The following is a 70948-nucleotide window of genomic DNA, read 5'->3' on the forward strand; positions in this document are numbered from 1 at the left end:
AGACCGAGAGACCCAGAGAGGGGGGAGTTGTTCATTTTCTTTGAGCCTGTCAGTGTCGAAGCATTATCTGCTTTTTAGAGGGTGTTGTTGTTCAGAAGCAGCCGGCTGGAGAGCCCTGCCTGCTGTACCTAATCGGAACCGAGAGCGTGACGCCCTGATTAAAAACCCAATGAAAGCACACAAACACACACCCACACATCCACTATCCATGTCTGCTTTGAAAACACCAGCTTGATCTCAAATTCATTTTGGAGCCTCCTTGGCACACTTACAAAAAAGCACATTATATATGAGGTGCCCAAAGATACATCTATATTGCAAGTAAAAAAATAAAGTGTAATCAAAGTGAAAATTTATGGGTGCATTCAGCTCAAGGGCAGCTGAGCCAGATAAGTAGAAGAAAACTGCCGTTACACAAGTCCTAAATTCATTTTCCATAGGCCTCTACGTTACAAATATATTTACAGGCTGGTACAAAAAACAGTTTGTCTGCATTGCTAATTTTACCATTCATGACAACTGTACACTGTGCATAATTAAAGGAATGACAGCTTTGAGCGAGAGGTGGCTGCCATCCCAGATTGCTTGCAGCAACTCCACCTCTTTGCCTTTTTATTTTAGCAGTTTTAGAGTAAGGCACTGCAAAGATGGCGATGGCACCAGCCACCACATTGAACTTCAAAAACAGCTGTTCAGGAAACCGGTAGGTGACGTCCACACGAGGGTTCATCCACCTTTTTATACAGTCGATGCTCGGCCGGGGGTGAAAGGAATACATTTCTTGTGCCAGGGGCCGGCTGCAGCAGCTGGACATATGTTGAGTATAAAATGCCCTACATAGAGTTCATACGTCTGAGACTGGACGTGCATCTTCTATGCTGGGTGTAGCTGCGCCAAGTTGTAGTTTTAGATTGGTTCAAATGTGTTTTAAATATTTATCACAAGGCTGGACGTAGCTGAGCCGGACGCAGAGCTTACACCAAATTTATTAATCTCCAGCTGGTACAGCCCAGGATTCTTGTCTGGGGAAATTCTCCTTTTCTCCTAAGATTGATGCACACACACATTTCTGTGTATAGCTGTAGCTGCAGCACACACACTCACACACCCTTGTGGCTGTGACTACACTACTGACTGTTGGCAAAGGACTGGGTGGTTACTAATCTTTCACCTTCATCACTCTGCTACCTTTCCAGCCCTCTTTCTGTTTCAGTATATCACTCTCTTCCCACTCTAACCTTTCATTTTCTGCCCTCCTCCCAGTTTTGTGGCTTCCCACCCTGTGGTCATGAGCAGCGAGTGGTTATGTATGCATAAAAAGAGAAAAGGAGGAGAAGGAGAATTTTAATTAATTTCAGTGTCTATATCTCCCTCCATCCACCTGCTCTATAGTCCTCGCAGGCAGAATGTAACCTGGAGTCAAGCCCAAGCCTCCATGACGGGAGAATTGCAATTATTTCTTCAACTCCCTTATCACAGCTCATGACCGCATCCATCCACCCAGGTTCTCTCTTTTAAAGCCTTCATCCTGAAATGGAGGGCTGAGCACACATTCTCCTTTTTGTCAACTTCTCTGCTTCGACTTCCACAAGCAAACATGTTCAGACCTCAGCAATAACCATTGTGACAAAATCCTCCACTGCCTACCACCTTGCTCTGGTAGCTTGCTATTGAACATTAAACCATACATGTTTTTTTCCCCATTGAGTCAACTACAAATATTAATTTACAGCTGCACACCAAAATTGTTTGGCATGTTCAGTATATGAAATCATGGATTTAGTGTGTTTATATTAAACCCAAAACCACAGATCATGCGGAATTACATCAGAGAATTATTCCAGAGACTGCTCCTTGTACTTTATATTCAACGTTAACAGTCATTGTCAGGGCAGAAAGATGAGTGTCCTGTGGAGCTCAAGCTGGAGAAAGGTTGTGAAGGATGTCTGCTGCTCATATAGAATGGTCTGATATTGACAGTTACCTCTGTGAGAGCACAGATAATGCTGGAAAAATCACTTTTTATGTCAAGAGCGTTTAACTAACACTAAGCCTTATGGCTTTGAGAACAATGCCTTGGTTGCTGCTTCTCTCGCGCTGTTCAGGTCCCCTCTGACCCTCGCCTCTTTTCAAAAGCCACACAACGTTGGGTTCAGTTAATTCAAGTTAACACAGATGCAGACAGAAACAAAACGTAATACTTTGGTAATTTACTGCTTTACAAATGTACCAATGAGCAGTGGCAGCAAAGCAGATTCAAAACGCCCAAAATGTCAGACATAACGTAAATAAATGGATTTGCCAAGCCACTGCAGAAATTAAGATTAAAGGCTGCGAGTACTCAACCAATCAAAAATGTGTAAAGCTGCAAGTCCGACTGCAGAGATCCTGTACTCCATAAAATCATTTTCTAGAAAGTTAAGTTTCACCCCACAAAATGGATGAGTCAAGCCGTGCAGCTGTTGATCATGATTTACTGCTTTGCTAATTCAGCACCTGAAAAGAGACAAGCAGCTGTAGCAAAGCAGACCTAAGTGATAGACTTTAAGAAAGCAAATGCATTTTCCAAGCTATTTAGAATAAACTGCTCAACCAATCACATTTGTTCAATGCCATTAGTCCCATAGCTGGGACTCCTGCACTTTGGCAAAATACTACCCCTAGAGCGAGGGCATTTTGAGGAGTAAAATTATTTCCCTTGTGCTTAACTTAGAGTTTGGTCCCAGTGGTGGTCATGCAGAAGGTCCCTGTCCCCGGGGAATGTTCCTGTGATAACGGAGAAAGGTCAAGACTCCAAAAAAAACTTGTAGTGCATGGAGCATCTTTATTAGACTGACGTGTTTTGATTGGTGGCCTTCAGTAGGGTCACCAAGAAACATACTGCAATGGACATTTTAAATAATGTGTCATTTTAAATGGAACCAACCAATCATGTAAATGCACATGTACATACGTATAAGCCAATGGGGAGCCTACAAAGTGGGGCACCAGGCCAACCAATCACATAACCAATTACAAACATCCACGTATATACATATACATCAGCCAGGAAACACCTAAAAGTGTGGATTGGGTATATTTTCACAAGGTTTCTGGCCTATCATTGGACCAGACTGGCAAAAGAGAGGAATGCCCAGCAAAGGTCAAGAGTAAAAACATTAAGAACACTACAAACAGGTCACATCAAAGATACAAAAGTAAAAATTGTATAAAAAAAAAAGTTCCTGTGGTGGATTCACTGCTCTTAAGGTCTGAGAAACATTATATGCCATGGCTAATAAAAATGTGACACCCATTCACTACCCACTGTGACTTGCACATTATTAGGCCTGAATATGAACATAATGTTATGGAAAGTTGTTTTGAAAGGATAGGAAATGCAGCTTTGAAAATTAATTCAGGGCCAATTAGATTCCTCCCTGGTTGCATTGTACGATGGATAATAATCTAAGCATTTTAAGTGCCTAAAATATTTGCACCGCACTATCAGCACCTCTAAATAAGTAGAATCTGCTTTTTTCATTAAATTACTTCCTCTGTGCTGCTGTCCCTCTTTCTGTCCTTGTGCTACCTTTCTTTGCCCAGGATGTCCGAAATACACGAGGGGAGAAACGACAGCACATTAATCACGACTGATGTTACTCACAAATCCCTCTGACTGTTTGTGAAACACCCGCACATGAAATTTTAGATGCAAAACCGCACACACCCTCGAGCACCCTGAAAAGCAGTGCGGCTCCGCGCTGTTGAAGCACTGTGGGCAACTAGAGAATGAAAGCTTAGAGGCAGGTTGGAAGAGGTCGGGGAGAAGGGCAAGGAGGGATGAACGAAAGAATGAGGAAAATACCCTGGAAAGGATGAAAGTGAAAAGTTTGGATTGGAGCAGCAGAGGGAGAGATTAGCCGGACTGAAAGAGGGAGGTCTAAATGAGAATATATAAAGCGTGAAGTAGAGGAGGATTGACAAGTGAGTGGGTAGAAGTGAAGGGAAAATGGAGGCTGTGGCAGAAATACAGTATGAAATTGGTTGCAGAATTAGAGTGCATTTGGAGACGCGATGGAGGAGAGGCCAAAAAATGAAAGGATTGTGCAAAGAGGATAAGGAAGAAGGAAGGTGGGGGACCGTTAAAGCTTTTGGTGGTTACCTCCGTTCACCTCAGACTGAAAAATATATCCCTGGCTATACGCAAACCAATATACCTACAAACATCCTCTCTCTCTCTCTCTCTTTGACAAACATAGACACAAGTGTGGATGCTTGATCAATGGACCCCTTGAGTCCAGCATGGAGCCTGTGCCACCACACTGTCTCTCTGTCTTTGACTATCTCTGTCCTCTCTCTGCAGCTGAAGTGAAATCAGGCCTGAAACGTAGAGATTATTCCAGCACACTGAAGTTTATTACACCAGAGCCACGCTCTGCTGCAGATGCATCCTATGTAGAGCTCAATCTCAGTGTTTAGTAATGATTTTATATGAAGATGTAGAAGGCCCTCAGCCAAGTGAGGAGTCAGTAAGCCTATGGGCAACATACCTTTCCATAAACAGACAGGTAGTAACAGCTGGCACTTTGTACATCTGACTGCACTACGAACCCACTGATGTGATATAATGTGGCATTATAGTTGCTCTGCTCTTTAAATAGACCGCAGCAGTCGGCCGTGCAGGATACAGTTGTGGCATGTATGGCTTCCATAAGAACACACATGGAGAGATTTGTAGTCATTATTAGCACACAGACTAAAGAGGTGCTTCAGCAATTTAGTACTGTATTTCAACGTCTGTGGAGGCCGATGCATAGAAATGTTTTTATGCACTTGTTACAAGTGTGCGGACATTAAAAAACGTACTTTTTAGTCACATGAGACATCACTTGGTTATTCACAGGCTGAGAATTACTAATATGACCTGTAAACTGTCTTTAGCATGTACTTTTGGTGCTTTAAGATGATTTACTGTGATTCTAACCCGTGTTGTTTCATTGCTCTGTGTCTGGGAGATGCTCATGTCCTCTCTAGTATGTGTGCATTAGCTTGCATCCCCATTCAAATATGCACCACCAGGCTATTATAACTGAAAGAGACAAAAAAAAAAAAAAGGTGCTTTCCATTTAGGCTCCCTGATGAGTATGTTTGTGTAGTCAGCATGTGTGTGTGTCTGTGTGTTCACAAGCGTGTGTAAGCGGCAGTATGTGCAATGATGCGTGGCTCATTTTTCCTCTGTGCAGGACATCTTATAATAAGCCAATCACTGGGGCTGATGGAGAGGGGTGAGTGATGAGAGCTCTATCTCTCAGTGGAGGACGAGACTGAGAGGGATAGATGATGTGTGTTGATGCAGACCGGGCTGCTTTTTGCCTGGCACGACCACCTAAACAGCTGAGACCGGGGCCAAGGCAAGAGCGGCCAGACACAGCCGATACGGGCCTCATTGTTATAGAGAGCACATACGCGGTGAGTTATTGCCTCTGCTCTTGCCAAAGTAATGGCAGAAAAAGCACAGTTTGTTTTTTGTTTTACAATGCATCACATCTGCCGTAAGATGGATGGCTCTGGCACAGGTTGTGTTAATTCAGGGCTCAGTTTTAGAGCCGGGCGCCAATTATACATAATATATTTACCAATTAACAAGTGCTTGGTCAAAGAGTCGTGGCATTTCATGCGTACGGAAAGGAATACGTTGATAAATGAGGCTCAGGTTTGCATTAATTACTGCACTCTAACTGCAGTGAGAAAATAAATGGTAATCTTATTTTCTTTTGGCACCTGGTGTGCGACGCCTACCCACAGCTGAAAGGGGAGCAGTCACTATTATTACAAGGCATACATTGATCAAGCTCTTATCACCAGCTGCAGGTTCATGGAAACAGAAACACACAATCAACCAGACATCCCATTATACAGACAGTACACAAGCAGCCTGTCCACCATGTATTGATCTCTTAATGACTGGTATTTTTCACTGCTGCTGCATGTTAAACCGAGCTGCGGATCTGCTTCTCTAGATTACTGTAAATGTCAAATACACATATACGACCCTAGAGCACCAAAAAAAGGAACTTCACAAGGAATCATCAAAATTTCTAGTTGATCTACGATTGGGAACTACAGGGGCACAACGGTGCAGACAGAGCAGGTGAGGTGACTCAAAGGAGCCAGCAGCAAATCCTTCTCTCATCTGTTCAACCTTTCACACGTCCAAATGAATACAGTCAGCTAAACAGGGAATGAAATGAAAGCCTCCTCTCTCGCTGTGTGTTCAAAAATCCCTGCTGGGTCCTCGTGTTTTGTATGATTGCTGTGTATATGCACAGGCATGTACAGTGTGTGCATGCACCCAACAAACGGCCAATAAAAAAATCCGTCGTCAGGTGCCAGCGAACACTCAGTGGGCATAACGATCACATATGTGAGCCTGCATGTGAAATCAGAGGGGTTTGTCTGAGTGCCTGCGGTGTGGAGATAAACAAAAAAGCAAGGCTTGCCCATTTGTCTGTGCGTACGTGCGCATCTGAATCTGTAGCTTCCAGGACAATGCGAGACTGAATGAGACCGGTTGTGCATTTCAGTTCAGTAATCATTTACTTAGATTTTAAAATGTTTTCCCCCTGTTGGAGTTCTTCTATTTTCTGCTTTTCCTTTGACTGCCTCATTTCGCAGCCCTTAAATGCAAAATACAAACGGAGACCAGAGATAGGGGAGCGAGGAGGAAAAAAACATCCAATCAGGGTGCAACAAAAACCTCTGTTATAGTGAGGGCTGTTGCTTAACAACTAGATATCTGACAGACTGGTGGTGCATACATTTTATCGATTTTTATGTGTCAGTGAAAGAGAAATCCTATAATACCCGTGTGTGTTCATATGTTTCAAGCCTGTCTAAAAGCAGTCATGTGAAAAAATAAACTGTTGCTCTAATTATTTGCTGTCTTCATACAGGCTGGAAAAGATTTGATTTTTTGTTCCTTATCACCTACACTGCACCCATGTTATGAAATGATCTCTTCACAGCCAGTACTGACAGGATGAGTGACACCAGCAGACATGAAAATAGTGACACGGAGAATAATGTAGCTGTTGAAGAGCCAAATGTTTCCCTCAGGAGCTGGTGGAGACCGAAGACTGAACTAGTCAATATGGACTACACCAGGCGGACAGAAACACATGAAAGAAAGTGCTGTTTTGTTCTGTAACCGTTGCAAGTATAATTAATTTCACAGTATCTAGCTTAAAAGGGGATGATATGATAGACAGTTGGTTTCGGCTGCCGTAAAACTGCCAGAATATCTTTTCATTGTGAATACACATGTTCATTTCCTTTCCCTAGGAAACTGGCTGCCACACCACAGTACAAAATATTCCTGTTGCTTGTTTTGGCCTCTTGTGTTCTGTTTTGTCCAGACAGTTGGGAGGAATTAAATCCCTTCTGAAGTCAGTATGAAGCTACAGGCTGAAAAACGTGTGCCTTAAACTCTTAAATTTAAACGTGCTGTTGGAAGTTGCTCTAAAGTGTCGACCAAATGCACGGCGTTTAGCTGTAATAAGAGAGTACATGCATGTATTGTGATTGTCTGTTGTTGCAGTGCGTACAGTTAGGTACATATATGCATATGGAGACTGACACATCTTTTATTTTATGCTGTCAAAACATGTTGAAGTTAAAGTTATATAACGAATACAGACTCTCAGTTTTAATTTGGGGATATTCACATCCAAATTGGAGAAAACGAGTGGCTCAAAGGCTGTTTCATTTGCCGTGTGTGATATTTCTTCATTATTTCTTCATCAGTTAAGCAGGTAAAAGCTCATGATAAGTTGATTCCAAATGCTGAATATATATTTTGAAACTGATAGACTTTTTACTGTCATTTAGGTTATACACCAGCACATTAGGAGTGGTATAGAGACATATCATAACCCAAGTCTACCTTGAAGAAAAGACTTCACAAGAGCAAATATAGATGGTTCATCTCAAGGTACAAACCATTCATAAAGCTCAAGATTAGAAAGCCCAGACTTTGTACCAGGCCATACCAGTTTGGGTATAGCATTCTTTGGACAGAGGAGACTTAAATTAATCTGCATCTGAATGACGGAGAAGGAAAAAAAGTATGGAGGCGGCGTGGAATGGCTCATGATTTGAAGCACCCAACACCATCTGTAATATGTGTTGGAGGCGGTGTGATGCATGGCTTCTAATGGCACTGGGTTACTAGTGTTTATTGATGATGTGACAAAAGACAGAAGAAGCTGGACACATTCTGAAGTATAAACAGATCAGCCACAACATTAAAACCACTGACAGGAGAAGTAAATAACATTGATCATCTTGTGACAATACAATGTTCTGCTGGGAAACTTTTGGACCTGGCATTCATGTGGATGTTACTTAGACATGTACCACCCACCTAGACCAGACCAGGCACCCCCACCCCATAGCAATGATACTCCTTGATGGCAGCAGCCATCCCCAGCAGGATGCAGCCTGACACAGACACACACACAAAAACAGTTTAGGAACAACTAAAAAAACATGAAGAACAGCACAAGGTGTTGACCTGGCCTCCAAATTCACTAGATCCCAAACTGATCAAGTATCTGTGGAATGGTCCACAGAGGCCCCTCCCCTCAACCCATAGGACCCAAAGGCCCCCACTAACAGCATTCTGTTGCCAGACACCACAGGACACCCTCAGAAGGTCCATGTCCATTCTCTGATGAGTCACAACTGTTTTGGAGGCACAAGGTTTGAACTACACAGTATTAGGTGGTCATAATTTAATGCCTGATCGATGTAGTATGTTGATTTGACCCTGATTTACAGTGCATATAATGGATAATGACACAAAACCTACTGTGTTAGCAACCCAGGAGTTTCTGGAGGTAAAGAGGTGGAATACTCACTTTTTGAAGACAGCACTGAAAGTAACATGAACTAACAACTGAAGACAGAAACCCATTATTTGGCTGTGGCCATGGGTTCCAGACTTCAGGCTGTCAATGCCTGCAAAAGGATTCTCGACAAAGTATTAAAAATTAACATCTAATTTAAGAAAGAACTATTCTGAGGCCTATAATGAGGAGCTACTGACAAGACGTCCACATCGCTGTTGAGTTATTGCAGCTCAAATGAAAGTTCTGTAAAACTTTGCGATTAAAGATATTTATAGTCATGATACCAGTGTAATCCAACAATGTTTTGAAGAGTTTCTGAACAGTTTTTTTCAGACTTATATAATTACAGAAGTTTCCCATACAGACATTTTCCCTAACTCTGCTTTGCTGCCAAACACTGGCATACCTGCATCTCCTTCCATCATGGTAATAATGTCTGGACTTTCTTAGAGCTCACACAATAATTTCAAATTTTGGTCCCTGTTTGAAAGCACTGTCAAAAGACAATGAGTGTATGTGGGAGAGAGTTATGGAAAGAAGGTAGAAAGTGCATGTGTCTGTGATATCTTTTTTCTGCTTTGATCTCTCCTGCTATTATCTGCTTTCGCCTCCGGTCAAGTGTGCAGCTGTCGCAGCTCCCCCGTGAAACAAGGAGGCAGACTAGAAGGGGTGTTCCTGTTGAGCTAGGGCTGTGATGAGCTCTCAAGTATCCGCTGTCATCGGACACAATGCGGCTTATGTAAGTAGGAGATGAAGGAGGGAGGGAGGATGCAGAAGACAACGGGCAGAGACCGAAAAGAACGGGACGGGAAATATGTGTCAGGCAGGCAGTGAGAGAAAGAGGGGGAGAAAGAGAAAGACGGGGAGAGCTGTCATCATAAAGAGTCTGACTCATTCCCAATGTGCTGGATATAGCACTGAGCTGAGAGGCATGTAGCTAATGTACGACAGCTCGAGAACAATTACATTCCTTCAAAGCAGGATTAGGTTCATAATATGAGGGAGAACGGGCCAACTTGTACCAAACTAGACTGAGAGAGAACTCAATTTCTACTGAGACTGCCAACAAATTATGCCTAGTTTAAAGTTACTTTACTGCCCAATATTAAATCAAGATATTCACTTAAGGGTGTGGATAATTCAGGGTATATTTCAAAGCACTTTGTCTCATTGCTGGTTCAAAAATCTTGGAAAAGGGGGAACGCTTTCACAGTTTGCTGATGCACTTAATATTTTGCAAGATAATAATATTTCAGTTTCAGTGTAAACCTTTGCTGCTTGAATATCGAGGTTTCCACCATAGGGCAGCTTTATATGTGAATACCTCATAGCACCAGCATCAGTGAGATATATGATTCATATTCACTCTGCCATTGTGTGTGTAGTTATACCCAGGGGTAGTTAAGGGCCTCTGCTTGGCATGTTCTCCCTCTTTAAGTGCCTCCAGAAAGGACTGGCTGTGAAAGCTGCAGTCAAATAGCTGTAATTATCTGCAATCAGTTGACAACCAGGGGCCGGCTGAAAGGCTGCTCACACACAAACATGGTGGAGGGAGAGAGGCATCAAGGGGAACGGAGGGTAAAATATCTCAGGGAAAGAAAAGAAAAATGGTGGCCATGTTAGCTTCAAAAATCAGGGAGCGAGGTTGTGGGAAAATATGTTTTAATTGAGATCCCAAACGAAGCTGCGGCAGATGTGTATGCAAATCAGACGAAGCCTCCTGTCTCCTGCATAACCTCGTGTTTCTCTCCAAAACTAATTTTTTTTCCCTTGAAATTGCTGTTTTAAAGGGATAAAGAGTGTAATTCTACAGTGGCATACATCCTTTGTGTCGTTCAGTGTGTTAGCTTTTAGAGAACTAAGTAAACATCAATTATATGGAATATTTCTTGGTCAGGTGTCACAAATACAAAGAAAATATATAACAGAGGTTGTTTTGGTTGTTTTTATAGATGTGGATTCCCACTGAAATTCATTTGATATTTTGAAAATCTTTGTGATGTTATGAATATAAAATCTGTAATCTTCTATGTTGCTTTATTAATGCTGCATTGTATCTGCAGGAATCCTGCTCAGTAGTGCGACTCTAGTGTTAATATGACATTAATATGGCAATTTTGTAACGTGTCTGGCTTGAAGGCTTGCGGTAAAAGGTCAAGTGTAAACAGTTCTCCAAACCTGACAGGAGAGAACATAAATAGCATGTCTGAGCTTTCAGTCACATCGCATGGTCGTCATCTGCAGGTGGAGTTTGTCCCATTTTCATGGAATGGTTGACACTGTTCAGAGAGAACTGGGCAAAAATATGCGATTTCACCGAGATTTTCTAAATGCACTTTCTAAATGCTGCTATTTCCAAGATCAGGAATAGACTCTTCTGTGTTTAGTAAAGACTTTGATTCAACACTGTCTATTGGATTTGGTCAAGAATTAGGTCCTATTTTCACATGAACCCGAGAAGGCTTTAGAATCTACATTGTGTAACAGCTACTTCTGCAGGATGTTCTGTGACACCTGCCACCCATGCGACTTACAAAACCGTACCTAAAAAGCCTTGGAAGATTATATATTCCAAATAGCACTGGCTGAACGTTGCCACTAATGGCTGAGACGGGCAGAAGGAAACTAAGTGCATGCGTTGGCTCCTTGATTTAGACCGAGAAGAAGGCTGATGGATGAGTAAGGAGAGGCTTTAGGATGTTGTCAGGCAGCGCTCATTTCAGCTGTAACACAAGATTAAGATAGCAGCGAAGGATTTAAGGTGACATCCTTGGAGAAGCGGATCCATGAGGAACCTTGAGCTCGTCTTTCAAACACACACATTTCAAAGCTCTCATGTTCGTATGGCAGGCAGAGGGGTGGTGGTAATTGTGGGAAACAGAGTGAAAATGAGTTTTTCTTCAGCATTAACATCAAATAGTCTAACTGATAACAGTGTTAGCACCCTCCTCATCTCTTCTCTTCATGTGTATGTGAAGTTTTTAATTGTTTTCAGTTTCTCTCCCGCTCTCACTGTGTGCAAATAAAAGCTTTCTCTGGAACTGATTAGCAATTTCACAAATTCCTGATGAGTTTGAGACAGTGGGATGAGTTATTGATTACAGGCCGGAACGTGCACAGCAAACACACATGATGCTGCGGGATGAGGACACAATATCTGCTTAATATGTTATTAAAGATCCAACATTTCCCAGGCAAAGGGCTCGTGTTTATGTTAAATATCTCCCCGATATCAACGTTGTGGTCATCGCAGAGCAGTAGTAATAAATCACACGCGTCCTCTGTGCATGAAGTTTCGCATTACTTGTCTCCCACAGGCACGCGCGCCTCTGCATGAGCATTAGGGCCGTGACAGAAGCTGTGAAGCACTGGTCTGGAACCGCTGCTCTGGAGCTCACTGAGAGGCTGAATGACTTCAGATGAATAGATGGTAATTAATACACATAGCACCCGGGAGGCTGCAGTACAATCTCAAGGCAAATTACTCCATCAATAAAACGACCTTACAGACACAGCGAGAAGCAGAGAGAGGAGGGAGCTGCTGCAGATAATAGGGCCAAGGAACTTTAAGGTGTTTGGCTGAAAAAGTGGTCCATCGCTCAGCCATGCCTCCCCCGAGGAAAAAACTGAGTGTTAAACCACTTCTAAACGGTGTAAATTGGGAGGAAATGTTCTGAAAGAAGAAAACAAGAAAAACAGGCTAAATCAAAAGGAATCAGTGTAATAAGACCTCTGCTTCAAAGTGATATCGAAATAGATGACGAGTTTTTTGGCAGGGAGAGGATGAAGCTGGCCTTAATATTCACGATCAAAAAAATGGATTTCCTTCGCCTTTTAAGAAACCCATTATCTCTAACTAGTATCTTTTCTTCTCTGCGTCTCCCTTTTCTCATTTTCTCTTATCCTCTCTCAATCTCCTCTGTGCTCATCCCTTAATGATAGAACAAGCCTTTAAGGTATTTGTGTGAGGAAAAAAAAAATCAATGGGAGGAAACACATACCCTGCGCATGATGAAAATCTTTCAGCTTGTCATTTTCTCAAATCACCCTCTTCCCTGTGCCAGGTGGCTCATCCATTAGTGCATCCCAGCTTTCCTCTGGGTCATTCCCGCTCCTTCCTTAGATGTATCTCTCCAGATGCTACACCTCCCTATTCCTAGATGGGAAAGTGATGGGCAGATCATCACATTGTTTGGACATTTGAACACGTATCTGCCTTAAGGCATGGTCTGGGTTACAGAAGAGAGTATTCCCCACCTCCCCCACAACTCAGCAGGACTCCTGATCCGGGCAGTTACATGTTATGGTCTCCGAAAGATCAAAAGCTGAACGAGCTGCCTGAAGAGATACAGAGCGGCTGAGGAACACACGGGTCCCACGGTGGCTCCGGGAGAACATGAAGGCTTTGGTTTGAGATTCAGAGTGAGAGGTGAGGTGCGCTGAGACATATGACTGAATCCTTGTGGGTCCAGTGTCATTCCTCTTCAAGTGCAAGTTTTACACTGTCAGCGCACGAGAGAAGGAGGGCTGCTAACACACAAGCAGGTATTTGCGCTGGAAGGCGGACAGGTTGTCCTATGAGCCTGTCTGTTAAATGAGGGTTGCTGGTTCATTCCTGCTGACTTGCTCTCAGGGCGACAGCTGCAGGAATTAATCTTTTTTAAAAAGGATTGAACATGAATGTAGAAACAGAATAAACAGAAGTCATTAGAACACCTTATTCTGCATTATAAGGGGGAGCTGCATTGCTGTATCAGCAACATAACAAGCGCACAAGCTTATCAGCGCATGGAAGCAGAATGTGATTCAACCCCGTAAAACTCAACATTATCATTTATGCTACACACGTTTTTATTAAGCAGTATATCTTATGCATGCATACTGTATATGTTTTCATCATTCAACATACAACCTCTGTATGTGAGTAATTTAAATAAGAAGTGCTGACACTGTTCCTCAGAGGGCTGGCTCCGAGAGGCATAGCTGGATTACAGGAAAATGTCGGAAGATCCGCAGAGGATAAATCATTCTCATCTTCTGTTTGGCATCCTGGCAGCCTCATCTCCAGCTCTACCACTACCCGTTAATCCACTAACCACACCTAGTTCTGTCCCTGATGTGCACATAGCCAGCAGGTAAGATCATGTTTCATGCTTCTCTCACTTTGTTCCTCTCCATACAGCATCAAGAGCTTTTCAAGACCTCAGATTTTATGGCACCACAAGTCCAGTATTTCAAAATGAGCATCAAATCGGACATTTCTCTCAGGACTAGTCAAGCCTCTTTTGGATATTCCAGGTACTAGTCTTTCAGGTTTCAGTGCCTGCTATAACAATGTTCTTTTAAAGCTGTGTCAACACTTGGGAAAAAATATATAATTAAGTTACTATCTTTTTCTACAGCACAATTCATATAGATTAGATGACAATGACTACTTAGATCACCAGTCAGCACAATCATCTACATGACAAAAAGCTCCATACTGCTCTGGAAAAGGCTTTGTTAAATGGTCAAGGTCAGGGTTAATGCTGTTTCTACAGAGCAGAGAGCAGACTGTTTTTTAAGGTGCAGGCTATATATGTCCACACTCTCATTCTTGCTGGAATAACATATTTTCTTTAACTGCTAGACACAAGGTGTCTCCTGTTTCACTGAAATGTTAATTTATCAATTTAATCTCATACATAGACTACACAACATAAATTCAGATAGGCTGAGCCCATGTGCGCAAACATCCACACAGGTGCCTCAAACCTTTGCATATTACAGAACATCTCCCTCCACAATGAATCTCAATGATCCAGTGCACAGATATGGGAGACATTTTGAGTATTTGACAGTATTTGCCAGGCCAAAATATGACCGTGTTTGGGTTTTTAAGTCTTAATTCAAGTCTCATTCACTGCAGAACCAAACAAAAACCATTCAAATCAATGAAATAAAAACAATTACAATTATTAAATATTATTTTACATCCCCTGTAAGCCTGTGGAATCTAGACAGACTGCAGTTGGTGGTGCTTCACGCTTCCCATACTATTTAGTATGGAAGGGCATAGAGCAGCTCCCACTAGGAGCTGGACATTTAGTCTGTCCTCTGAGCACAGTCCCCATTATGTAAGGACAAAAGGGGACAGAAAGCTTCACCCGGCTCGGATCTCTCTAGTGTCTGAATGTGGAACGTAGATGTCCGCAAGCCATGTTTGCTCACTTTATTGGGCACGATGTGTCCACAGGGGATTTGTGTTGCCCTTGAAACGTTCTTTTAAGACTTTGGTACAAACTCGTTTGACTTTTTTACCTTGACGTGCGCTGAGAATAAAGTACCTGGAGGTGCTTGGATTACTTTAAAGAGGAAATCTCTCAATCTGCAGAAAAATTAATTTATCCAAACCAAGGGTGCTTTTCAATCAGTGGTAATTAAAAAAACTGTTCACACAGATGATGCTCTCTAACTAGCGGCAAAGCTGTATCCTTGGGACTAATAAGCAGTGACAAATCAGTGGGGTGAGAGTGTGCATTTGGTCAATTAAGTCTGCAGATGAACTCATTATAAGCGAGAATAACACAAAATGACACACAATACCACTGTACTGTTCAGTATGTGTTCTATGTAGGGGAGTAAGAGTTCCTGTTGACATTTTAATGCATCATATACTCAAGACTGCATCATAAGAGAACGCAATAAGCTGCTTAAAGTCTGCAGTGGATTATGTTTGCTTCCAAAACCTGGCATTTTTTAGAATATCGTGCTTGAGTTGATGGGCTAGAAGTGTATCATGTGTGATGTTTCATACTGAAAACAGAGATGGTTGTAATGTATGATTTGTACTTAATGACAGTTTATTTCTTTTTAAATTAATATTTGTATAAGACGAAGAATGAGGTCATTGTTTGCAGAGGCCATTCTGGAGTCTATTGAGGCCTGAGGCAAACGTTGGCTCTCCTCTCCTCCCCTGCTCTGCTCGCTAAGTTAACTGATGTTAACCATTACACAAAGAACAAACTAAATATTGTGATTTGTTATATTATGCAAATGTTTCTCCCCCGTCGTTAAGACTAGCATCATTCAGTCAGCTATTTAGTGTTACTACAAATTGTTATCTGCTTTACTTACCACTACCTTGCTTTCTTTTCTCATTTTCTCTTTCTTTTTTCACTCCCAGATGGACAGCTTTGTTTCACATTGAACTGGGTGCTGTTGTCATACTTAACTACTTTAAAGAGTCATGCATGCAACATGTAAATGGGCTGAGTTGTGTCTGGTGTGGGTGCCTTGTGGAGGCCTCCTAGTGTCATTGAAAATTCAGCACATTGCCTCTGTTGTCGTTTAGTGTTTGTCAGCCCTCAGGGGCCCCCTCCTGACCTGGGGCCCCAAGTAGTTGCCTGCATTGCCTGTTGACAACAGCGCTAATCTATCTATTTATCTATCTATCTATCTAGCTATCCTTCAGCAGATATATAGTTTACCAGGTTACCCGTTTTAGTTCAAATGTGTGTAAACTGTATCAAGGATGCACAGGATGCAAAGTCAACATCACCACTGCAGACATAGATTTGCCGTGTCCGTTACAGGTGTGGGGCTACGTCCTCGCCCCCTCCTGGTCAGTCCACCCGAGTCAAAGGTTAAAAAGCTAATGTCCAATTCTGTTGACTGATGTGTGATTCAGCTGGAACTGGGCAGAGTACCAGCGGAGGTATGAGTCACCGACATCGCCACAAGTCTGTTTATCAACACTTCCTCTCTCCTCCCACATAAAGGTGGCCTGCAACCACCTAACCCTGATATAACCCAGTCATTTTTACATCTGTTTTCGTAGCTTCTTGTTAGCGACCTCCGTGTTATGTGAGGAGGTGAGTGTGCCTCAGGGTTGCACAATGCCCGTGCATGATAACAGCCACCATAGTTTCACTCAGTGAACAATAGAAAAAGAGGAAAGATGACAGTGAATCATCTACAGATATATTGTCGTGTAAAGCAAAATGATCACGTGTTTTTAAAGTGCTTGATGTAGCAGCTGTTGGTCAGCTCATGAAAACAAATGCGTCAGCCTCTCTGTTAAATGCGCCTGACGGCTAGTCTGTCTGACAGACTACAGACTTCATCTGCTGAGAAAGGCTCTGTTGCCGAAAGACGGCGGCGCTCTCTGCTGGTGAATTATCCACATGATGGTTGGATCATTTTTCACGCTAAAAGAAAGCATCTAAAGAAAATTAAAACTAAATGTTCTCTTCTCATTTGTGATCATTGTTTTATTTGCTTTAAGAAATATGAGAATAAAGTAATTGTTTTTAGAGGTATTGAAATATTTGCTGAGTGTCTATGTGGGGTAAAGGTTTTTTAACTCCTTTAATACTTCAATTATCATTTCTACAATATGGCTCTCAGTTTACTATGTTAAATATGTAGTCTTCTTTTTCCCTCTCAGCGCTGTGGGATCTGACAGCTGTATCACACGTGGTTAATGTCAACCCTGCCTTGGTCAACGCCTCTCACTGACACTGAATGGCTTTTTGTTTTTTCATTCTGTAGCACCTGTGCTTGGCCGTCAGACAGTTCAGAGCGTGACTCTGCTGCTTTCTCTGCGGAGGAACAACGGCTCTGTGACAAAGGTCCCGAGAATCTGCCCAAGGGACCGCCAATGTCGAGGCAGGTAGGTCCTCGTTTCAGTCAGGGCCAGAGGTTAGGCTTCATCACAGAAGAGGGTTAGTCAGAGACATAACAGTAACATCGGGCCTTTTCTTTTTGTGTAGAGAGAGACAGTGTGTATCCATCTGTCTCTACTGTGGCATTGCTTTATCTATTTTTAGGGCTGCAAGGACATTAGCTCAATGTCCGTTTAGAAATGTCATGTAAGACATAAGAGCCTTGCAGCATTCCTCTGTAAATGTGAAGGTCAGGAAACTGCTTCAGTTTCATTCAGAAAATGGAGAAGTTGACCTTTTACTTGAATCATTTTGTCTGGCAAAAACCGAATTCTGATGAGACATTGGAAAAACTTTTTAACTATGGCACAAAGGGAAGAATACTGATAAGAACAACTTTAGTGGCATTAAGATCCAGCATTCTTTCAAATGTTAACAGCTGGCAAGTAAAACAAACATATTTTAAAGAATAGAAACAATCCATCGACTTAGGTGAAACACACAGGTCTAAATCTGCAGATTCATTTAAAAACAAACTAAGTTTCCATCCTTCTCTCTCTCTCAGGGAACGAATGGAAGAAAGCTATGAGACATTTGAGGAGGAGTTGGGGCCATCAAGAGCAGATCCTCCTCCACAGAAGCCTGTCCGACCGATCCACAGACCAGGTGGCATAAATAAACACACACACGCTAAATCTGCCTACACAGAGGTGCCTTCATTCAGTGTGTTGTGTATGTATTGTAAGACATGTAACTAGCAGCTCAGGGAGCCACTGAAATATGACCCCTGGTCATAGGCAACAGTGATAATGAACCTCCGCCATGCTGGATGGATCATTTCACGACGCATTGGGCTGTCACATGATTATCACACAAAATCCCATAGACAGAAAAGAATATACTTTGCATTTGCCACCACTTTAGTTCAGACTGAAAATATAGATTTGTCTTGGTTCTCGGGGGATAAATCACATGACATTTATGACTTCCATGTCAGTGTTTCTCTAGATACTGTTATTATGTTATTAGAGGGTAAACTGATTTCAGATTGAGTACACGGGTTTACATCGCCCTCAGGATCAACTACAATAACTTTCATTGTCCACTGACGTTTCATCAAACACCATCATATGGTTGACATTTTAATTTGGACAATATTTTGGTTTGTTATCAAATTCTTGCCTCAGCTGTACTTGGTGACAGAGCAGCAAATGTAAGCATGCTAACATGCTAAACTAAGATCTATATATTACTGTCTGTCTGCATGTTTGTCACTGGCTAGCATGCTCATGTTAGCATTTAGCTCAAAGCTGCACCAAGGTGCAGTTGCTGGTGAAGCTGTTGTCTTGTAAATCAATATACAGTACGTTATTATACACTACAGTGCAGTCAACTCATATTGAAATAAAAAAATAAAACATGTTCAGTCAGCATGAATTTATGTATAATAATGAATTCCAGACTGAGGACATGTTTGTTTGGGGTGTTGTTTTTCGTTTATTCTTATGGGATCACCCTTCACTAAATCTGGATCTGTCTGTTCCAGAAATGTACGCCACCAGGAAAATCAGAGAGGTAAGATGGAAAATGACCAACATGAAGAAAATGTTACTGCACTTGTAAATCTTTTTCTGTTAAGAAACAAGTTGTTCTTCAGCAGGAAATGTCTCCAGTTCCGCAGCAACCAAGGGCAGAACCCAAGACGGTACCCAGAGAACCCAGCATCCCCAAAACAAGTGAGTCATTTCAATTCTTGTCAGCTTTGAACATTTAAGTATGTTACCAGGTGTGGCCGAGCATCTCCTTCACTTGTCTTTCCTTCAGCATCCTTGCGCAAAACCTTGTCCATCCAGAACCTGACTGAAATCCAAGCACCATGGGAGAATGTCACTTTGAACCGCTGTCTCTTTGTGGCCATTACCATCCTGGTGCTCACCTCAGGCTTTCAGAGACTCCACGGCAAGTAAACTAGCAAATGATTGTTGGTCTCAGATACAAAACTTAAGACACCTGTCGTGACTGAATGGTATTGATTAAATTAAAAACAAAACAGAAACCTTACGGGGTCAGAGGACAGCAGAGGAAGAAGCTGGACTGACGATGAGACGGTCAGGGACACTACGGCACAGAGGTCAACCACCAGAGGTAAATGTGTTTTGGTTTTGTCTGAACACGTTTAGGATTTATTATTTTCCAATCAACTCTTTGCAATCATCCAACTGTAGCCTGAGACATCTCTGTGGGAGGTCATGTTTTGGTGGCTGCCAGATCTCGACGATGACGAGGAAGAAGAGGATGATGATGACGACGATGGGGTCAGAAGAGGAAAATCAAAGAGGGGAGTAAAAGCACGAGGGTCAAGAGGTCTCAGAAACAAGCCACTGCCAGACAAAAAACTCATCAAGCAACGAGACAGTAAATTAAAGGAGAGGAGAGCCAAGAAAGCCAGGGATGAAGAAATCAAAGTCAAGAAAGAGAGCGCTAAAGAGGAGGAACCTGAAATAGAGGATGAAGATGATGATGAAGGTGAAGAGGAGACAGTCCCCAAGAAAAATAAGAAATCACAGCAAAAGAAGGAAAAGAAAAATACTCAAAAAGGATGACTTGAAAATGTCTACTGTGGCAGACTTTATTTTCTAAACCGTTTTAGCTGAATTTATTAGGTGACATTTGCAAGAGCGGTAATTTGTCTTTCAGAAAAGAAAATGTGCCTACACTTAAATGACAGAACACAATCAGCAGCATTGTGTTACACCTTTGTCTTGGACAGATGTGATTTTTTTTTGTGCGTGTGTGATTACCTGCGAGGACAACTGCAGTTTTAGGGAATTTGTTGTCTGCTTTATTTGAAATGTCCATGTGATCAGTTCCACGATTGTCCTGGTCTTGAAAGAGAGACGTCCAATAAATTGTGCCCAAACAAGCTTGGTTAAATGTCAGCAGTATGAAGCTGGGAGAGATTTACCAAAGTCAATTTAAAATCAAGACTAACAATCGTCACTAATTTGTCCAATCTGGGCTGTCTAGCTCATTTAAATGAGCGGCTGCTCAGTCAAGTTTTTAATCCTGATTGGCAACCTTCAGCTTGAATAGTTCAGGAACTGTCAATACATCTTACCGTGTGATGTCTCTGTAGAAGCACAGACTCAAATGTTTTATTTCTCCACATCTTTTTATTACAAAAACACCTTAAAAGTTGAGCTAGTATAAAAGAGTGTGGTCATATTTATACTGCTGCAGTCACAGACAGATAAAGAAAACAACTGCGTAAAAATCAAATGAATGTGGATCTCAAACATTTGTAGAAACAATAAAGCTGAATGTACCTGCATTATCTAAAGAGAAACACTCTAGACGGGCAGGACAGCGTGACTGTACACCGTGAAAGGAAGCAATCATAAACCTCTGGCAGGGGATCAATTATTAGACATTGTAAGAACATCTGGAGGGGGCGGCCTCATTGGCATGGGGGGCATGGGCATCTGGTGGGGCATCTGGTGGGTACCTGGGGCACCAGGTGGGAGAGGTGGAACAGGCATGCCTCCTGGTGGAGGAGGGGGCAGAGAGTCATTTGGTGGACGAGGTCCGACTCCACTCATAAGCGGAGGGGGGCGTTTCACATTGGCAGGAGGTGGTGGACCAGTGGACTGGGAAATGGCTTTCTCCATTTTGAAGTGGAACTGCAGGAAGAACTGGGAGGAAAACCATAAAAGAAAGATTAAAACATACAGGTGTATTATACGTTGTTGTCTTTGTGATAAATAATACGTCTCCATACCTGTTTAGTTTCTCTGTTCCAGTGGGTCCAGAAGCGGTTTTCTGCTTTATCAATTTCTCTACTGGGGACCTTAAAGAGCAAACGTATCAGTGTTACATTACACCAAGACAAAACCATTTTAAGGACACAATAGGTGCAGGTCCAGCTTACCTTGAAGGCAATAGTCTCGTACGGCTCAGCAGCCAACAACAGATACTGCCAGCGACGATCCGGGGGCTCGATGCGCTGCTCATAAGCAGACATGAAACGATGCCTGGGTCCAATTCCTTCAGCAACCTCTGGATAGTCAATCTGATGGAGGGAAAAACGAGAACAGGTAGTTTACAGTGAGTGCTTTTTTACAGTCAGATGCAAGTCACTAGAAATAACTTTTAGTCATTGTAGAAAAAGAACAAAAAAAATGGAGCAGAGGTGATGCTTTGTATCTTGTGAGCCAGTGTCCATATACAGCTGCTTTCTTTATTTGATAAACACCACTAAATCTGTCGCCTTAATTCAGGGAAAAAGTCACATGAAAGTGACCAACAATAAATGTGGCATGTAGTTTTGGTTTGATACGGGCTCTGTAGCACGTAAATCACAACCAAGCTCCTCCATAAAAAAAAAAAACAATGTCCTTTATCAAACACAGAGTACTGGATTTTACATGAAGAGGTGTTTGAGACGCCGTAAGATTAAAATTGGCAGCACTAGCTTAGTGGGATTGGAGAAGCTAGAGCAACTAAATAGCTGTTTCAACTTTCAAAGATGAGACACTATTCTTTTATTACAGAGTTTAACCGATTTCACAAAAGGTTTGTCACTGAACACACTAACCTGGAAAAGTAAAGACTGCTGTCCTGTCTCTGGGTCCCTCTGTTTGGTTACTAAAAAGAGAAAAACACATGTTAAAATGAAACACATCTGCAGTGAAACTACTATCAATATAAACTAAATAAACACACAGCTGACCCACCTTTGTATCCTGGTCGACCAATTTTTACAAACTTCTTGACCTCAACTTTAACTTTCGCCGGTGCCGGTTGAGCAGGAGCTTCTTTAGCTTCTTTAGCTGCTCTCCGTGCTCTGAGAAGTCAAAACAATTATTAATATTTTAATTGTTAATAATCTCATGGTGTTGATAACTGCATACTGAAGCAGAGAAAACAAAGTTTGCTTTGTTTGAACTAATATTCTGTAGCTCAGCTGAACAACTTCTTATCTAAAATGTTTTCTTTGCATTACAAACATGCGGACAAACACAGTCCTGCACTGAGAGTAGGTGAGACCAACTCAAATCCAAAAACTTTTGTTCTATAAAATGGATTCCTGCAAATGTTATGGTAAAACACCAGAGTAACTGAACCAGATAGCAACAGACAAAGCAACAGCCCTGCACTGCCACATGCTGGAGTAGAAACACCATGTGGACTTACAAGTTCGTCTGATGCTTCTTTCCTTGCGTGTGAGCCAAGTAGCTTCCCTGTAACACAGAAGAGGGCAGTTTGTTATGTTTCTTTTCAAACCAGACAAACAACGAAAACCAATACCACTTCTGTGCCTCCTCACCTCATTGTTGTGAAGAGTCAGACAAAGTTTACACTCATATGATCCTAAATGATTCTTCATAAAGTAGGGGTCTTTGTTGATGTCAATGGTCTCCAGGGCCAGCTGACGTAACCGCTCTCGTCTGTCACGGTTACTCTCAGAGGCAGACGCCACCCCACCGCTCCCCGTCTTCCCTCCAGCTCGATGCTGGAAATCCATCTTGGCAAATTGATGGACACTATCACACCTACACCCGAGTATCCAGTGAAAACTGGATGATTACCCCAAACAGATCCCTCCTGATGATCTGTGACAGAATAAAACAAATAATTATGTCAGGGACAGAATAAAAATAACAATTAGTGTTAATATTGTACTATGGACCCGTAGATTGTGGCACAACACTGTAGTAGTCAGAGAGTTACACTAGGCCGTCTATGTAATCAACACTACGAACTTCACTCGTTATTTTTAGAGTAACTTTATTGGTGAAATGACATATTTAATCAGTGTATTATGTGTTGTGCAACGTTAAATGAAAAAGCTGCCTAAATAAAATTAAAAATTAAAAAACAAACACTGGGTTGCATTACGTTCATTTTGACCAAACATTATGAATGGCGACTTCCTAACCCTTGCAAGGCATTAGTGTAAATACTGAGAAATAAAGCAAAAACGTAAAAACACGGTTATTCAGTCGCACATGTCTTAAGTTACGGCAGCACAAAGTGAAAATATATCCCTTTACATCGCAAATGAAAAATATTATCCCTACAACGTCGAGTTAGCTACAGTACGCTAGCATACAGTTACGCTAGCTACTGAATGAATTGTGGCAATGCTAATGCTAAGCTAATTGTGTCACTAGCTAGTAATGGTTAGCCTTTAACAAACGAACAAAGAGTAAAATAGAGGTAGTTCGTAGTATGTAATATCTGTTTATCTGGTCACACGATAACACAACTATGCATACAGAAATATTACAATCGGTTTACTTTGTGTGAAACACTCACCAACTCCAAAACGACAGGATCACGCCAGCAGAAATTTGTAGTGCGCATGCGCTCCGTCTCCCCTGAATAGCAGCTGCACTGTGCTACCGCCACCTCCTGGACTGGAGCGGAAGACATTTTTGTAAATTTTAGACTGTCTTGGTCTAAATGTGTGTATTTTATTCATTTTTATTATATATTTTTTTTTCCCCAGTGATTACATTTTATAACATGTTGCAGACGGTCGACTTTCGACTCCATTAACGGTGCCGCTCGCCTGGTTTGACCCTCACCGGCTACCGTGTTAGCAGTGAGTAGTGTCACTAGCCAACCGACAGGGGTGTGTGAGTGTCCGGTGTGTGGCATGAGGGAGAAGTCCGACACAGCTGTATTTACTTGACCGCAGAAATGACCAAACACTGTCCGACACATTTCGAGGACGTCAGATAACGAATCAGCGACGTGAACTCGAGGATATAAACGAAACAACTACAAGGCTGCACTGCGTTTACCCAACTCTATTATTATGTTTTTGGCCGGAGAAATGTGTCGGCATTAGCCACCTTGTCCCTGCGTCTGTCCGTGTGGCTCGAAACCGTGTGTACCTGCGTCAGTCACCGTGATGCGTTTTAACGAGAAGGAGCTGGTCGCCCTGAGCCGCCAGCCCTCCGAGATGGCAGCTGAACTCGGGATGCGAGGTCCCAAGAAAGGAGACGGTAACACAGCACTTATCACTTCCGTTTCATTTCTTGTAAACGGCAGCTAATGTGAAGAGAGATGGATCCTGTTCATGTCACCTATCATAAACTGCACAATGTGACTGCATTGTAAAGATGAGTTTACTGTCTTCTTCTTTTCTTTTTATTACACAGTTGTAAAAAAGAGGCTGGTGAAACTCGTCGTCAATTTCCTCTTTTATTTCCGCACTGATGAGGAGGAGGTCAGTTGAATCAATATTTATTCACCTGCTCATGCTGCATGTTTTGATTGTCTTGTTATATTGTTTTTTTAACATCAAATTTTCTTCCACGTATCTCATGATAAAGCAACGTGTTGTAAAAGACTACACAAGTGTGCTGAATCAAAATTAAGTCAGTATTTATTTCTTTGCCAGCCGATTGGAGCTTTGCTGCTGGAGCAGTGTCGGGTGGAGATAGAGGACAGACAGACCTTCTCTATTGGTGAGCCACAGCATCCTCACAGTTCCTCATTTCACAGACTGTAACACACACTTTCTGTCTGCTTTCAAGTTCTCTTTGTCAGCGAGTGAGTTTGTATGTCTGTGCTGATGCTCTTGAATCTGTTAATACGTCACCAATCAGGAAGCTAAACCTATTGCTCTTAACTTGACTTTAATTTCTGTGTGTAGCCTTCCTGGATGAAGCAGAGAGGAAGTACCTGTTTGAGTGTGGCTCTGAGGAGCAGTGTAGAGAGTGGGTCGACTCGATTATCAAAGCGAGGTAAGAAGGACATTTTTTTCTTACTCATTACAACATTAACTGATTAATAATAGAGAACAAATAAAAACTGAAAAAGGCAATCCATCAAAAGTCAATCATTAAGTTAGTAATAATACACTCATTTGCCATTTCTTCAGACACACTAGTGACGAAAAATGCATTCTAATCATAGACTGTATCTAAAAGATTAATCTAATTTAGCAGTCCTGCACTAAATCTCCCTTCATTACCGTTAAAATGTTCGGTAACTGTCTGATCATTTTGGAGGATGTAGCTTGAGGTGCTGTTGCTGAATTAAATCCAAAGTGTTTCTGTTATTTAGCCTGGCTCACTGGCTAAAATGAGGTTGTCAGAATAATAGAAACGCGTCTTGGTACAACACAATATAATTCAGTAGAACTACAAACCACAGCCTCCAAAATGAATGCACACTTTTATCAAGAGCTCTCTCGGTTATTTTAAACAAATGCTAAATACCGTAACCTTAATGGAGCTAAGACTTAGGGCAGGACTGTTATTAGAATTACTTTTCACTACTGTAATTAATTAGTTAGAAAGTGAGTGAATATTGGAGTTTGAAGACACTACACTAGATATAGTCAACTTGGGATGTACATTTATATTTGTCTTACATTTTATATTCTAAAGTATGTATTTCATTTTGAAAAAAGTTTACGAGTAAAGATTGAGCCAGGTGTTATGAGTGCTACAAATGGTCAAAGAAAGAGGCATTGTGTTATTATTCTTCCAGCTTAATTGGAAAGCTATGCTCCTATCGAGAACTGTATTCTCTACAACTAAATATGTCACGTACGTGAAGCTAAATGATATGAACATTGCTTTTGTCTGAATCTGCTTTGCGATGCTGTTTGAACTCTGTTTGTGTGACAACCTCATGTTGTGTTTTAGCTACAAGTAACAGACTCACATGGGTGAAACTGTCACAGATGATTTTGCAGTTTCCAGACACACAATGTCAGCAGTGTTATTTGTTGTGTTGAACGGCTTTCTGCCGATCCATCACCACTCAGCCTTGTCTCACTGAGGAACGATAATGCTCCGAAACACGAGGCAAAAATGGTCGGATCTTAAAGTTTTACATTTGTTTTTTCTACTTATATCTACAGCTTATGTTAATAATATTAGCCAGATAATAATAACTAGATAGTAGTTATATACATGATAAATATATAAGCCATACAACAAAAATAAGTCTCAAGGAAGTATTTTAAAGAGAATGCAGAGTTTGCATGCCTACGATCTCCAGGCAGGAATTTTCACAGTTTAAGGGCCCTAACAGCAAAAGCCCGGTCTCCTCTGTTGACATGTCAAAATTTTAAAACCATTAATAGGGCCCTGCTGGAGGATCTCAGGAAATAATCTGAGGGAGTTAGCAAATAGCAGATGTAGGCAGGACGCTGTTCCCTCAAGGCTTTAAAAAGAAGCAGTAAAATCTTCAAATCAAGTCTAAAACTCAAAGGTTGCCAGTTAAGGGCAGCAAAGGTTTAGGTAATAGTACAGTCTAAAAGCCTGGCAGTAGCCTGTTGTGTTAACTGCAGTCTTTGGATGTTTCTCCTGCAGACACCAGAATAAAGAGCATTGCCATAGTCAAGTGTGGGAGAGATAAAAGCACGGATGACTTTGTATTAGTCTGCAGAGCTATATGAGCTGGTCCAGCTAACAGTTCACCTAACAATTAACATACAGCCAAAGCTTCCTGGTTGCTGTCTGGGGTGGAACTGGCACTTAAGTATTTCAGAAATGCCAATATATTCTGTATTAAGGCAATAACAGAATAATAAAACTGTAGTGAATTGGTTTGCACGATGTGTACTGAACCAAAGAATTATTAATCATGTACACTTTTACTGTTACAAGCTTTCTTGCAGACTTGATTCATTATTCCAAAGCCAGATCTCAAATTAATATGTTGTCTCATCTCTTGCAGTTATGAGTTCATGAGGAAGAATTTGATATTCTATCGAACTGAAATCCACAGGCTCACTGGGAAGGTAAGACCCCTCACAGCGGCATGTCGGTGCACTAAATGCCACACGGATGGTGTTATTATCAGCCCGTGTCATGCCATGGGAATGAATTACACTGGCATTGTTTGTGCCTCACCTGCTGAAGTACAGAAGAGAGATGTGTAGATAGTTGAATGCATATCAGTCAGATGATAGTCTGGGTTTTGTTTGGCAATGTTGAAATCTCCAGTGCTGAGATTCATTTTCTCAGATGACATTTATTTTTTACTCTTAAACACATGAAGCAAACAAAAAAGGTTCAATTAGCATGGTGTTTTTCTAGAAACTATGTCCTGGTTGCTCAGGATGACCCAGATGTTTCGACAGAAACAGTCGTCTTTTACAAAAGCCACTTTTCTACCCAAAAAAATACTTTCTAAGGAATCTGGGACCTGCAGTGAAAAGCTCTCCAAAGTGCTTCCAAAGGTTCCTAGTCCAAGGGGACAGTTCCTTCTCTGGAGTTGGAGTGGACCCAAAAGTCTTGAAATTGGAGATCCCACACAAGTAAAACCCAGACTGTATGCATAAGTAGACAACACTGGGGTTAAGAAGGAAAATATTTTTTGTTGTGTGTTTGTTCTTAGCTATGTGAGCGATTCTGGTGAACTAACCATTTAATATAAAGTTTGATTCTGCTTCAATAGCTAGTCTTTAATCTTTGCATTCTTTCTCCACAGGACCCTTTAGAGCAATACGGCATATCAGATGAAACTCGCTTTCAGGTCACCAATGGTCTGCAACGTACGCCTAGAGATACCGCCTCCCTGTAGATGGTGTCCAGATATCATTTTGTCGTTTTAGTTGACTCTGCCATTCCAGCATTTACTCCACATTGGTTTCAAACCATGGCATTTCATGTACACCCTGTTAATTTAGTACCCAAGGCCATGTGAAGTTACTGCTTACATTATTCCTTATTGTCATTTTCAGCTAACGGTGTTTTCTGTTTGGTTTAGGGAATTTTATATTTTCTTTGTAATTTTTAGACTTCATATGTCTGTATAGATATGTTTTATAGTATATTTTCTACTGACCATGCTGTATCTTCTGTCAATGTGATCTTTAAGAACCACTGATTGTACTTAGGCTGGGGGCTGTGACTTTCATTCTGGACTATTGGTAATATGAGCATCTCTGCGTTTAACAAGTGTTAATCCAGGACATATCAACATTTGGTATGAACCAGTGTTAATCTAGTAAATCTAGTTTGAAGAAGTTTATGATTAACACTCTAATTTAAAAACCTTTGGCAGTATTACTGTCTTAATATAAACATCATGATCTGCTGAGTTGAGCCACATGTTAAGCTCAATTTTTGTAAAACAAACACATAAACTTATTTTTGCTGTCCTGACATGTATTTTTCTTGTAGCCCATTTAGATTGCTTAGTTTTAAAAACTCCACTTTTGCACATATTACAGGGTGTTCAGGGTTTTTAAAATCAGATGTACTTGAACCTACTGTACCTTTTCTGTGGCACTTTGTATCAGATTCCTTTAAGTAAGCTGTTGGACCATGTTGGGAAACCAGTCAGTTTCATTTATAGTTTCAGGACATTGTAATATGCTCTCTATTTCTCTATAAGGCTTTGTTGTGTCCTGCAAGTTGGTAGAATATTTATTCAATAGTCCAGAGTCTACCCACAAAGATCATATATCATTGAATGTGTCTTCATTTTAATGCTTTTGCACATGTGTCTAGTCTGTTTTTACTTTATGTTCCACATGATTCACTGGCATCTCTTTTTATACTAATAAAGCCATTTGAAAGATACTGTAAAATCACGCAGTGTCTCATCTGTTCATCGAAATGAAAATATTTTACAGTGCTACTTGGAACTTTTAAAAGTGTGTGTATTCAATCACGGCCAGTCCAATTCAAATCTCAAAGAGGACCGGTTAACGTGCAGTAGCGGAGGTCCATTTTTAAAAAACACAATAAAAGGTAAGTAAATAATAAAGTGCCGATGTGAAGCAGTGGAAAAACAAAAGAGAAATGTATCAATGCGGATGCTCATGAAATACCTAAAACAATGAAACCATCCACTTTTCATTTGTTAATTATTATAAGCTATAATAGGGACCAAAACTGCTGCCACTAATTTCTGGCTTAGTTGGCCTGTAAATGATCTGTAAATTAAATGTTTTATCTTTTGGCAGAGGCATTTAGCGTGGATCACATCCCTCTACAACACATCCATGATGTTAACAGCGGGGAGCAGAGCAGGCGCTATGTGTGAGACACGTTTCCGTAGCAACCTAAAAATGTGTGATTCAAAAACAGTGACGTCACATCCTTCCCGTGATGCTTAGCGAGCCCAAATTGAACGCTCGGCAAAAGAAAACATTTGTGTTTTGTATGTTTTGTTTTTAACCTTGAAAGGGACATAAAACGACTCATTTCAACTGGAATTGCCTCCGCCGAGGAAAAACCTAAACAGCGCGTAAAGGGGAGGCGTTTCTGGGGAGCCGGTAGGTGTTAATACAAGTGTAGATTGTGAACAAACAATGTTACAATGCATTAGCCGGAGAGCTAGCGTATCCTACGTTAGGTCAGCCAGCTGAGCTAGCGTTAGCAGTAGCATAGCTCTCTATGCTGGCTGATTGGATTACTTGGTTTCTGGTGCATTTCATTGCAAGGGTAACAGATCGACGATAGTAAGCTCAAGTGGTTTTTTTGTTTTCTTGTACGTACTACCAAATCCCTGCTGTTCTGGTACCTTTAAAGTTACACCGTGCTAGTTTTCACCAAGACAATTTAAGTGCTGTTGTTAGCATATTACACTGAGCCCACCCGCAGCTGATCATCTGCACTGTAACTAATGTCATTGTCATTTCCTAACGGATTTACCCTCAGTTAGCTTGTCGTATTGGGAGTTTAACAAAGGCTGTAGAGTTTAACTATTTATTATATTTACCAGTCTTCTCCATCGTTTCTTATGATTTTCTATGTTGTAAACTGTGTTACTGTGTTGGCTTATGGGTCGCCATTGAGCGATTTCTCCCAGAGCCATCTGTTTTCTGTAGTTTACTGCTGACATGCATCTGTTTCAACTGAATGATGGGTTTATACAATCTAATAAATAATATACGATACACTCGTGCTTCTCAGTTAGCTATCGAAACTGAATCACCAAGGATCACTTATACACGGCTGTAGCGCGGAAACTGCCTGTTAATGAACAATCATTAATGACAATGTATTGGTGATCAGTGTATTGTTTGAGTAAGTAACTGATTTTATTGTTGTGTTGTCCCCTACCTTGTTTCCAGGCATCATGGATCAGGACTATGAGTGCAGGCTGCTCAGACAGATCAATATCCAAAATGAGAACGCCAGCCCCATAGTAAGTAACTAATAAACACATTTATTTAGCCCTTTTTATCGCCTATACCCCTGTCCTTGTACATAAAGCAGCTTTATTTATTTTTGAAACAATAAATGAAAGATGAACTTAAGTTATCTTATCTAATCTACACTGTAAAGAACAACGATTCTGATTAGGGCACTATATTGATGTTATAAGGATTGTAGCCCCTCCCAGAAAGGATTGTTAACCAGCACAGTTGACATGGACAGGGCAGGTGATATAAAGGACTTGAGGTGGGTGTAGAGGGTGTTACTCTCTGTTTTTTGGAAGGGGAAGTAATTTATCGGGCCAGTCATTTGACGGTGTCACTAGTGTTGAGCGAAAACAAGACCTTACCGGCCAAATGACAGGCTTCTGTGAACGTTGCCTCCTGTTGTTAACACCTCAAACAAATGCACCATCTGCCGCCTAAATTCTCGTCCTGTTTTGTTATTTGGTTTTCAAATCACTGTCCAAGGCCTATCTGTGTTTGGCCTCCAGTCAGAAACGCTCTCTCCTCTCTTCCCTTGTGTAGAAAGCTGTAGAAGCGATGCGATCTCTGACACCTACCAGCTCCCCCCTGTCCTCCCCTAGCAAGCATGGCGATCGCTTCATTCCCTCCCGGGCCGGAGCCAACTGGAGTGTCAACTTCCACCGCATTAATGTGAGTCTGCTGTAATACACCCAGGGCTTCACTTTCTGTCCTACCAAAAGAACAGTGCTCTCAAGATCAGAGAGAGTGCAATATCTCTTACTGTTTGTCCTTCAGTTTCTTGTCTGCATTTTTTTTTTACACAACAAGTTTCCTGATTTGGTGGAGAATGATCATTTGATTTAATTTTCTGGCACAGGAAATTGAAAAGTCGCACAATCAAAACAGGAAAACCAAAGATGGTACCACCGACAGCAACAAAGGTAATCAATTACTTTTGTACTAATCAGGTTTTCCCACTAGCCGTGTCGTGACACACTAAACCGTGATGATGTGACTTTCCACTCCAGCCTGTGTTTCAGTGCGGTTGCCGTACCAAGTAGCAGAACCGTCCTCAGCATCTGAGCTCTGCTGTTTGTAAAATTTCTCTCTCTTCAGCTCTTTGTAATTTTGTAGTTTATACCATAATGTCTGTTTTGTTTCACTCCCGAGCCTCTGTTCCGATATTCGCCCTGTTTTGCGGTTTACTGTGTCAGAGTGGTTTTAAGTAATGGCTCTTGATACGCTGCAGTAAAAACTTTCCACTGGCAAACTGGCTGGATGCTTTTATTGTGGAAAAGTTAGAGGAAAGGATATTTGCACAGTGCTGTCGGAAAATGGCACCGACAGATAGACTGTCACGGCTGTTAATGGCACGGCTTAGTGCGACTAACTGGCCCACACTTTTATTACCTGTTGCTTTACTTAAATTGACTCAGACTGAATGATTAAATTTAATGATGCAGTATGGTTGTTTCACCATTTTGAATATATGTTTCTCTTTATTTTCATTCATGCTGTATTCTATTGAAGTTAAAAAATACAAATGCCTTTCAGTATATTGTGTATTGCAGATTCATCTGTGGTATGACACCCTAGTTATCTGATCTTATTATGACTGTAATAGGTTGTAAGTTACGCTGCGATTCCCAGCCCCAAAGACAGATATTCCTCTGTGTTGTGGCTGCACTTTTAGTGTGAGTTTTGTCCGTTCCTCAGTTCATTTCCACAGGTATCTCCGTCAGCTCCAGTCAAACTAGATAATTTGACCTTTTCGTGTTTGCAAAGCCTGGGCAGGCTCATGGAAACAGGAGATAAGGACCAAACAAAGCTTAGTGAAAAATTCTCCCTGATCTTTAGAGATCTGAGAGAGAGAGCTAAGAAATTGCAGGGGGAGCGCAACGTTTGAACTTAATCATTTTGACAGTCTGGTTTGATTTCCCCTCTGTCTTCAGCGGACGGTCTGGCTTACTCAGCTCTGCTGAAGAATGAGCTGCTCGGAGCGGGCATTGAGAAAGTCCAGGATCCCCAGTCAGAGGACCGTCGTTTGCAGCCATCTACTCCTGCCAAGAGGAGCCTTTTTAGTGTAAAAACAGATAACATACGTGTAACAATTATTATTTTATGGTGGTGTTTCTGTGTTTATAATCATGTGTTTATGTTTCATAGTATTCTGTTAGTGCTAAGAGGGCTCTGTCAGAAGAGGACGGAAATACAGTCTCGCCATATTCTCTGTCACCTGTCAGTAGTAATAGGTAATACCTGTTTCATGCCATGTTGTTTAACTAAGGAGAGGTAATATTACATTCGTTATTAAACTGTATTTTGCATTACAGCCAGAAACTGCTACGGTCGCCAAGAAAACCTACACGCAAGATTTCCAAAATTCCTTTCAAAGTTCTGGATGCTCCAGAGCTTCAAGATGACTTCTACCTCAACCTAGTGGACTGGTCCTCACTTAACGTGCTCAGTGTTGGACTGGGTACTTGTGTATACCTGTGGAGTGCCTGTACCAGCCAGGTGTGTGTGATGGGTTAACTTAAACACAGGAAATCTGTGTTTCTCAGTCAACTGTTGTACTGATTGTGTGTCCTACATATTTTTAATTAAATCAATCCCAGGATATAACCAGACAGTCTCCTGGATGTTAATCTGTCTTTTTTTCTTTTTTTTTTAGGTGACACGTCTTTGTGACCTTTCTGTGGAAGGAGACTCTGTGACATCAGTGGGCTGGTCAGAAAGAGTGAGTTCTGTCGTCTGTTATCATCTTTGAAATAAGGCTGTTGTAAAGCCTACTCACCAAAGCCTTTTTTTTTTCTGAGTGATATTCAAAATGTGCTGTCTATTTTTAGGGTAACCTGGTAGCGGTAGGCACTCATAAAGGCTACGTTCAGATCTGGGATGCAGCAGCAGGGAAGAAGCTCTCAGTCCTGGAAGGACACACAGCCAGAGTGGGTGAGTTGAGAGCCTAAGGAGATGGAGGTGGAGACAGCAGCAAGTGTTAAATAGTACATCCTTCATTTATGTCCATGCAGTTGTTTAGCAACATCTCTCATTCATGCTCAATGAGTAACCAACCCCTTCGATCTGCCTTTCATTCTCCGCTGCCAGGTGCTTTGGCATGGAATGCGGACCAGCTGTCGTCTGGCAGCCGTGATCGGGTGATCCTGCAGCGGGACATCAGAGCCCCGCCTCTCCAGTCAGAGCGCCGTCTCCAAGGACACAGACAGGAAGTCTGCGGGCTCAAGTGGAGCACAGACCACCAGCTACTAGCCTCAGGTGGAAATGATAACAAGGTATGCCGACTCAGAATCTCACCTGCACATCTGTCAGCTACACATCTGTATCAGTTTTGAGTCCTGACTATTTCTGTTCCTCCTCTCACTGTTTCAACCTGCCGCCTCCAGTTACTCGTGTGGAACCACTCAAGCGTCCTCCCAGTCCAGCAGTACACGGAGCACTTGGCTGCAGTGAAGGCCATTGCCTGGTCTCCTCACCAGCACGGCCTGCTGGCCTCTGGGGGCGGCACCGCCGACCGCTGCATCCGCTTCTGGAACACTCTGACCGGCCAGCCCCTGCAGTGCACCGACACGGGCTCTCAGGTCTGCAATCTGGCCTGGTCCAAGCACACCAACGAACTGGTGAGTCTTTGATTGGACAATGAAAATAGAATACACGTTTCTGTTTTTAAATGCAGACCAAGACAGAGGTCAGTGTTAGATGTCTTGGTGACTCTCTTATCACTTCTGTCTGAAATAAGCATATTATTTCACTAGAAAACAGTTTTCTTTCCTTTCTTCTGATCTTTCAACTTGGTTACATCTGTCTAAACTATGAAAATGTGCAATCACATGAAATTGATATTGATTTCATTAGACGCCAAACTAACTCCTAGACTAACAGCGCCCATGTTTTCCTCTGCAGGTCAGCACACACGGTTATTCCCAGAACCAAATCCTGGTGTGGAAGTATCCCTCTCTAACTCAGGTGGCCAAACTTACAGGACATTCCTACAGAGTCCTCTACCTGGTCAGTATATGTGGTTTGTGTTTTTATGTCAGAGACTGTCAACTACAGCTTCAATGTTACAAGAGTAAAACCGAAGCAAATTATTGGAAGCACCAGTGGAAATTAGAACACAATTTAGTGCAAAAACTACTAGTGACCCAAAATACTTCAAAGTGCTCACCAAAAAAAAAATGTTTGATTCTTCGTTTTTATTTATTCATGCACTTGTAGGAAACAGAGGGAGCTGTTTGACAGCTATTTGATGTTCTGTATGTTTTAATTATTCAGCATCCACGAGCACCCTGTGTTCTTAATGCTTGAAAGCAAAAATATCCTACTCATGCATACCTTTGATTATTCTGATCACATATTTCAATGCTGTGCATTCAGTGTGTAATACTGAGTTGTGTGCAGGCCATGTCACCTGACGGAGAGGCCATCGTGACAGGCGCTGGAGATGAAACGCTTAGGTTCTGGAACGTCTTCAGTAAGATGAGATCCACTAAGGTATTTATCCTCCACACTTCTCCCTTTTGTCACATTCCCTCCAGTGCACGGCTTCATTAACTGTCTGTGATATTATGTCTGTAATGGTCACCCCTTCCTTATCTGTCTCCCTCTTTTATTTAGGAATCGGTCTCGGTGCTGAACCTCTTCACCAGGATCCGGTAGTTTGTACTTGGAAGGAATAAAGACGGGAATTGAATTAGTGTTTGCATGCATCAAGTTGTAAATGGGCCCCTTTTCAATATTCACATCAATAGTGGCCGGAATTGCCCTTAGTTTATTTAGCCAAGTTGTAGATGGAGAGACGGAGAGATGGAAGAGGGCAGAGGAGACACAATACAGTACATGCAGTATTCCACTTCCTCCTGAATGATGGAGCCACCGCCTCCTCCAACAGAACAGTGACTGGGGAGAATTAGGTCTTGTTTACAAAGTGATGTTGTGCATACCTGCCAAATATTGAGTTTGTCCTTTTGATTGTCTATTTATTTTATTTTGTTTTTTTAATCTTTTTTTTTTTTTTTTAACATACTAGTTTGTTTGTTTTCTAAGGCCGCTAGATTTATGTGTGTAACAGCAGTTTCTGGTCTGATCTGTGGAATAAGTTCATGTTTGCAGAAAAATCCATGCTTTTTGTATTTTCCTGAGGGGCAATAATGTTTCATGTACACTGAGGACAGATCACACAGCTCAGTGCTGAGAGCTGGTAATGGTTAACAAGCATTAGATTTTCTTTCTTTTTTTCTTTTTTTTTTAAATCTGACGTTAAGTTCATTTTAGTCTATTGTTATTAAGCAGGATTGACATACTGCACATCTCAGAGGAAAATGAGTGCACTGTGTTATTAGAAACGCAGACGTATGAATATAATATTTTCATGGGACTTGTGTGGAAGTTTTTCACTCATATTTTTTTCCTTCTTTCTTAATTGGAAAATCAGGCAAGAGAATTTGAAAGGAATCTGCTTTTCACTTGGTAACCTCTCAACTAAACATCTGTGATTTAACCAGACAGTAAAATGCAGAACCTCTGCTTTGTGCTGCGTCTGCTAAGATCTTCAGCCTCGGGGCACTTGTCTTTTGCTTCCATTTTATATCATCTGCTGCATTATGTTTTTGTTTGAATGTCGGAGTCAGTGTGCTACATTTAAATGAATGCTATTTATTTGTCTTGTGAAAGTTCCTAGTGCAGAGATGGCATGTGTGTGTAACGTCATCCGAGGGACGTTGATGGGCAGTTTCACTGCTGGACTTTCTTTTAATGCCACTTCAAGACAATGATGCCAACTTTAATTACAGAATGAATGTTTAAAAAAAAAAAAAGGAAAATATTTCTGTACTGAGAGATAATCAACAAATAAATGACCATATCTTGTAACTTGTGTGATTGCTGATTTGTTGCTAACCTCTACATATACACGGCTACCTGCAGGTGGTAGTTTAGGTTTTTCACGTCACTGAAGCTCATGAAAAACCCTGAATCAAATTGCTGGTCTCAATACTTTCCATTACCTCTCCTCTCTTAGACAGTTAGCAACAAGCCCATTTAATTTTGCCAGATGGTTCACAACTACATACACTTAGATTATCATTTTTGAAGCGTAAATTATTTCTCGGGGCACTGTAGTTTTTAGTCAGTTACGTAAGAGTAAGGTGTAAACTAACTGACACCTTCTTTGGGTCTATTTTCAGTACAAATTAATACATATTTTCTCTTAATGGTGAATATTTACAGCTATAATACCCATGTTCATCTAGGGTTGCTGGAAGATAACTGAACTTATCTCTTATTTGCATTTTTAGATGCAAAAAGATTCTGAATACTGTTTGCTCTTTGTTTTTCAGAAGCCTGGAAAATGTTTCATGTGAATTAATTTTGTAAATATGCTATTTTTCCTACTATTTTATTATTGACTGTGTGGAGTTATTAGAGCTTATGTCACATGGCCGTGGAAAACGTCATGGTGTTTAAAAGTTAATCTGTTCTATGAGGTTCTCATCTTTTTAACTGTTGATGTAGAAAACCACAGCATGTAGTTCACTTCATTTACATATTGTATATGTTAATATGCAATATGCATATGCATATGCAGTTTTCTCCAATCATTTGTTTAGGGAATACCTTTTATTTGTCACCCGAGTACTTTCCAGCTGACGTGTCTCCCTGTTTTAAAGTGAACACCAGAGGGAGCCATCCTGTGAGCACTTCCAGTGATTCAGGGCCACGGTGCCGCTACCACACCCAAACAATCAACCTTAACCACGTTACCTTAAAGGTGAGGATCACATCTAACACCCACAGGAGGAATAACCTGTCCTTAATGTTGATTGTCTCTGTAACAGGCCTCGAGGGATGATAAACATCCAAACAAACATCTGACATCCCCACAAGCTATCTGCTTTCATTTTACTCTCAGTGTAGGGTGACATTTTGTTCGAACAGGAGCTTTTAACAGCCGCAGAACATCCAGTGGCCTCACCTTGTTCGCTGGAAGTCTGCAAATTTTCATGATATTACCAGCGCAGCCCACACAAGCATAGTTCTGACCCAGAGCATGAAAAATAATGAATATTTACAGCCTCCCTAAGCTCCCACACCTCTGCTTGTGCCCTGTAGCTTATCCAAACTCCCTCTTACACACTTAAACAGCAAATGGGTTTGTTTGATAGTGTAAACAACAGCCCAAGGGTCCAAATGCATAAATAGTGACGGGTGACGGTGAATAATCATGCTCGTCTGTTTTAATTTCGAAATCAGAAATAAACCACGGCTAACATTGTTGGTATTCAGTTATTAATGAGCTGAGCACAAACGAGAGATATATCAGTGGTAATTGAGTGACTTCAAAAATTAAAGGCTGTGAAGTGGTTGCTTTTCCTGCACGATGAAAATCAGGTACTGTAGGCCTAAGTGACTCAGCTTCTATCAGCACCAAAGAGCCCAAGCCTTTCTCCCCTTCAGACTCCATTATAATGTCATCGAAATAACATGCATAGTCCATTATAGTGATCAGATAAATCATCTGAATGGAAGACGTTCAGCACCGTCTCATCTGTGGCTCTCGGTGGGCAGATGTTAACATTAAGCCCTGAAAGCAGAGGGGAGAACAGTGAGGGGGGGTGGAGGGGGGGGGGGCTAATATGCATAATCCTACCTCCTGATGTTTCTATCAAGAGGCACAGAGTGCGTTGTTCGTTATACAACTAAAGCCTCAGTGAACAGGATCTTCCCCCAGGTTCCTGCCTAAGCTCGACTCTTGAGTTTCATTGATAACCGGGCTGCAGGGATATCAAAGGAACAAGGCTTTTGTGATAACTAATAGCAGCAGCAGCCTCCCAGGTTTTCTTCTTGGTCATTTTGTCTCGGGGAACACACAGGGTCACTTATTTACAAAAAGACAGCGGTCACTCACCCCAGCAGCACCTTTGTGTCCATGAAATGGGGGATGGGAGTTTTTTTTTTTTCCCAAAGCCTGTAAACTGTGACAAGCCGCTGTCAAATGGAAAGGTGACAGATGAGATGCTATGGTTTAAAACAGCTCAAAAAAATTAACAGGGCAATGTTTTCAGCCACAAAACATTCTCGTAATGGTGTCGTAACATGTTCTTTGGGTGGAAAATGAAATTTGCCGCCAATGCCTAATCGCCTGCTCTATCAATTGATAGGTTGATTGATTTAAAATAAATCTGTTCCAGTCTCGAACTGCTTGCAACAAGTTAAAATGCTTCTCGTGAATCTGCGACTGCCCCATGTTTTCTGCACGTCACTATAAATCTGGGGTTTTTTGGCAACAAGCTGACAACATAATTTCAACACATCACTGCGGCCTTGAGAAACAAAGTAGTCAGACGGCGCTTTCTAAATGTATACTTGTCAACATCAACGTATAAGGCCAACATTAAATTATGAGATGGAACTGTTTTGAAATTATTCTGGCTGAATGAACAGCAGCCCTTTATTTTCTATCAATCTATATAGTAAATGTTCCTCGTGGACTAATTTCACATGGCAGATGTCACCTAAGTGTCTAATTAAAGCTTATTAGTGGCCTTCTCTCAGGCTCTCCGATAATAACTGTAGTTGTGCATTATAATCACAATGGGGAAAAACCAAACCTTTATGGAGCACAATTCAAATTCTTTAATTCTTTGCAAGACCTCTCACAGTTTCCTTCTTGTCATCCAGATAGGAGTAAAGAGCAGGCAAAACCTCAGCTGACTGGGTCAATGCTCAGTTTTACATCTGGGGGAAAAAAAACAATCTTAAATCCACACTACACTGTTTCATACTTAAAATGATTGCAAATTAAAATCACATCTTGCTCGCCAATGAGGCTACAGCAGCTCGGTGTCCAAAAACAGTCGTAGTGAGTCATTGCATAATGCCACTCTTATGGTTTTAGAAGATAGCTCTAATGCAGAAACATCTTCATCACTATCACGTGACCAGTTCTGTGCTTTGTCAGAGGCATTCATTTTCTCTGGGTATGTGTAGATGCATGCAGCTAATCTTCTTTTTGAGACTTTGCTTGGGAGTATACAAATTACAGATGATTTTGGATTTGGCAAAGTAAGTTTCCAACGGCCAACCTCTGCTGAGATGTACACCATTTAACTACAGAACAAGAAGATATCCAGAAACACAGGTTGTGTTAGTACACTGTGTTGTAATCTTTACACCCAAAGCTTTTAGTATCTTCATAGTTTAATCCCTTCTTGTTTAATACCTCAGCGTGGTTCCTGTATATGATGTTTCACGTGAGTTAAAAGCCAAACTCCTATCAGGGCTGCTTACAATTAAAACTGTAATTAGCTCCTGTTGTTCTCGTTGCCCCTGCAGCCCCTAGGTAGGCAACATTTTACTCTTCTTTCCATTGAAAATCAATTAGGTGTCTAATCTTGACCTCGCAGTTCAGATTTAATTCAATTACATGTGCGCTCTTCTCCAAAGCAGGCTCTCGGGCGAAGTTTCCTTTGCACTCTCGGGGAGGGCATGATTTCAAATTTAATGCACATTACTATTGCGCGCTAACGTAAGGTCATTAAACTGCATTGACTTGCACCTATCAAACCTACGCATAAACCATTTCCTTGAACAGAAATGGCAATAAGAGTATTTCCCATTGCTACACAATTACATCCCCTGGCCTCCATATGTTTTATTCATATGCTTCTTTAACCTTCATATAATGTAATTTGGCTGCTGGTTTGGGCCGCACCCTTAACAAGGTCTGGAAAAAAAAAAAAAATCCACGTCAATTGGTCTCCTCTCGCAGTCGTCACTCCACATCGTCCCACCTCCTCCTTGTCTTCTCCAGGCAGCAGACGTATATAAACACACAGATCCATCTTCCTCCAGCTTACCCAGTAACATCACGATAACCATTACGTGGAGCTCGGATTGGGGGGAGGGCGCACGGGCTCCGATTGTGGCTGATTTCAGTAGAGAGAGAGAAAAAAAAAAAAGAAACAACAGTGAAAGAGGCGCAGCCGTGGCTACTCATCCAGCACACGCTGCATAACATTATGTCGGCATCACTTGTTGTTCCCGACGAGAAACGGTGAGTGCATCACTTACAGCATTTCTCCTGGTTGGTTTCCTAAACGAATGCCGCGCTATGTCGCTTATTTGCATGATTTTTTATATATTTTTTTGCACTGTTTTCATTCGCTCTTCAAATGCTGTCTTTCCTCTTCTTCTTTTTTTACACCTTAGGATTGAAAAACAGATCAAGTAAAAAGGTTTTAAGTCACAGAAGAGACGGGGAAAAAACGAGGTTTCAATGTATGTCTGCGGGAAACGAAATTACATCCCCTTCCTCCTCTTCCTGCCTCGCCTGAGGGAAAATGTTTATCGCGTCGTCATGTGGCCGTGATTTGAGAAAATAAAAAATATGTAATAATGACAACTGACCTTATTGCTACAGCAGCGGGATCGCAGCAGATTATTGGGAGTCAAATATCAGAGGTCTTTTGGCTTTATAACCTCGTGAGGGAAAACTTCGGTGCAGCAACAGGTGGCATGTTTTTTCCCGGGCCGGAATCGAGGCGAGATGCTGAGGAGGAGATGGACGTGGAGGAGAAAAAAAAAAAAAAAGTAGGGCGTCATTCAGCACCGAGGCACTGGACAGCTCCCACGTCGAGGGCTAAACAAGCTGCGGTCTTGAGGAAATAACAGGTTGATTCGTGGCTTCTTCTCGCTCTTTTGCTTTTTAAATCAGGTTGTCGCTGCATATTAACCAGACCGTATGGCTCTGTTCAGCTGCTGCTGCTGGGAAACTAAATGGAGGCTTTTTTTTTTTTTTTTTTTTTTGAGTGACAGATGCTTTGAATGTCAGTCTCCAACAGCAACAGCAAACGATTAGTTTGAAATCGATACTGTACTAAAACGAGTTCAGGGGACATTTCTGACCCTCTCTTCCAGTGCCTCCTCTTGGTATAAAGAGTGCTGCCTCCTCTTTTCTTTAGTTTGCACTTAAGGAGCAACCCCCCCCCCCCCCCCCCCCTCTCTCTCTCTTGCCTCCTTCCTTGCTTCCTTCCACTCACTAAACTGTCCCCATCTTCCCATCCCCCTCTCCCACTGACTCCCAGTCTTGTTGCATAGCTACCAGCTCAAAAACATACTGGAGATTCAGGACAGTCTGTGTGTGTCCTTTCTCTCCCTCTCTTTCAGTCCAAATGGGACTTATTAGAGGGGAAACCACTGAGCTGATGGTTTGCAGCCACGTTTCCATTTTCTCAAGGTTCACAGTTAGGGTTTCTGTTCAGTGCATATGGTGAACAGCGTTTATTCCAAGTGCTGTGCTGTGATCCTCTCTCTCTCTTTCTCTCTCTCTCTCTCTCTCTTTCTGTGTTCCTCACCCCTCCTCCTCCTCCTCCTCCTCCTCCTCCTGTCTCCCTCTTTTGAGAGAAGCTGAAAGGTTGGCATTACAACAACAAAGGAAGGATGGAATGTCAACAGGCTTCAGAGAGAAATGGGTTTGAAGGAAACACAGAGATGGGAATTGCATGTAGCGTTTCCATCTCCGACATCAAAAGTTCACAACCTATCAACGCGCCACTAGCCGGTGCTCAGCAACACCTGTGACACATGCACATCCTGAGATCCTCTTCAACTCTGAAGCCTGTGCCGGTGACGCTGCAAAATCAATGTATCCCGTTTAACGCCGGCACAGTGATTCAGACTTGAGAATTTGAAGGCCCTGCGGCGTTACGAGTCTGTTTCCTTTTTCTTTTGTCACAGATTGGAGCAGAGGCTGCGGATGCGACACAAGCAAGGGGAAAGTGTTGGTGGTGCTGAGTGGAAGACTAGTGATTTTGTTGTGGCGCTGATCGAAGAACAACAAGTCCCAGTCTACCTCTCAGCACAAGCAGCGCCCTTCAGTTTACGTCAGCTTGAACCCTCTCTTCACTTCAGAACCTGTTCACATTTGAATTTTGGCATTATGGAAGAAATTTCCTGTTTATTCAACCTGCCCTTTAAAAAACATTTAAAGTGCTCGGATTTGGTCCCTGAGTGTAACTGTTCAGTAATGCTAATTGCTGGCAAAATTGCAATTAAAAAGATCTTTTAAGCAGAGGTATTCATGGGACTGAATCACGCACAATGAAAGCTGCTCGAGAAATTGTGTAGAAGAGCAACACGTATCATACCAGACTTGTTCTAAGCTTCACGTCTTTACGTAATTTTTATCTGAACACTTATTGTTGATAAAGAAACTGTCTTTCTGGCATTTCATATTGTGAAATAAAACTTGACTGCGTATCTTGAATGTGTATTTCCTCATTTTTATTATCCACATGACAGGGTTTGATCTGAAACCTCCACATACTGTACATCACACACTGAGATCAGGGGAAATCCCAATGAAAAAAATAAATCCTACTCTTGAGTCCAACAAACCACACTCAGACATATATTTATGGCTATGGCCGTCAGCCAGGAAACCTTACTTAATGATGAACATGCAACACTTAGAGGACTAAATACAAGTCACTGATCAATAAGGGAGATTTAAAATCCCTCTGCGTATTGAGCCTCTGTCGCTGTAATGTATTCTTGTAGTTTCTTCAGCATATAGCAGAGCTGTGAGTGAGCAGGTGAATAAAAAGGGAGCTAGTTTCCTAGACCACCAGGAGAGGCCATAATAATGGTGTGAGAATGCATGCATGAATTCCTGCAGCTGAACTATAAGGCAGGTGGTGAAAGAGTTCCAAATTCAAGTAGGAAGGGAATCATATGTCAAGTATTGGAAAAGATGTTGGGAGGATGACCTGAAGGTGCTATTGTTGTCAGACAAAAATGTGCACAAGACTCATCCCGCGGTCTCATGCACAATTTTGTAAGCGTTTTTTCCAGTGCAATACACTTCACCGCCAGTATTTGTTCTGCATATGAGTTGGATACAGTAGTGGTTTTGTTGTGGCTCTGATCGAAGGATCATGCCTTGTCTGAGCTTTGATCAATATCAGTGAACAGACCTGAGCAAATAAAAGACATCTACTGTCACAAAGAAGACTGAGAAGCGAGCTCAAACAGCAGAGAAAACACGGGTCCTGATCCGCTCCATAATAGTAAGGGGAATTTAACTGATACACATGCAACAAAGACTTGAACAAGACTTCAAATCACTCCACGTTACAAAATACAATATATAAAACTCTACCAAACAGCTACGGTCGCTGAATAAAAGTAGGAGAGGAAGAGCACAGATAAATCTTTAAGAAATTATTAGAAGATAATTAAAAAGGCTCCAGACAATAACAATTTGAATACACACCACATTTACTTATTGTTGTTCCTGTTACCTGGATACCTGCATGGTTGACCTAACATAGCCCCCATCTTTGTTAGTCATGGCAAACATGGTGCTTAGAACAGAAAAGTCAAGCCCTCCTCACATGGGGAAAATACACTTTATTTTCATCAAATCTGATCACCGCAAAGAACTGTTTGAATTAAATCCAAAGATGACATGAGACCAATATGCTGGTTATGTATGAACAATGAGTCTCCTTCATTTCTCCTGACACTAAAGGCTCAAATCAATCACGGCACCATGTCTTAATAATCATGACCAGAGACAGTTCTTTCTGCCCTTTTCACTCATAAAAGCTCAAAGTGTTTTAATTAAAAATGCATCGTGGCCGGTCTCCTTCACACTGCACCCTGTGAGTCTCCAGATTGGCGGCATCCTGGTTTTTCATATTTAAAAACCAGGGACTGGCTTCCGTTGCTAAGCAACACAAAAGAGTCTAGTGCATTTCTTTATTGACCAATAAGAATGCAGACAAAGTTTCAAGGTTTTTGAGGAAGGTCCTGTAATAATGATCACAGAAAAAAAATAAAAATAGAGCAGAGAATAACAACCTTTCATATATTTCAGTGTTTATAAATAGTGTTATGCATAAAGAAAAGCTTCCCCCTTGCAACCATATTGCAGCTCATAAAATACCTTTCAGTCTGAATTCATTTCATATTTTCATTCGTATACTACCAATAACAATCAAAACGGTCTCGAGACGCTTTGCAGAAATGAGAGTCTGAAACCTTCGGAGCAAGCGCTGAGGCGACAGTGGCAAAGAAAGAACCCTTTTAACAGAAAGTAACCTTGTGCAGAACGCAGTTCATATGGGGGGGGGGGGATCCATCTGCTTGAGGCCAGTTGGGAAGAGAAAAGAAAAAAAGAGGGAGCAAGCAGATAAATTCATGCGTCCATCTGGATAAACCATGCACCATATCTACATAATACAAACATGGTGACATAAGGGTGATGCGCAATACCTGAAAGACTGATAAAGATAAGATTAAGTCAATAAAGTATTGATTTCATGTTGGTTTTAGCCCCACACAGAGCACGCTACTGATGAAAGAAGCAGTTCATTTACAAGACTTACTACAACAATTAGCTCTCATATAGGCAGACGTGTTTGAACCTACTGTTATGTCGGTGAAAAGGGTTAGGGTTGGAGACTTTTTCATGTCCTGAGCCCTTTGGATCCCCAAAACTATCTGACACAGAGTCACACCTCGCAGCTATACCCAGGCACATACAGCATTATTCTATATTACTCAAGTTTCAAATGAATTGAAACTCAAAGCTCTTATACACTGTGGGAGAAAACACAGTCACGGTCAAAGACGCAGTAGTGTGTATTCATTTTATCTGCACAACAAAAGCTGTTGCCAAGGACCCAGGCAGATGGTTTGACTGAGAAAGAAAATGGTAGAAAATAGTGATGGATGTGTAAAAGGAAGTGCACAACAGGTGAGGAATTGCATCAGACGCATTCTCAAGAGCACAGACCTTGTGCAATGCATGTGCACCCTCCTCGTTGTCATTACTATCTGGGCACCCAGCCTGGCGTGATGGTATGCCAACTGTTCCCCGATGTCTGTACTGGCACCCATCTCCATGGCACTGGCATCTCGGCGAGAGAGACGCCGGGGGAGGGAGAGGCAGTCAGCAGTCAGCATGTGGCTGCATGTGTGGTCAGGAAGATCAGGAATCGGGAGAGAAGACGACTTCTCATCATTAAAGCAGATGACGACTCGATTAACAGACAGGAGCTCAGCATTAAGTAATTAGACATTTCTTTCTAAGCAGGGTCGTCTCAGATATCATTTTGTTGGTGATGAATTATTATAAACATAATAACAAAGGACAAGCAGTCATGACTAATGACGTGATCTCCTAATCATGTTGTATTAATTTTGTTTCCTTCAATAAGATGCACTGGAGACAAACAACAGAGGATGAATAACAGCTGCCGTTATCAGTTTATTGTCAGAGATAGGAGGAAGATGGGCCCTCTGAAAGCCCACTTTATGGGACAGCTAATAACTATTAAGATACCAGTAATGATTATGATAAGATTCAGTCTTATGGCGCCTACTGCTGTGAGAGACATAAACATTTAAATGAATTCTCTTAATAGCTTCATTTCCTTTATTTCATTCATTCATTCATTCATTCATTCGTCTTCTGTAACCGCTTGTCCTGCGAAGGGTCGCAGGGGGGCTGGAGCCTATCCCAGCTGTTATTAGGCGAGAGGCGGGGGGACACTCTAGACTGGTCTCCAGTCTATCTCAGGGCTAACACAGAGAGACAAACAACCAATCACACTCGCATGCACACCTACGGCCCATTTAGAATCACCAATGAACCTAACCAGTCATGTCTTTGAAGCCAGAGTATCTGGAGAAAACCCACGCAGACACAGGGAGAATGCAGAAAGGCCCTCGTAGGCCTGGATTCAAATCTGGAACCATATAGAAGGGAGGAATTTTTCTATTGTCTTCTTACAGCCTGTTAAAGGCTACAGTGTTTTTTCCATCCCTGTAGATAAAATACTATTGAGTGGATGTACAGAATCTCTGTGAATATCAGTATAGCTATCAGATTGTTAAACAATTTAGTAAAGATGTTCACAGAACCCAGAAAGTTAAATCTATACTACTTGGTCTATCACAACTATCTTCTAAATTTCCAGCAAAGTGGTGACAAGAGACCATGAAAGTTTACTGAAATTTAGATCGTCGAAGCGATGATGGCTGAAACAACCTTGGTCACATGAGACTAATCTCAACTTTGAGGTGATGCGATTCAGGCGCCAACCAATGGGAGCAACTGATACAGTCGACTGACAAATGTTGCAAACACGGAGTTCACAAAAGATTTAACTCAAGGAAATACCATCCACAACACACGGCATCAGATTTATCATGTTGATGTGGGTGTGGAGCCCTGGAGCATTTGGTAAACGCAGATGAAGCATATTTACAGTATTTCCTTTTCAAATAAAGAGCAGTGCCAGCAAGAGGAACTAGTTCCATCCATTCACTATGGAATAGTTTCATGTTCCTCTTGTTTCACTCATATACATATTTGGGGTTGGAAACATGCCAGACAGTTACCGACCAACTGTCACCTATTTAGCAACAGGCGACAAGTGGATCGCTGACATACCGTATAAGTTGTCTGTAGCTGACGGTTGGTCGCTAGTGACTGGGTCTAATTTCCACGTTGTTGTCAACGGTTGGATGTAGGACAAAATAAAAATAATCAGTTATATTTTATTGCAGATGCTGACAGGCTAAACCAAAATGAGGAACATGGCAAACATAATAGATGCTAAATACCAGCGTGTTGGTCTCAGCCTTTTAACCGCTCACATCTCTCTGTGAACATGGGGGACTGGGAACTAACTACTTAAAAGCTGAAGCTAAATAAGGAAGACAGTCCAAAGAGATGTATGACTCTCCAGCCTAAACTGAGAACAGCTGACACGGAAGAAATGTCCACATTAAAACAACCCGCAGTTGTACTGGCTAGAACCTTTTGCACATATGAAGGTCTCCTCCCCTCTTCAAGTTCTTTACATTGATTTGCGCAGGGAGGCTGCTTTAGAGCTGCTCCTCAGCAACTGCAGGTGTTTTAACGCCATGCAACCGTAGAGCAACGTCCTTCAGTGTCTCTTCACTCACAGTAAGCTAAAAAAGAAGACAATTTAAAGTTAGGTCCATGCTATACAACGCTCACAAGTCTGTAGATTATTCCAAACATAGAGCAGCATTGAATGTTATTTAACCGCTGTAATTGAAAAACGAAGATGGGTGCTTTTCAATAAATATCTTTCAACTGAAGTCACATTTTTGATAGACTGTGTGGAGTATCTGAGTATCTTCATTCATTGTTCTGAAGTATTCAGTTAATTCAGAGAGGTCAAGGAGAGGCGTCTCTCAGCTCGTGTTAACTGTAGAAAGAAGAATATTTTGCATTCAGTTCGAAAGTGGATATATACATTGGGTTTGAGTTATTTCTGAAAATATTCACATTCTTGTGCGTTCAGGCATGCAACTATATCAGTAAAGTACAGCCGATACTTCAGAAATCGCTGGATTCCAGTAGAAAATGCTTAATTCACCTTACGTGATTTACAGAGATGTGCCACATCTCATTAAGTGTTAAATCGTGGGTGTTGTACTTCTTACTATCACTATGGAACACATTCACAGGAATGAAAAGACAAAAAGCATCTAACAAGAACTGGACGAGACAATAATTCTCAAGCAGCTTTGTTTTACGTTCATAAAAATGTCTTATTATATTTACAGAACAAAACATATTTAGGGTCACAAAGAACAATATTCCATTCATTTTTTGGCAAACAATGAAGACCTCGGTCCAAAACACTAACCAATGTTGGTAGCCAATTTCATCTACATAAATAGTGTGTTACACAAACACCGTCTGAAACAACTCGACATCAACATCAGTATTTCTGATATATTATTAGAACGTAGAAAACTTCACGTGATGAAATGAAACAGAAATGCATGTTACTATCCATGACGTGAGATGCGGTCAAGTCTCACTGATGCCTATACACTATGCACTGTGATGACAAAATCAGTTCAAATGAATATTGAACAAACTGAGGCGTCCTCAGTGACACACAGAAAGCACAGCAGAGTTTTTGTATTGATACCAGCAGCAGCAGAGCCACATATTCCAGATGAAATAAATAACACAGGCATATAAAAGTGAAATAAGAGTTACACACAGAGGTATAGGTAAGAAAGCTGAATTCTCTTAGTTTGAAGTCTCGCTTACAAAAATTAGGAACTGGGAGTTTGATAGTTGCACTATACAAGTGTGAGTGAACGAAAACAAATGTAAAGCTCCATTTCATCTGCTGGGCTATACAAGTGGCCTTAGACCTGACTTATTTACACTGGAGAGGACTTATTAGTTATACAATAAGTTCAACTTAAGACTGAGAATCAAAAACTGGGATATCTTGTAATGCGCGAATGGAAGGTCCAGAAGGCCAAAAAAAAACAAAAAAACCCTAGGGCTTTTGACTTGTGGCATGTCGCCTCCCACTGGAGAAAAATTAGAATCTTTAACACTTTATGTAACGCCTGGTCGGGACAAGTATGAGCCGTTAGTTGGAGATGAAACCTGACAGTCAGTACTAGGTGGTCTTCACCAGGTCGTAAACGTGGATGTGGACGTCATCGTCATATTTTATGTAGTATACAGTGGGCTTCGCTGGGACCTGGTAGATGACCAAGCCCGTCCTCTTCAGACCGTTATCTGTGACGTACTCCACCTGTTTACCCACAAGGCTCTCTGGCTCCTCCCCGGGCTTCCTGTCTGCTGGCAGCAGGTGTTTATTCTCTGGAGGACCAACACAAGACCGGTGCAACAGGAAAGGAAAGACAAGAATAGAAAGTTACACGCTGGCAACAAACAAATTCAAACAAGCCCCAGTTCATTTATGTGCTGTATCCAGTCCCCTCTAGTTCTCTGAATACAACATAAAGATAAGACTGCCATAACACAACATTACTCTACTAAAAATTGCTCATTAGAAAAAAAACACAAAAGAGACACTGCATTGTTTTCCCTTCCACATTCCCATTAGTATCTGATAACATAAAACATTGACAGTTATTCTGATCATAAAGTCTCATTAACGTACCTGACTCTGGTAAGACACGTAGGTCTCCGTCCTTGTAGTCGTCCCACAGCTGGTACATATACAGCACGGGGTCCTTCTCGTAGGTAATGTAATACCAGTGGGTCATGATGGGGGCTCGCGACAGCACCATGCCTCGCCACTCGTTTTTCTCGCCGTCCTCCTTCTCGAACAGATGCTCAACTGCTCGACCCACCAGCTCCTCCGCCCCAGGAGGCACCTTAATCTTATTGTTCACTGCGGGAAGGAGAAGAATCACAGCATATACGGGCATTAAAATGTCAGCTTTACATCAGGCCATGGAAAAAAGGATTTGTTTTGCAACAACAGTCGCAACCGATTCAGAATAAAACACAAATTCATGTTTCAAAAGGAAATCCTACAAAAAAAAAGTGTTGAATTTCAAAATGAAGCCTGTCCAAAGTAGCCTACTTAATAAACACTTCCATACTTTACTGTTTACAACATGCAAGCCCAATCCCACACCTACAAAAAAAAATAAAAATCAGGATTAAAAACAGATGTTGTGACACTGACCGACTTTCTCTGACAAGACCTGCAGGTTGGACACCCGGCTGTCTTTGAAGAGCTCGATGCCGTAGACGCAGTCGAAGCCGTCATATTTGACCATGTAGAGGGAGCTGTTCACAGTCAGGCGCTCCAGGACGGTGCCTTTCCACTTGGTCACGTTGCCCTTCTCCCTCCAGGTGTGCTGAATCCTGCGGCCCAGAAGGTTGTCAGGGTCCGGGCTCAGGGTCGCTGCTGAGCTCTCACTCAGCTCCCCACTGCTACGCTTCCTGCAAACACGAATGGATTACGCTCCACATTAGTACTGATGTCAGCACAAATGATGAACAGTGGAAGGTACATTTTAAGCTATTTACTGTGTATATTTTTGTGGTTATTTGTTTTGCTTGAGGAGATCTTTGAGATAGGAAATAAACTGGGACTCCACCTTTACCACTCATGAAGACAGGGTATTGTTACAGCAAGGACTATTAAAATGTTAAATACTATAATGATGTGCTATAAAGAAAAAGGTGCCTCCACTTCAAAGTCCAACAGGTAGTAAACAGTAACTGCATTCTTACATAACAGTATCTTCATCATTCATCATTACAGGCTCATGTTATATTAGGCATTTTTAATTTTTTGATACAGTGGTTACAGAAATTAAAACATCGAAAGGAGATTCATTAACTGAGCCTTACACGAATGTTATAATGTTCAGTTTATGTTGAAACGGCTTCAGAAAGGTGGTGATTCAACTGTATGAACATTTTGGAGGATTTGGCTTGTGGTGCTGTTAAACTGGATTGAATTAAACACAAAAGTGTGTCTGTTATTTAGCCCAGCTCACTGACTAAAATGGGGTTGTCAGAATAATATGAACATGCGTTTCAACACAATACAATTTAAACAAACTGCAGCCTCCAAAATGAAAACACACTTTAATCAACAGCTCGCTCAGTCATTTTAAAGAAATGCTGAATACCATAACTTCCACAAAGAAGCTTTTAGTGCAGGGCTGCTGTATTAAAATGCATTAATTGTCAGTAGTGTACATAATGAACTAACTACTGAGTGTGTGTCACTGCTGTGTCACTAAAGGTGGAGTGTCATAAAAGTGTAAAATCAGCAAGTCTGAACCTACCTGCCCCGTTTCTTTGACATGTTTCCATAAATTCACTCAATCCTGTGAGACACAAGACAAGTCAGTTGGTGTAAAAAAAAAAAAAACCAGTATTCTCAGCAGACAAATTCAGCCAACTAATGTTTCCTCGTAGGTCTTCTACCCTGAGCTTTATCGGCCACAGCCATGCAAACAAGCCAACGAGCCAACAATACCGGATGTAAACAACATTAACTGCGACAAGCCCCGTTGCTAATGCTAACTAACCTAGCTCAGTGCTACTACGACTACAGGTTACATTTTTATCCAGTAAATGTGTAACTTCGCCGAAGCTAGCTTAACAAACGACGACGTGTCGAGAGCAGTCGGACATGTAAAGCGACAGTGTGTCTAAAATTGGACCAGCCAGGTGTCTAAGAAGTCCCTTCAGCCACTGTTTGTTTTAAATTAGTAACATTTATGAAAATTTTTGGCTCCTGCATTTCAGCACATAAGCTAGCTGAACAAAAGGAAATGCATCGCCATGTAAGCGCATATTTTACACCCTGACTGCAGCTGTTAGATTAGCGTTAAAAGAAGGACTGTCCATGAGAAATTAATTCATATTTATTTCATGGCCGACAGGTTAAATAGGCGGGAGCCAGTGGAATAAGCTGTTTGCCCTACCTGATCAATAATTTCACATGTGTTTGTCTTTGCAGAGCAGATTCCTCCACCTAACGTAGGCTAGATACACGGAAACGAGCCTCATCCAAGAACTACAACTACCAGGAGGAGCCGACAGCGCAAAGCACTCTAGGATATGTAGTCATTATATAGAGAGAGTATTTAACTCCACCGCTGATTGCTTTTCTTTTTTTTCTTTTTTTGCTAGATATAAAAACGTCCAGTAGCTGGGAAATTACACTGTTGACACTTTGTTCTCTTATGTTTTATTAAAATAAGGAGACATTTTTCAACAAGTCTGTCCACCTCTTCACTAAACGCCAGATAAGTAGTAATTAAAGCCACAGACAAAGAAAGACACAACAATATTTTAAAACTAAAGCATATGTAAGGCTTTAAGTTATTATATACTTAATAATAATCTCGTTTAATTATCCTTGAACTACATTATTTGTCTTTTGTGGAAGATTATGGCCAAAATAGTTGAACTGTTAAGGCTACACATTTTAGAAAATATTATTTAAATATAATTCATTGCAATTATGTATAATAATACACATATTTAGGGCATGAATTGTCTAGGAGGTAATTAGGTCAGCAGGTGGAGTTTGCACGTTCTCCCTGGGTTCTCCCTGGGTACTCCGACTTCCTCCCACTGTCCATAGACATGCCGTATTGTACGGTGGCCGTAGGTGTGCAGGTGAGTGTGAATGGCGGTCTGTCTCCCTGTGTTAGCCCTGAGATAGACTGGAGACTTGTCCAGGCTGTACCCCGCCTCTAGCCCGATGACAGCTGGGACAGGCTCCAGCCCCCCAGCGACCCTTCACAGGACAAGCGGTCCCAGAAGATGAATGAATGAATGTTTATTGCCACACAAGCCTGAGAAACACTTGGTATTCTGTGGAGCTGAACTGCTTAATGCAGCCACAAGATGTCATACTAAACACAAAATCTCTGCCACCGGTTCTTTCAAGAGACTTGGATGATGGACTGACCAGCGTGGAGAGGGGATGATGCAGCACCCCTGTGTGCCTGTCTGAAAGCTTTTTCAGGTCGAAAGCTTTTTGTTTTTATCTTTAGCCAAACCACCTGTACGTGCATGACTCATCTGTGATGTGTGGATAAAAACGGTGCATCAGCCGTCACTTCCTGTCAATTGTAATCACCAGCCAATCCGTAATACACATTAATTATGTATTCACACATTTATGTTTAACCTATTACTCTCACTTTAACAAAAAAAATAAATTTGCCAAACATTTAACTTGTAATCAATCAGAACAGGAAGAAGAAATAACTAATAGAGTAACAAAAAATAATAGAGCTAAACCAGTCTCTTAACAATAAAAATGACTTGTGTTGATGAAATTATTTTATGTACTCATGATCATTGTGATCTTGCTCATATCATCCTACACCTACTGTGGACACTGAGGTCATGTCCTTTGTATTTTTCCACAATTTTGCAGAGACATAAAAGAGAAAAAAAAATCTATATCAACTAGCTTTGTCTTCCATTAGCAGCTATGGTGGTCTGGGTGGTTACAGCCAGCGCTCACTTCCTCTAATAATGAAATGATTTTTCTGGATTAAAAGACTTGGTTCGCATCTCGCATTTCAGATCAACTGACAGCAGACAAAACTGCTGTGAGGTGTGAGTGGTGCATCGTAAAGCTGACGGCATTTGTGAGAAAGCCAGTGTTGTATTGACACAAAGCTGTCCGGCATCCAAGGTTGCCTCCTCTTGTCCTTGTTGTTGTCACAGCAACAGAAAAGGCCTGGACGTTGAAGAAATGGGAGCCCATTTTAAAAAAAAAAAAAAAAAAAAAAATCCAATGAGGCTGACAAGTTGTTCAGTCAATCAGTGGAGGTCACTCAATTTGCTGATTTATGTGGTAGGTTTTACAATTTCAAGGCCCTAAAGTATAAATTCTCAGGTTAAGTCGTCTGCCTGACTGACAGCTTCTGCTGCTTGCAGGTTTCTCCAGTGCTGCCATCAGAGAAGGGGAGCCCACAGCAGCCCCTTTCCCCTGGGACACCATGAGAACACAGACTCCAAAAATAGAGGTACCCTCCTCTCCCTCCGACTCCTCTGTTTTTCCAGGTACCGTATCTATGTGTTGCTTCCATTTGCTCTGCTAGACGGACGGCACACGTTCATGCATGGAAAATTTGCTGCACCTTGCCGTGGAGCATTGCAGGCAGATTGCACAGTTGTAAAGTCACCTCAAGGTTAGCATGTGCGTCTCAATTGATTAGACATCTCTATTATTAGCACCAACCTGAACTAAGGCAGCTTTAAAGGGATGGAGTATCATGGATGTTTCATGCATGTCTAGAGCTGAATGTGTGTGAGGAAGGGTGCTGGGGCTAAAAGAGAAGGGAGCTGCAGATGACTAACTTGCAGCTTTTAATGAGCCGAGTTCTGTTTCTGTCTGGATCACAGTTGACTGTTCTCTCTGAGGATGAAAAGGCAAATATAAACACGTTTAGCAACACCCCAGGAGCTAAATCAAGACCAAACATGCTAATATAGTATCTTGAGTATTGTGATTTGGATTGTAAAGCATTTCTAGAGGCAACAAGGTCACTGGATGGGGAACTGCATGAGAACATGTGTTTTCAGCTGGCAGCTGACTGTCTCCGTGCTTTCTTTCATGTTCAGATGAAAGCTAATTTCCTTTCAGAGCCGAGGCTGTCTCTCATGTTTGATACAGTTTTCAAACAGTATCTGTGGTCACATATGTCCCAGAAGAAATATCATCCATGAAGAAGCGTGAAAAGCATATTTTCTTCTTGACAAGTTTGCATGTAGTGAGGAATGAGGTTCGCAGCAGGCCATACCTGCCTTTGGCTTCTAGCCTAATTTCCTATAGCCAGTCTAATAAATTCAAATCCCAGAAGTCCCAATTCACCATTTCTAGTGAGGGAATGAATCACCTTTGAATTCCATGTGTATAATTTAATCTCTTGGTACATGTGATGATGAAGTGCTGCAACGTCAGGATGACAGTTTGGGTCTCCCTGAGGTGTTTTTCTCATCTATTCTTCAACTCATCCACAGCTAGCATGTGGACCAGAGCCTACAGTACTCCAGACAGAGTAAAGACTTGTCTTTACACTCTGTCAAAAAAAAAATGTTCAAACATTTAACAAAAAACGAGTTAATTATGCCACAAAATGTGAATAAAGTGAACTGAAATAACAACAGTCTGTTTCGAGAGCTAGACGTAGCATCTGCCATCTAGCACCTAACAATGAGACTAAATGTTTCAGCATAATTATATCCAGCCTGTGTGATAATAAGTAAATCCTCTCATTAATTGGCTCTTAGGATTGTGTAGCTCTTGCTGTCACAGCTAATTGACCCCAAGAATTAGGTGGAGTACATCTGCCTTCATTTATGCGCAACTCTAATTAGGACCACCATCAGAACCGGGAAGGGACGCAGGAGTGTGTACTCACATCTGTGTGTGTGTGTGGGTGTGTGTGTGTGTGTGGGTGTGTGACATGAGATCTCTTGACCCCAATCAAGTGAGCCAGACCATATGGCAACAGAAGCATTTTTAAAATATTGCCTATAAACATACACACTATATCCTTGTTCAAGCCACAGTGATTAAGTCAGACTTTTCTCAGTAGGTTTGCATTTGTTGTCATTTTGCTAATCTGTGGCCAGCTCCTGCCACGAGAAGATTAAGGTTTTTCTGCTCACTTGCCAACTATTTTTTTTAAGTCTCAGTTACATCTTGCGGTGTAAAAGTGTTACAGCTGATTCAGGCCAGTGGAAACTCAGCCCTGAACCTGCAACAGCTGACATTTCGGGTGCAGCAAAACAGCCCGTGAACACGACACAACAATTTGATGACACATAATCGCAATAAGGCAAGTTTATTTATACATCCAGCATCTAAAGAGCAGCAGTATCATTCATCTGGAGTTATGTTGCTGGCAAAGTCTATGGATGCCAGATGCCAGATGAACTTTTTCGCCGTTTCGGTAACTGTTGGAGAAACTGTTGACGAAAGTACGGCGTCCTCTATGTGTCAGTTTTTCTAGCCATATGTCTCCTACTTCACAGTTCAAGTTCTCCAGTCACAAACAGAAGTAAGTAATGTAAAGTGTTGGCTGAATGCAACACCGGAACATGTAAACGTAAAACATTAGCCACACAAACAATAGTTCCTAACGTTAGCCTTAAAAGACTGAGCATGACGTGCAGACATTTTGCTGTGCTAAACACCAGAGAGCTATCACGTCACTTCAGTGTTGTTTATGCAAAAAAGCCCTTCAAGGTATGTACTTCTAGCGGAAGTGCTCCCTCAGGGGGTCCCCAGAGCTTTTTGGTCCCAATACACCTTAATAGTCCCTCTCCTCTCACTGTAGTGTTTAGTCACTAGCTTTTCAGTGTAGTTGCTGACTTGGTGTTTCTGCTGTTTGGTGCACTGGCGAGAGGGGTGCCAGAGAACCGGAGCAGTAAAGTTAGGTGTCAGAAAAACAAAGCAATGCCACAGAAGACAATGTGAAGCTTTATACAGGAACTGCACAGCAGGGGGATCATTTTCAGTGGGTTCATCCCTTTAATATATAAGTACTTCTGCGATCTGTTGTTAATATAAAATTACTTCTGCGATCTGTTGTTAATATAAAATTACAGATTGTTGCTGCTTTAATATCAACAATCATTTTTTTTAATATTGAAAAATGTAATCCTGCTTGTTTACCTCCCAGAGCAAAAATATGGTATGTGAATATAAATCATTACTTGGTATGCCAGGTTGATTCATAAAGAATGTTTCGAATTCATCAGCAGGTCATATTGCATTGACAAGTAAAAAGATTGCTTTTTAAAACTGATTTGAACGTCCATTCACTTGCCATAAATGCAAACGGTTTGGTGTCTTGCTCAAGGACACTTGGTCAGGACTGTGTTATCGATGAACAGAGTAGCAGTGGTGGAGATGCAACCGGACACTGTCTGCTTACGGGACAGTCTCACACACTAAGCAACGATTTCAGCTCTAAATTTCCCCACTGAGATAATAAACCGTAGTGAACACATTGATCACAGCACCATTCAGGGGTCCTGCTGCATCTGAAGTTGACGACAGATTATTTGAATGAGTAATTGTTACTCTCTGTAGTGTCTCCTGCAGGCTTCTGAACTTTTACGGGCTCCCTCCGTCTGCTGCCCACGCCTTCTCCACCTTGTTCTTCAATCCTTTAATCTCTGCGTAAACACACTCCGACTTCATAGCCCTGAGTCATACTGTATCACATCTGACTCCTGTCCTCTCCTGTGTGTGTTCTTCTTGTCACTACTACACAGACAGCAGGGGGTGCTGCTCTGTCTATCAATTCCTCCTTGCTGCTGCCCTAGTGATGGTTTACACTTTACTAAACCATTATAACCACCTTTCTAATATTGCCTCCCTTGCGTCTCCAAAACAGTTGTGACTCATCAGGACATGGGCCTTCTGAGGGTGTCCTGTGGTGTCTGGCAACAGAATATTGTTAGTGGGGGGCTTTGCGTTGAGGGGAGGGGTCTCTGTGGATCAGGCTTGTTCCTGTGCATCCCACAGATACTTGATCAGTTTGGGATCTAGTGAATTTGGAGGCCAGGTCAACACCTTGTGCTGTTTTTCATGTTTTTCCTAAACCATTTTTGAGAGCTGGCTTCTCCTAAATAATGCTGATCTGTTGGTTTTACATTTTATTAATTTTAGAGGATCATGTCATCATGAAAATGTTCATGTAAACAAACAAACTTTTCCGCTTGCACCACCAAAACACCCCAAAGTGCTGCATGCTTACTTTCGACACCCAAATAAAGCCAAGTCAGACAAAACAGGGCGGGTTTGCAACTCATAGAAATGTTATTTTTTTAATTTGGTGAGAAAACTCTCCTATGATCTGTTATAAACTGTATAAATGATATACAGTTTATGATCTAAATGGTTTGATTGTTAAAAATGTTAAAAATATGAATCCATACTTGCCATCCCTTTTGATTTTCCTGCATCTCTCCCTGGAGCAATCCCCCTCCTTCTCCCCCTTCTTGATTACAGTAGGCGCTCTTGATGCGAACACACACATACATGAAGCTATTAAGCAGGAATTCATGAAAAGCTTTTAGTTATATATTCATGAGGTGTGAGCAGAATATTATGGCTTCATGGCACTTCCACTTCCTGTGTGTCCCTCTGGTTGTTTTGGCAGTATCACTCTAGTTTTCTTGACCATATAGGTTTTGTTGACAGTCTAGTTCCTGTTATAAATAAAATCCAACCCTGACCAATCAAATAAATGCATTCTGCCCACTGAGCAGTGTAATAGACGGGATTATCAGGCTTTGCCAATCACTGATTCTCACACACTAATTTCTGCTCCAGCTATGGCATTCCAGTAAGTGGAGCATGTAAATGAATTTAGAGGTTTTATAGCTACATAGCACAACCTATGGAAAGTCGACTGGGGCAAACGTTACAGCGTCTTGCTCACAATGCAGAAACAAAATGAGGACACATGCAAATGAAATGTGGTAAAATCATCCACAAAATGCCATCTGTAGCCGGAAACTACGACTGTTTAAAAGGCATTAAATCTCCAACCTGCTTTGTTTTGTTTGGTGCATACTGGAACTTGCAACGGAGCAAAACCCATGATGATGGAGATACACACCAGGATCTGATGTCAGATTTACGTCATCTGACCGCGAGGCCCCCGATCTGTTGCTTCAGTTTGAAACAAATGGACGTTTGCCGTGATCCGGTTTGTTGTAATAAATCTGCATGACGACAGCAGAGGCGAAGCCACAGGGTAGCTGTGGAGTAACAATATGCCTCATCCTCCTTCCTCCCGGGTTGTGTGTGCGTAAGTGTGCGTTTTGCAGTGGGGTGGGGACAAGCTGTGTGTCTTGGTGTGGGGCTTGTGGGTGAGGAAGAGACAGAAGGAGAAAGGGAGCTGGTCTGCAGCTTTACCCTTCCAGTGACTCAGCAATTTCAGAGATGAATTTTTGTAAATAATCCTCTCCTCTCATTTCTGCTTCCTTCACCCCTTATCCCCTTTGCCCTTTTCACACTCCATCACCCTCTGTTGCCTGCACGCCCCCAATAATCATCTATGTCTCATTACTTAATTGCTTTTGTACATAAAAATAACATTTCATCACTATAATGACTCTCAATTAGAGAAAAGAGGGACAGCACATTTGAAAGCTCATCATCACACATCCGTTGTTCTATTATCGCTCCTCTTCCAGAAGAGTGATTGAGGTGGGAAACATAATCTGGTGAAATTAAAAACAGGGGCGAGGCGTTATTTAAATTCTTTTGGTTTGCAGTGTGATCTTCGGCTGAATTCCCATCACTGACAGCCCTCATCTGTTTAGAGCAGAGAGAGACGTCAGAGGCACTTTGCTGAAAGCAGAGAGATGCAGGGACAGAAATAGACCTTACTGGGATATCTGAGGAGAAGAGGAGAAGGGAGAGGCCCCGGGTATTCTGCCATCCCAGATAGCACCGACTCTCCAGCCTGGTGGGGTGGAGATTTAACGCCAGAAGAGACAATGGAGAGCGTGAGCATACAGTGGGTCATGCACTGAACTCATGTGTGTGAGTGTGGGTGTGTGTGTGTGTGTGGGTGGGTGGGTGTGTGTGTGTGTGTGTTTCAGAGCCATGGGGTGGTCACAGCAGTAACAGTGGGCTGACAGAAGACAGGAGGAAGAGAAAGGAAATGAGCTTCCATGTCAATCTTATTAGATTAAGGAGAGAGTCTACTCTGGAGAACATCTTCACTGTCAGAGCACATGTGCCAGGGGTGTAAAGTATTAAGGCAGCAGTGACCATTTCCTCACCCACCAGCGATGTATCAATTACTAACACGTTTTGGTTTGAAGACCAATTTGCTGTCAGCCTGATGACCAGCTTGATTTGCTGTTGTGTTTCTCTCAATCATTTAGCCTGATTTTTCATTTGGGAGAGCTGTGATCGATCTGCCCACTTTACATTATGGACAGGTGTGACAGATGCATCAAAAGTTAGAGGAGCAATTAATATGTTTTTCATTTCATTCAAGGAAATATGTTCACTTAGTGTTATAAGGATGTGGATGCACCAAACCAGCATCTAAGAACTGAAGGTAATGAAGGCCGACTACAGCACTGCCTCACGTCACCTGGACCAAAAAGTTGCACTTGAACATGACACAAAGACTACGGGCAAGAACCAGCAAGAACACCTGCATAATCTGCACCTGCATGCATCAAGACAGCAGGTGGCAGTAGTCTGTATTTGTTGTTCAGAAGAGAACAATAGAAGAGCAACTATTAGCTAGGAGGCTAGGAAGAGCTACATCGTGTTGCACAGAACCAGGCTCTCATGAATCACCTGATAAGTAGATCTTGTCACCTCATTCTAGATGATCACCTTATTGTAAAAATATTTGCGTATTGGAAAGATCACATGAGATGAATATGTAAAATGAGAACAACCTTCTGTGTATGCTCTCTTGACTTTGTAGTTTGCTTACGTTTATCATTTCCATTTCTCTTTTTGTGCAAACTGATCAGTGAGTAAGAGTGATCTTTCTTACCGATGTTCTCTACAGGGTCCACAGGCAGAAAAGCCGTCAACATTGGTCCAACTAGTGGCAAGAGTGTGGGACACACTGCAAAAACGTAGTATCAGGCTTAGGAATCCACACCAGGAAATGACCAACTGTGGATTTGGTGTGAGGGTTAGGGTTAGGGTTCAACTTCAAGTCAACTTCCTACAAGACTAAAGGCTTATTTAGAGTACTGCAGGACTAGACGCCGTAACCTACTCATGTAGCCTACGCCGGTGCAAGCCATTTATACTTGTGCATTCATCAGTCTGGCTTGCTCTGCAAAAAGACCACCCGCGCACTATTTGGTGCTGTGTCTGTTTTGCCCGTCGGGTAAATTTTTGTTTCTACTTCCTGCTCCACTTTCAACAATGGTGACTAACACTTTCGCCAAAATTTCTCCGAAGACAAGTCAAATGTTTGTATCCTCCTCAGTTAACCTTTCCTTGATGTGTTCCATCTTTGTTGATCCACAACAATCAATTCAAAAATTGCGGAGATGGAGAAGCAGCTGGAAATGCTAAAGCAGAAGTAGGCTACTACCAAGCGGACCAATCACAGCTCTAGCGCTCTGCGTTGCTGTGGCATGTAGTTACATTTCTGGGGAGGTGCACATCAGCTAGTGCATCTGATGAGTCTACAACTGTGTTGGTTGCTCTGTGGAGCTGTAGGTGGGTGCTTTGAGTTGTGTGACTTCCATATGGTAACATGGTAACAGGCTAATAACGACAATGCTAACATAAACATTTTTATGCCTTCATGCCTAAGCTTTTGGGTTGAAATTTCATTTCAATGTTCATTTGGACTTCATGATGAACTGATTACTGATTTTGGTGGCCAAAGGTGAAAGGACAAGGTCACTGTGACTTCATAAGACATAATTTTTTTACATGCTAATTGGGACAAAAATACTTACATAAAACACTTTTTAAATTTATTATAACATACTCTATGACTCTGGACGGACGTGTTCATGTTTGGTGATGACATAGTACTACGAGACAGAAATTACGATGTGTTTTACCATGTTCATTATTTTAGTTTGGTGTGTTAGCATGCTAGTCGATATTTGGTCAAAAATTTATATTGTATTGTACGTAGTGAAAAATAAAAAACCTACTATTCCAACAGGTATTTTAGCATTTTATAGAAAATTACAAATATCAATTTTAAATCTCTTCCAAACCAGTGGATCAGTTGATACACTGCCATACATAGAGCTATAACTCCAGGATGCTAACAAGCAGTTGTGGCCATTTTTATGGTCATTTTTCATTTTAATTTTTCCGACTCTGGCTCGGGAAGCCGGGGTCCGCTATTTGAATCTTGGCTGCAAGCCTGACTGGGCAGCATCAGTGAGCTCTGAACTACAGTATACATGTACATGTTTCAATCACAGAAAGAATATCTGGATATTTGGTTTGGTACCAGGTGGGAACTTTTTATGACCTCAGCTGTGACCTGTCATGTCGACACCAGTAAGCCAGACTCACAAGCCCACTCAACATTCTCAGTTTGGAAATTACATCTCTCGTCATTTTAGTCCCGAGTCAGTGGGAACCTCATCATCCACATCACACTGGAAGGGTCATCGTGACTGGTTTGACTTTTCCTCCGAGCTCACTGTGCCCAGAGATCACTCCCACTCATTACTCACCTCCTATTTATACCGCTTTGACTTCATGATCACACGAAGGCCAGATTCGATGCAGGAGATCACTGGCTGTGCCCCGATGACATGGGTTATAAGACAAGATTAATGAAGCAGACATTCTGTGCACTCATTTAGTGGAGTCATCTCTGCCTTTTTCATGGCTGCCATTATCGAGAATATGTGCTTAGCAAGCAAGTTTGAGAGTCATCACTTGAGTTTTGAATGTCAACAAAGTTTAAGGTGGACTAAGGAGTCCTGTTATGTTCCTCAAGAGCTACAATTACACAACCGCTAATGCTAACACTAGTGAGCTCAATCCAAAGGTAACAGGTATTCATCCAACTAAATAAAAGAGTAATGGGTGGCACAAAACGTGAAGACACAATAATTTATTAACCAACCTTTTACTTGTCAGGCAAGTACTGGTTGAACGATTTTTTAAAGTACAACCCCTAGGTGTATATTACCCTTAAATCCACTCAGCTGGACAAACCTCAGTTTCGAACTATATTCTTTGAGAGCTTGCTCAAAGAGAGAAAAACCCATTTGCAGCGTCCGTCAAATGTATCGATGCTGCTGTATTTTTTTCTCCGCATTTCCCACTTTTTTCACACCTTAATTGCAAAGGAGACTGGTGAAATTATATCTGATAAAATTCAGTTGTACACATGCTGAACACAAATATCACACTGGTTTGACATGAAAATTTTAAACACTCGATTTAATTGCTGCGTTGAAAGTAAATGATATACATTTACACAATGGTGTGTGCATTCATTTATGCCATATTTAAGTAAGATTGTACTTGGTGATCTCCTGCAGCTGGAGACTGCTCAGATAGGCACTCTTAATTTCCTCAGATCAATATTTCATGTGACTAAAATTGTTACATCTGCCCCTGCTGTAAAAAACGAACAAACAGAACACTAAATATTTCCATTTGCATGAGTGCATCCAGCCAGAATTCCTGCTGCACCACTTACAGTCTCTGCATATATGTTTAAATTTTCCGCTACTTCACCACACGACTGCTGAGTGATTCTGCTTGGGCGATCAAATAATCATCTTGTAGATTGGAGCATGCTGATTGGCCAGATTTACATGGCTATGGACATGTCTTCAATCAGCAATTAGTTACACTGCTGCACTGACTGGGAGATGTTTCTATCGCTCTAGAAAAGCTCTTTAGAAACAGGAAACAAACAGGGATCTTCTGCTGTGTGTCCCTCTATCGACAGTAATGATTTACACTCACTTGGCAGTTCATTAGGTACACTAGTGAAAACAAATTCATTCCAATATAACAGTCCTGCACTAAATCCTTCTACATGATAATGCACTGAAAGTAGCATAAGAAAGGTGGTAATTGATCATCTTGGAGGATGTAGTTTGTGGTGCTATTAAACTGTATTGAATTAAACGTTAATGTGATTTAGCCCAGCTCATTGACTAAAATGGTACTGTCAAAATAATGGACACAGGACAACACACTACATGACAGAATAGAATAGAATAGAATAGACATGTATCTATTTACAACACTATCATAATATATATTGATCAGAAGCATGGTTGTTACTCTTGTCTGTCAGAGGCTCCAGTGTCGAGGTGTGAATGAGGTTTCCCTGTTTAACCTCATTCACACCTCGACACGGGAGCCTCTGACGGACAAGAGTCGTTAGAGCACCATTCATAGGGAAGAGGACGGGGACAAAAACAGTCCCCCCCTCAACGACAGGTAAGTACCCAACCGTTAATGGAAATTAGCTGCACCGGTTTCTGGTTGTTAACACAACAAGCAAGTTCCAGTAGGAGTTAAACCTCAGACTTCCCACCAGTCCCCTAGAACTGAAGAAGCTACTCGGATGAGTTTTTTTAACCTTTTTTGATACTTGAGTGTTGCTGTAGGCATTTAACATACCCCAATTACCAGGTAATGACCTTAACATCCGCAGTGTTGAGGTGTCTTTGTGTTTCTGCACACCTTTGTGCTGTCAATGCTCATATTTCAGATCGCATTTGTTCTTGAACATTTACAGATCCATTTGAGAAATGTACATTTCCATTCAATCAGAAACAGTATTAAGCCCAAGTTATGCTTCCGCGTTGACACAGCGCGAGGGGGCGTATGGACCTATTACGTCCTTGCGGACCCCCGTACGTCCTACGCAAGGGCCAGACTGGCACCTCCCAAAAATCCTCGACGCGCGTCGAGGCGACGCAACAGCAACGCAGCAGCAATGCAGCGGCATTGGCTGTGATTGGTCCGCTAACTACATCCGCTGGAGACCGCTTTTCCGGTTTCCACTCATAAACACCGCCATTTTTAAAAAGTCTTCAGTTTGGTTGGTCTTTGAGAATGGACAACATCGTTCACTGTGACTACGACAAAAGCCGGAAGGTAAATAACTATACGAGGCGAGATACGTCACAAGAGTCTCGGTCGGTCGGTCACAAAAAATCATAGCGCCCTCTACCGGTGTGGCATTGAATTGCATTTTGACACGTAAACCCCACGCAGAACCATCACGGTCTCACGACTGCGTCCAAGCAACTGCGTGGCCATTGCGTGACCATTGCGTGATCACTACGCGGAAGCATAATCCAGGCTTTACTCAGGAGGTTTGAAGTTTGCTTTCTGAACTTAAACAATGGGAAGAGAAGTGAAGGCTTCTGTGGACTGTCCAATTAGAAGAAAGTGAGCTGTTAGGGATGGGCTAATATTACCTGTTTGATGAAGACACATATGTCATATCATGATGGGAAGCAAAACAACCAGACGATACCGCACACAGTGCTGCCTCATTAGACACCATGCTGAACACAGAGCCTTGACTATATCTTTTATTGCATGTGTTTGTCTTAGCAGGAGTCACCCAAGGTCTGTTTGCTCCCAGGTGAGAGAGAGATGAGGGTGCTCTTAGGACCCAGGGGTGCTCTGTTTGAAGATGATGGATGCTGTAGGGTTTCTCCATCCTCCTGACAATTAGACCATCACTGCTGTTCTCCCCCCTCACCCAGAAACAAGGGTCTGCTTGAGATGCCTCAGCACGCAGTCATCAATCTTTTCTTAGGCCACTTAAAATCACTACGAGAGATTATGTTTCCTCACAGTGCTGGATTCCACTAGAAAAAAGCAAGCTACCCACAGCAGTGTATTAGAGATTGTGGTCACATAGCCAAACACAGTGACATAGCAGAACAGAGCGGCCCCTGGGCTAATGCTCAACAACAACCAAAAGCCCTACACGGCCAGAATTAAACAGCTCTGTTAAAGGGTCACAGCAACAAATAGTTTATCTTGTTTATAGTTTTTGTTCGTTTCTGTCACTTTCTCTCTGTCCCCACTCTTTCTATCCTCTGAACTCATAGTGGATCTGCAGCAGTGTAGAAACAGAATATATTACTTTGAAAAAGCAACTGCGGCTTCTTTCTCCTCTGCCAGTGAAAGATATTTGTCTTTGCGCTGGGTCGCGTGTATGAGTGTGATAACCTCTAAAGTTATTTTACATTTAATATGCTTCCACATATGGTGAAAAAAATAAATGCTACAGTTTGTTGAGCTGTAAAAGAGTTACCTTAGAGCTGCAGTTCCCTTGAAGGTCATAAATAAAACATGCACGCAGTAACATATCAACAGGTTTAGGCACACAATACAGAATCACACAGAGCATGCAAGGCTGATTAAAATTTAATATTAAAGACCTGACCATTGTAGGTTCAGGACCCCTCTAATGCCAAATGGACTTATTTACCTTCTACCTAGCTTGGTTAGCAACTTAGCACAGAAGTCTATCATTGCCTAAATGGATTTCCTACAGTTTTATTTTGTATTGTTTGTATCTATGTTTTCTTACTAGCAGCATTCTTACCGGTTTGTGTTTCTCGACACCTGTAGTGAAACAATTTGCATGAACGTGTATTGTGTTGAAAGCATGTCACTGCGTGTGCATAATGGAAACACAATTGAGACTTGCATAAAGAGGGACGAACCCCTGCGTTCTCACGCTCCTTTCAAATTGGCTCGTGTTTTCCCGTGTTCACGAGATGAGACCACTCTTGTGGTATTCACAACCTCATAAGTGGAAATTTTTGATATGGTGCAGCTTCACGAGTTATGCTGTGTGCGGCAAATGTGGAAAGCCTCATATTTTCATTATGGCGTTGTGTTTCTTACATTAATTTACCTGCTCTTCGGCTTGCTAAACTGCTACACGCAGCAGTGTTATGACTTACTGTAGGGCTGATGTTGCCCCCTGAATGTCAAGCATTTTGTGTGCATGTCTTTGCATGTTGTAACAACGGACTCACAAGTTCCTTTTGAAGGCGGCGTCACTGTTGTTGCTCCTTGGTAGTGCCTGACAGCACCTGAAAACTGGCCACCTAAACAGAAAACTAGCGACCTGTAACAACACACACTTGTCACTCAAGTGACTATTCCCGTAATTGTGCGTCACGTTAAGCCTTGATATAAGTTGTGAGCAATATAAAAATTCAACTCCTGTGCAGTTGTCATGAATGGCAAAAAATAGCAATAGAGACAAAAAATAAAACGTTTCTTGTACCAGACTGTAAACAGGTTTATTTCTGCTGCAATGTTGGGCATTTTACCACGGAGGTCTAGGAGGACTGATTCGCTTTTGGAGGCTCAAACAGCCGTCCAAGCAGCCACAGTTTTTGGCTCTTCAGCGCTGGCTTTTCATTTTTCAGCCCCGGAGGTTGCCGCTTGGTTAAAAACATGGCTCCAGTGCTAATAATGATGAAAAGCTCCGCAGGGTACCTTTTTATTTGACAAATTGTCTGCAACGACATACTGAACACAGAGATTGGGTGAGGACTTTATGTGATTCTGATGAGTTAATAAAAGCTTTGCAATCAGATGGTGGATATTTTTGTCTTTCCCTAAGTGTGTGTGTGCGACACTGTGTGAATGTGTGAGTGTGTCTGCTCTGATGAATAGCCACAGTGTCACTGAGTACAGACCTTGACAGAGCAGAACAGATGAGATGATTCAGAAGCAAAAGCATTGTCCTGGCTCTCATCACTTCAGTTGGCGGCCCAGAGCAAATATTATGGGTGGAAGTGGATGATGGGGTAAAATTATTGAGCGGGGGCCTGAGTTTCCTGTCGCAAAACAATCCCAGCTGAGAGAGACTAAAGACTCAAAAAGATTAAATGTTTTGCCGAAGAAAAGAATTATAATATCTGCTTGGAGAATTCTTTTTATTTCATTTCTTTCTGAGTCATATTTCCTGTTCTTTGTATCCGTAGAATATTACAGATGTTCTCCTCCATACATCCTGTGTATTTCTCTCGTGTTCATTTGGCCGGGGGGTGGGAGGTGGGGGGGTCATGGATGTTTCTAGGTCGTCTGTAATGGGAAGTGTTTAGCAGAGCAGATGTATGGCGTGCTGCTCGGGCCAGCTGCTCTCAGAGAGCCCAGAAGAGAGCCTTTGCACTCCTCCTTCCTCCTCCGCCTCGGCTCTCTCTTTTTCGTGGCGAAAGCTTTCAGTACTTTCGGAAAATGGGTTGAAGTTTACGTCTCAGTCAGAAGAGATGAAAACATCACCTGTTGAATTATCATAGTTACTTCAACTGGGACTTATACACAGGTTTTTAATTTTTATAAAGCATTATATAAAATATTATATAAAACGTATGTATAGACTGTGCCCTTGTTGCTGCTGTTGCCCTCCTCCTCCTCCTTCTCGCCCCCAAGAGACATACAGCTCATTACATAATTTGCTGTTGCAAGCAAATATACAGTCCTTGATGAGCAATAATGAGAAATCCTGCATGGGACAAAATCTCTTTATAGCTAAGGTCTGAATTTGCGTCTCTCTGCTCAAATAATGCTTTATGTAAATGTAAGAACCAGGATGTTAAGCCTTTCTGTTTTATGTTTGTGGTCGACGCTGTAAAAAATGAAGTAGTGCATGGAACAATACTGAAAATAAACTTGCCTCGCTCATGTAAAATTAGCTTAAAAAGAAAACACAGTAACGCAACCAAAAGATAACAGAAACAACTATTAAAATGTACTTATTTTCCACAGAATGACACAGCTTGTAGAAGATCACATGACGCTGCCTTAATCCGTGTGTTTTCCTCCTGATCATTTCAGCTTGACGCACTTCTCACCTCATCCCCGGCCCACTGTCCGGCGAACTGTGACGTCACTGAGGCTGCCTGCGGCTGTAAAATGATTTACTGTATCTTTCTCTCTCTGTGTGTGTCTTCCTCGCTGACTCAATCATGGACTCAGAGCGCAAATGCTAATCCTGGTATTAAGATTTGAGTTGTTTTCTCATGATGCTCCCCAGAGCACGGAGACGTAGCTGAAGCCGAGAGGAAAAGCAGGGCCAGTAGAGTGAACCTGTGTGCATTTCTTTTCCCCATACGCAAGCATTTTTTCTCTGCACATTTACGAGAACACCTGCGAATGATACAGCAATAACAAGCAGCTCCTGTTTTTGTGAATCGCAAAAAGCTGAAAATGCAAATTGTGCATACCTGGAAGATCCAGGGGGGACACAAATGTTTAGCTTCTAAGTGCAGTACGGGCGAACTGGAAGGAGATGGATGGGAAGAGATGAGGGTAACACTAAGGAGCTAAATAAGCAAATTGCCCTCTGGAGGTAAACAACCAGGAGGGTAGTGCGGGTGATTCTGATATGATTAATTGAAGTAGGACAGCCAGGGACAAAGTAGAGGACCGGCACTGCAGAGGAAATGAGGTAGAGGACAATCCTTAGCCATGTACAGGATGAAACTATATACCCAGAACCATATAGCTACACAACTTGGTGTAGTATCAGCCTGCAGCCACTATTAGTACATTGCTTCCTCATTGAATTACAATGGAACAGAAAGAGAGAGAGAGAGAGAGAGCGAGTGTGTTGATAGAGCAGAAGAGAGAGGACATTATGTCACGTCAAGGTAAAAGTACGGACACGCACTGCGGCTGGCCTCACCCACATTTGTTCCAGCTGCATGTAGAACTGAGGCGGCAACATTAGCGGCGCAAAGCTCTGTGTCAAAATCTCACCTTGCATGTAATTTTAATCTTTCTATCTCAGTGTGCCATGCATAATCACTGAGGATCCAGACAGCTGTGTGTGTGTGTGCGTGCGTGCAAGCGCGTGTGTGTGAGTGTGCATGGAAAGGAAATAGATGGAGAGGGAATGGTGGATGCTGCTCCCAGGCTGCCAGAGGAGTGTGTCCTTGGACTGCCCTCTTCTCTGATGCACACACACACACACGCACACACACACCGTTTCTCACACACATGCACACACACTCCTGCCACTGGTTCATTTACTCTCTCTCTCTCAGGCAAACACAATACTGGGGCTTGCATGTGGCACGCAAATGCTCCTAGGTACCGGAAAAATTTCCCTTACTGCTGCACAGACACACACACACACACAAGCGGAAAGCTCTTAGACTGAGCTCAGACATCTCATCAGGGATGCAGCAGAGCCCCTGTCTGCAGAGAGAGAGCGAGAGAGCGAGAGAGAGATCTGATCTGATGTGGGGTAGAACGAGGGTGGAGGGGGTTGCTGGCTGATTAACAAGGTTGAAGTGTGTGTGTGTGTGTTTGTGTGCACACGTGTTTGTAGTTATTAGTGTAACTCCAGGAGGTATGTTAAAGGTTCACACACACACACACACACACACACACACACACACACACACACACACACACACACACACACACACACACACACACACATTAGAGCCAACACAGCATATCATCCAAGAAAGACACACAGACAAATAAAAGTCCACACACAGGGATAAGTATGCCAATGCGCTCATCTTTTTATTGCACAACAATGTATCGTCTGTTTACGAACGCTTAAACAACATTGCCACTGACTGACAGACCAGCTTATTGAGAGAGACCAGGGTGTGGCTCTGTGTACTCGGCCAGCAGAGGTGGTGGACAAGACAGTCTTTTGGAGACAGGTTCAAATCAGCTCCGCGCCCTCGCCACCAGCTGTGCGTCTCAGTCAGCAAACGACTGGACAGCGACAGATATCACCAGCATCCCACATACGCCCCCTCTGATCCTTTGAGATTGATTTGGTAGTGCTGCGGCTCGGGCTGAGAGCTGAATTGTCCCTGGATTGTAGACATCAACTTAGACAGAGTTGGAGTTCTGAAATACTTGAACCTTTTTGTTAAGAGCAGAAGCCAAGCACAGCCTGAGATGGTTGCAGACTGGCCTCCAGAGAGAGAGAAAGAGAGAGAGAAAACACATGCTGTGTCAGATATCTGTGCTGTTGTCTACATGGTGCTGGTAAAGTGTGTCTGGATGCCCACACTGAGCAGTTCGTGCAGGCTGTGGAATGCTACTAAGTCTAGAGATGTGCTAGAGTCATATCCAGGAGCATTACAGTGTGTTGTTTTCTTTCTTTTTTTTTTTTTAAGAACAAATGTTGTCATGACCATGTAACACTTTCCAGCTTGCGCTGGCATCTCTCTCAGCTTCATGTGGGTTTCAAAACCCCTAAGTGGCATCATATTCTCAAGTGGGACCAACATTATAGAAGGAAAGGCACAGGAAAACACACACGCACACACAAACTCAAGCACACAGAGTCCTGAAGCAGAGAGAAGGCTTAGGTAAGCTAAGCAGGCTACAGTAGCTACGACACAAAAGTTTAACTGTTAGACTAAATAAAATCATTGTACAGTAGTTGGTACACGACAAGGTTTAGATTTGAAGGTCCCACTAAGAATC

General features: G+C 41.9%; 5 protein-coding genes across 6 annotated transcripts; 3 read left to right on the forward strand and 2 right to left on the reverse strand.

The window, feature by feature from the left end:
- Positions 1–18100: 18100 nt before the first annotated feature.
- On the forward strand, positions 18101–20139 carry LOC311489884 (uncharacterized protein; the record flags this gene model as incomplete). Its single annotated transcript, XM_084547194.1, has 6 exons — positions 18101–18202; positions 19083–19111; positions 19197–19272; positions 19361–19495; positions 19590–19681; positions 19762–20139. The coding sequence occupies exons 1-6, from the start codon at positions 18109–18111 to the stop codon at positions 20137–20139; spliced, it is 804 nt and encodes a 267-aa protein (XP_084403320.1). The 5' UTR covers positions 18101–18108.
- A 151-nt stretch (positions 20140–20290) lies between these two features.
- On the reverse strand, positions 20291–23910 carry sf3a2 (splicing factor 3a, subunit 2). 2 transcript variants are annotated; one of them, XM_084545932.1, is made up of 8 exons: positions 23855–23910; positions 22863–23148; positions 22730–22776; positions 22270–22379; positions 22131–22180; positions 21465–21605; positions 21315–21383; positions 20291–21228 (listed from the first exon to the last, which is right to left on the reverse strand). In XM_084545932.1, the coding sequence occupies exons 2-8, from the start codon at positions 23058–23060 to the stop codon at positions 20953–20955; spliced, it is 891 nt and encodes a 296-aa protein (XP_084402058.1). In that variant the 5' UTR covers positions 23061–23148; positions 23855–23910; the 3' UTR covers positions 20291–20952. The 2 variants fall into 2 exon arrangements, with proteins under 2 accessions (XP_084402058.1, XP_084402059.1); XM_084545933.1 differs by lacking the exon at positions 23855–23910 and having other exon boundaries at positions 22863–23255.
- Positions 23911–24159: 249 nt separating this feature from the next.
- plekhj1 (pleckstrin homology domain containing, family J member 1) lies at positions 24160–29394 on the forward strand. Its single transcript, XM_084546882.1, has 6 exons — positions 24160–24549; positions 24706–24773; positions 24948–25014; positions 25203–25293; positions 27242–27305; positions 27998–29394. The coding sequence occupies exons 1-6, from the start codon at positions 24456–24458 to the stop codon at positions 28088–28090; spliced, it is 477 nt and encodes a 158-aa protein (XP_084403008.1). The 5' UTR covers positions 24160–24455; the 3' UTR covers positions 28091–29394.
- A 205-nt stretch (positions 29395–29599) lies between these two features.
- On the forward strand, positions 29600–36769 carry LOC311489793 (fizzy-related protein homolog). The gene is made up of 14 exons (XM_084547062.1): positions 29600–29792; positions 30594–30667; positions 31206–31334; positions 31522–31585; positions 32597–32727; positions 32811–32896; positions 32978–33161; positions 33319–33384; positions 33494–33596; positions 33753–33937; positions 34049–34282; positions 34566–34670; positions 35064–35156; positions 35280–36769. The coding sequence occupies exons 2-14, from the start codon at positions 30599–30601 to the stop codon at positions 35319–35321; spliced, it is 1491 nt and encodes a 496-aa protein (XP_084403188.1). The 5' UTR covers positions 29600–29792; positions 30594–30598; the 3' UTR covers positions 35322–36769.
- Positions 36770–47714: 10945 nt separating this feature from the next.
- Positions 47715–52051, reverse strand: LOC311490076 (spindlin-Z-like). Its single transcript, XM_084547420.1, has 5 exons — positions 51942–52051; positions 51297–51338; positions 50180–50439; positions 49646–49879; positions 47715–49341 (listed from the first exon to the last, which is right to left on the reverse strand). The coding sequence occupies exons 2-5, from the start codon at positions 51314–51316 to the stop codon at positions 49136–49138; spliced, it is 720 nt and encodes a 239-aa protein (XP_084403546.1). The 5' UTR covers positions 51317–51338; positions 51942–52051; the 3' UTR covers positions 47715–49135.
- Between the last annotated feature and the right edge of the window lie 18897 nt (positions 52052–70948).

This window comes from Chelon labrosus (assembly GCF_963514085.1).
Source record: "Chelon labrosus genome assembly, chromosome: 6".
NCBI lineage: Eukaryota > Metazoa > Chordata > Actinopteri > Mugiliformes > Mugilidae > Chelon > Chelon labrosus.

Coding starts and splice junctions, on each gene's coding strand:
- sf3a2 (XM_084545932.1), bottom strand. CDS start 23,060: ATGGATTTCCAGCATCGAGCTGGAGGGAAGACGGGGAGCGGTGGGGTG. Junction 22,181..22,269: donor TGGTCGACCAGGATACAAAG/GTGGGTCAGCTG, acceptor TTCTCTTTTTAG/TAACCAAACAGAGGGACCCA. Junction 21,384..21,464: donor ACGAGACTATTGCCTTCAAG/GTAAGCTGGACC, acceptor TTGCTCTTTAAG/GTCCCCAGTAGAGAAATTGA.
- plekhj1 (XM_084546882.1), top strand. CDS start 24,456: ATGCGTTTTAACGAGAAGGAGCTGGTCGCCCTGAGCCGCCAGCCCTCC. Junction 24,550..24,705: donor AGGTCCCAAGAAAGGAGACG/GTAACACAGCAC, acceptor TTTATTACACAG/TTGTAAAAAAGAGGCTGGTG. Junction 25,015..25,202: donor CAGACAGACCTTCTCTATTG/GTGAGCCACAGC, acceptor TTCTGTGTGTAG/CCTTCCTGGATGAAGCAGAG.
- LOC311489793 (XM_084547062.1), top strand. CDS start 30,599: ATGGATCAGGACTATGAGTGCAGGCTGCTCAGACAGATCAATATCCAA. Junction 32,897..32,977: donor TCACCTGTCAGTAGTAATAG/GTAATACCTGTT, acceptor TTTGCATTACAG/CCAGAAACTGCTACGGTCGC. Junction 35,157..35,279: donor GTAAGATGAGATCCACTAAG/GTATTTATCCTC, acceptor TCTTTTATTTAG/GAATCGGTCTCGGTGCTGAA.
- LOC311490076 (XM_084547420.1), bottom strand. CDS start 51,316: ATGTCAAAGAAACGGGGCAG. Junction 49,880..50,179: donor GGTCTTGTCAGAGAAAGTCG/GTCAGTGTCACA, acceptor TCCTTCCCGCAG/TGAACAATAAGATTAAGGTG. Junction 49,342..49,645: donor ACGTGTCTTACCAGAGTCAG/GTACGTTAATGA, acceptor TTGGTCCTCCAG/AGAATAAACACCTGCTGCCA.